The sequence below is a fragment of the Balearica regulorum genome, chromosome 3 (genome assembly GCF_011004875.1).
Source record: "Balearica regulorum gibbericeps isolate bBalReg1 chromosome 3, bBalReg1.pri, whole genome shotgun sequence".
NCBI classification, from domain to species: domain Eukaryota; kingdom Metazoa; phylum Chordata; class Aves; order Gruiformes; family Gruidae; genus Balearica; species Balearica regulorum.
Window position 1 is genome coordinate 5,884,955 of NC_046186.1, and position 71,589 is coordinate 5,956,543.

The following is a 71,589-nucleotide window of genomic DNA, read 5'->3' on the forward strand; positions in this document are numbered from 1 at the left end:
CCAATGTTACTCTCATCACTGGTTTACTATTTAGTTCAGTTCACCTTCCTTTGCTGTCTCTTCTCTCAACAGCCCCAGAGCATGGATAGGTGAGCAGTAAACAAAAACAGAACAAAATCTCTTATCACCTTGTCAGATGGTGATAAGAGCACCTGCACTGGCTGGGATGGAGTTAACTCTCATCATAGCAGCTTGCATGGTGCTGTGTTTTAGATCTGTAACTAAAAGAGTGTCAGTAACACACAAGGTAGTCATATGGTATAGAGTGACCCTGTCAGTCATTTGGATCAAACTTCTTTGGGCAGTTTGCGTCAGCATCCCAGCTGAGTCCTCTCCCAACCTCCTGCCCACCCCAGCCTACTCCATGCCTACTCATGCCTCCTGCCCACCCCAGCCTACTCTCACAAGGTGAGAAACAGTGAAGGCCTTGCATGACTTTGTTTTTTCCTCAGTTTATAAGCAGAGTTGTCAAGGACCTGGAACAAAGGGGCAAGTAAGAGTGGGGCAAAGCAGTCCCTAGGCCCTGAGAAACCGCTCACTGACCAGGAAACCCTTCTTTCTGTATGCCCTTTGGGAAAGCAGGACACTCATTTCTGAGCTCAGACCCTCACAAACACACTCTGGAGTTCAGTCCTGAAGCCACCTCCCAAGAGCTTGTCCAGAATATCCATGGAAACAGCAGGCTGGACAAGCTGCTCTGCAGACCTTGTGGCTCCTCATCCTCACTCAATAAACATGTCCACAGGCCGGCTCTCTAACAGCCTCTCCCCCCGACATGCTCTCAGACCTCCACCTCCCCTCCCGAGAAGCAAGGCCGGGTTTCCACGGCCAGGCCACGGCCACCACCTCTGTACTTCTGCCTGAGGAAGGAATGCTTCCGAGCCCTCCGCCGCCTGGTTGATGGGCTACCTTATCTTTTTGCTTGGCTTAAAATGGGAAAAGATCTTGCACAGCTTTCAAAAAAACCCTCTCTGACCCATGGTCAGGGTGATTAAACTGACTGTAAAACCACCCACAGACCCCAACACAACCAACCAGTCCAATCCCCTCAGCGAGGCGGAGACCCCAACCCCTTCTCAGGCCACGCCCCCCAGCGCTCCCTCCAATCAGGAGGCCGCAGCCATGCACATACGCACCCCCGAGAAACCGCGTGACCAGCAGCGCAGTCCTCCGTTCCAGTGCGCACGCGCGCCAGGCTGGCGCATGCGCGACGCTGCTGGAGTACAGCGCAGAGCCAGCCGGGTGCGGGCTGGACAGCGACGGGAGATGTCGGTGGAGCCGGCGAGGCCGGAGCCGGCGGACGATAGCGGTAGGTGCCCGTTTCCCTGGTAGGGACCCAACGGGGGTTCCGACCGGGCGGGGGCCGAGGGGCGCGAAAACCCGCGGGGGGGCGACGAGGAGGAGGAGGTGATAGGGATGGGGGGAGGGAGAGCTCACCTCCATCCAGGGCGGGTGGGCGGGGCCTGGGCGTGCGCATGCGCACTGCTTGGCGCACAGGCACAGCCGCGCTTCCGTCAGGTGTTCTGGCAATGGCGCTAATACCGCCTTCTTCTGCCTTCAGAGTCGGATGTCTTTGAAATTGTTCTCCCGATCACTGTCTTTGTGCTGAGCGACGATGATTTTCTCCAAGATGACGCTGAGGAGCAAGCAGCGTTGGTTCCCGAGTTGAAAAAGGAGGACGAGCAGGATGTTAACTTAAACAATAGCGTTTTTCTAGAAAGTAATGTGATGCCTTCAAATGACAGTAATGGTTTAAGCATCTGTGAAGAAAACAAGACTGCTTCAAATAAGGATAATAATATGAAATACTCTGAAGAAAAATGTGTTGCCGAGAGTGTGTGTAACAGATCAAAATCATCTTTAAGTGACTGGTGCGATACGGGCACAGATGAATACAGTCAGAATTATGTGTTGCCTACATCATCTTGCAAAACAGAGCTTACAGAGATAAATGAAAGCAGTGACAGAAAAGAATATGATGGTGATGATGGCTTTCAGAAGATTCCTCCTCCTCTCTCCTCTGCTGGCAATGAGGGTAGAGATGAGATCGTCAAGACAAGCAGGCAGGTGACGTTGGCAGCAATATCCAAACATGAAGAGGAACTTGTGAGCGTTGCAAGTGTTCTTTCTGATGGCAGTCAAGAAAAACAACCAGAAATCCACAAAGAGATGGAGACAGTTGTTGAAATGGAAGGTAAATCATTCATAAGACTACTGCAAGAGTTTTAAGAAATCTGGTAAATCTTACGTTTTTGAAACAGGTAGGAAAGTCTATAGGAAGAATGCCAAACCCATTTATTTTAGAGTAAGCATTTCAACATAGATTAATATCATGTGCAGCAGAAAGAGAATATTGGCTAGAGTATCCTTAGTTCTTCCACGGAGTCCTGTGAATAGTAGTGAAACTACAGTAAGTTGGGACTGTTTCATTCTGCTGCAGTTTGCAAAAGGGCGGCCTTTCATGAGGGACAAGGATCTGAAATTGGAAAAAAAAATAGGGCAAAAGGAGCATCATAGTTGTGAGAATGGAGCCCTGGCAGGGTTTGGTGACAGTACTTTCATAGGAATTCTGGCATAAAGCTGTTTCATTAAAATCTGCAGGGGCTGCTGGATTGTCCTGTGAAATTCAGAGCTTTGAGTGAGATCAGGAAGTGGGAAGGAGGAGACTACTAACTAGGATTTCTTCTCTTAAAACATTATTTCAGTGTTGCGAGGGGAAAGCATGGAGAGTGACATTAGGAAAAGTGGAGACAGGAAAATATTAAGGAAACAAAAGGAGCGAAGAGCAAGCAAGTTGTTAGACAATTTGGGATTATTACTACCAATTAATAGTGAATGTTGTATGACAGGTCATAAAATCACCATGTGACTTTTTATCCCCCTGTAGATCCTGATTCTTCAAAGAATGGAGACAATGAAGCTAATAACAGAAGCAAATCTGAAGATGAAACTCAGTGTTCTTTTTTGGAACATGGCTTGAAAGAAGAACCAAAATTTACCTATAATTGTTCTGCTCCGTTTCTTAATGGATGTTCTCCTACTTCAGAAGAATTGCTAAAAGATGTAGGGAAACTGGAGATGAATGCTTCCACTTCTGCTGAATCAAGTATTACTGGAGAGCATATTTATAAGACATTAACACCATTTCCTAAGAAAAGACGTCGGCAACAAAACGTTTTTTCTCCTCATTCAAGCCCAAAAGAATTGCAAAGCCAGCAAGAAGGTTTAGCATGGCTAAGCAATAGCGTGACCATCAAACCTCTTTCTAAAGCATCTTGTTCTATAAATAAGCATGAAAGATTGAATTTGAAGTGCAAGTTTTGTTTTTCTGTATATAAATGCAGTGCACATCTAAAGAAACATGTTTATTCTGCTCATAAAGATAAGAAAATACATAAATGTTGCTTTTGTAAAAGAACCTTTTTCTCTTCTGTCAACCTGAAGAATCACCTTAAATTTCATAAAATAAGTAAGTTGCAAAAGGCAAGAAAAAATAGAATGAATGCGAGAAGAGTTAGGCAGAGAAGATCAGAAGAAAGAAAATCTGAGACCAAGAAAAAAGAAAGTAAATATGAGAAATTTTTCATCAAAATTGAAAGGGGCTTTACACCTCTGGGTGTGCCAGTTAGTTTTTCCTGCAAGTATTGTTTCTTTTCTTCATCAAATCCTAGGACTTTTATTCATCACATGAAGGGACATAAAGAGAGACCACCTTACCAGTGTCCTCAGTGTGACTACTCCTGCATTAGTTTATCCTACCTGATAAATCACACCTACTGGCATGCTGGGTACAAGCTGTACCAGTGCAGGTTTTGCACCTTTTTTTCATTATATTTTGCAAGCATGGTGAGGCATAGCTACATACACACTGGGGCTAAACCATATTCCTGTGAGTTCTGCCAGTCAGCGTTCACGAGCACCACTGGGTTAAAGAGACACAGGAGATTACATGCAGGCAAAGAAATGTGCCAAGGGCAGCAACTCGACTTCGTAAGTGGAAGAAAGAGAACTCGAAGACCTTTAAAGAATTACACGTGTGATGAGTGTAATGTAGTGTTTTACACTAGAGGACATCTCAGCTTTCATAAGAAATTTCATGAACAGTTTAAGGCTACTGCTAATGGTTATACAAATCAGAGCAATGAATATCACAAAGGCAAAATACGTGAAGTTGGCAGTGATTCCCAGGACCATGTTTCTCTGTCTCCTGCTAGTAAAAAAAATGATTGTCTCGGTGGGGGAATGCTGGCTTCAGAAGTAGGCTTTAAGCAGGCAGGTGATGTGCAGGACAATAAGAAAATGTGCTCTCAAAAGAAATTCCCTGAAAACATCCATGGAAGCAACAGCTTACCTATTATTGGGAATAGATCAGACATTCCTCTGAATTCATACAAACTGGACACTGTCATTTGCGAAGAGGAAGCTCTCTTCAACTCCAGGGCCTCTCGTTCACAAGCTCAGGATGATGATGCATATCATAAATTTGTGGAAAACTTGAAGGATACCTGGCCTGCTAATTGGTCTACGTTCAAAACGTACAAGTGCCAACACTGCAGTTATGCTACCACTGTTCATAGCGACTTTAAGCTGCACCTAAAAATACATACAGATGAAAGACCATTTGTGTATAAAAAATGTAATAAGACATTTAAAACATCAAACCATGTGCAGAAGCACAGCCTTACTCATGTAAAGAACAGATACGAGTTTGGCCATTGCTTCTATGTAGATAGCCGTTCAGAGAATCTTGAATTGCATCATGAAACGCATGTAGGCATGTGTCCAGAAAGAGATTTCGGTTCCTCGGAAGGTTCAAACAGCGTCCATTCCTTGCTTGGTTCGGAAGTCTGTGGAGTACAGCCAGATGTCCAGAGGGGCAAAGAAAATGATGTGCTAGCACAAAGTCAACGACGATTCTATCAGTGTGCAGAGTGTGAGTACGCTACTTACATTTTAAGCAACCTTGAACTACATGTAAGAACTCACACAGGTGAGAAACCATACAGCTGCAGTGTTTGTCAGAAGAAGTTCCGTACTTCCAGTCACCTGAAAAGACACAGTATCACGCATTTTAATATAGAGCATCTCAAGTGCAGGAACTGTGACTATTCAACAAACAAATGGCTGTCTTTGAAACAGCATCTGGCTTCACACTCGTGTGGGGAAAGCTCATCTACTGGCTGTCTCTACGATCAGAAGCAGCTACCTGTCAAAACGTACACGTGCGAAGAGTGTGGCTATTCCACGGCCCACAATGGAAACCTGAAGCCACACTTGAGAATTCATACAGGGGAAAAGCCATTCAAGTGCAGTCAGTGCGCTGTTGCTTTCCGCACATCCAGCCATCTGAAGCGCCATTTACTGACTCATTTGAAGTTGCGCTGCAGAAGGTGTAGGTTTTCGACAGCAGATAAACAGGCTTTCCAAAAGCATGTAAAAACACACAAAAAAAAGTACAAGTGTGGAAAGTGTAATGTGATGCTGCCTACCAAAAAACTTCTGGAAAAGCATAAGCGTCAACATAAGCTTGGAATATAAGCTTGGGAATTGCAGGCTGGCAGTTGATTCTGGAGAGGTTTGCATGTTTTGAATTTGTTCATTGCTTTACATTCCCCTGCTGTCCCCAGAACGACGGTAGGTAATGGAGGCATCCAGCATTTTGGGCCAGAGAATGAACCTGGTTTGGTCTAGGTTCTTCTGAGAGCTTCAGTTCTAGCATGGGCTGTGCTAAAAAAGATCTTAGAGGGATCTTTTCATGCCTGAGTAACTTTTTAATACCATGAGGTCAGTTATTATTTGGCCAGTGTACATTAGTTTAAACAGTTATTCTGTGCCACTTACTTTCTTGCAAAAAATTAATAAAAAGAAGTCTAACTGAAAGAATGTTAAAAAAAGAGAGGGACGTGCACGTTATATTGTATTGTAGTAACTTTTCATTTAAAAATTGTCAATGTGTTTGGAGGCTTAACGCTACCTCCCATCTGCTGAAAAGTTGCATTCCCTGATCCCAGGTTCTCTGGCAATACCTGCCAGAGATTAAAAAAAAAAGAAAAAAACCCAACAAAAAACCCCCCTCACAAAATCACAGAAACAAAAGAGTTGTGTCATCACTGGATAACTGGGATATGAACGTGTTTTCTGTATGTGAGTATATCCAAAGGGTTTATTAGGCAGTTATCTTGTCTGTACTCTTGATAATTCTTTGAGTAGTATGACAGAAATGGTTTTGTCCTTAATCAGTTATTTTATGATACTGAGAACCCTTAAATTAATCTTCATTAATTTTATGTAAATGTCTAACGTTAATCTAGTATGAAATGCCTTATCTTTTCTCAGGCTGGTAGTTACTGTGTTCTTTGTTTCTTAAAATGGACAATATCATACTTTTCAAAGAACTTCTCTGTTAATTTAACCACTTGTTGGTATATTGCAAATACTACTTAGCTACACTGAAAACCTTAGCAGTATCTTGAACTGTAAAATATATTTTGTTAAAGAGCTTTACTGTGCATCGAAAATACCATGTATGAGGACCACTTGTGCCAAACAGCAGTCATTACCTGGTATGGTGAAGACAGATGGATGTTTCTTCCACTTTATACTCAAATCTAGACAAATCTTGGCTTGTTTTACGGAGTTATATGCTGCTCGAAACTCTGTGTGGACATCACTGACTCTGTGTTCGGTGGTATCAGTAACAGCGGTGTTACTCTCTTGTGTGAGGAAAGACAATGGCAAAGGGCTGGTGCTAACAGTCCCCTGATGTTCCAATTCAGTCCATGAAACAGCAGAGTAAACCTATAGCTTAATTTAGACAATGTAAACATGAAACTACGACTGTTTTCTTACTGCTCTCAGATGTATGCTTTTCTTTATAAATATAGATACTATCTTGCAGGGGCTCTCTGGTAACGTAGGAGACAGGTTGGAAATGATTGCCCAGACAGGTGGTGGAGTCTCCTTCTTTGGAGATACTCAAAACCTGTCTGGCTCTGGGTGGCCCTGTTTGAGCAGGGGGTTGGACCAGACGATCTCCAGAGGTCCTACAGCCATTCTGGGATTCAGAACGCAATTTTCTAAGAGTGGATTGAAACTCATGACTAGATGCCATCAGCAAAGGTATTTAAGTGATCTAATTCTTTGTAAAATCAGGCAAGTAAATATCTGTGACTGGTGGTGACAGATGTTTTTCACTACAGGCAGGGAAATTGCTGTTTGGGAATGAGTAATTCTGAGATTAGAGTGATTGAGCTAACCACCTGGTACAGTTGTGAGAAAGAACTTTATCCTGATATGAATAAAGAAAAGCATTTCTGGGAAGTATTAACACTGTTATAAGAGCTTGGAGGAATTTTTACCTCCATTACTGCACAATTTTGATAATTTATTTGAAGAAAAATTAAGAAAAAACAGGTACATCAGTGAAAAGAATTGTAAGCCTGTATATCAGATGAGTCTAGGAAAGCTAAATCTGAGAATAATTGTTTCAAAGTGTGGTGTACAATGATGAAGAAAGGAGCCCAATTTAAGGGGGATAAATTATTGAAGGAAACGTTAAAAAGAGTTTGTAAACAGCATAAGTTTCTTTTAGTTGTAAGTAAGAACAACAGAAGACATTTCCAGATGGAGCTTGATGAATTTGTAAAAATAATTAGTCCAGTTGGTTGCCTCTAATAAAAATAAAGTGTTTCATGACTCCTCAGGTTCCCCTCTGTTCCTTATGCAATACACTGCACTTTTTGGGGATTGGAAGTGATTCTCAGTCTGCCAAGTCAGAGAAAGTTAAATGTAAAGGCATACTTGTTTTAAAATAAGGACACGAGCTGTTCTTGTTCTTCCCCCACCCCCAGCTAAAAGTGTAATATTTTTTATTCTTGCAGAGTTTTAACAAAAAACAAAGCCCTTTCTAAATCATACTATGAACTTTTCTATTTCAACCAAAAAATTTTGCTTAATTTTTTTTATAAGCACATTGTGAATGTGGACGAAACAGTAAAATGTAACAGGAAATCACACTAATGACAAACAACTTGAGCAAACAGGTGTCATTTTATCTGCTGTCCCTCTCCTAAATAAGGGAATAAAAAAGTTAAACACAGGGGGATGTAAATGAATGTAGGTGAATCAGACCAATATGGTTAGCCACCAACTAGGTTTATCTACAACAGAAGGAAGGACCTATTTTTTTACTTTACTGTACATTACTCTATGCTACTACCTCTGTTTCCGTTTGGGCTACAGTAAACACCATGTTTTTTCCTCAAATTGAAAAAACAAACTGTAAATGTAACATTGGTGAAATCTAATTTTGTTCTGCTGTCCCCTTCCCCACCATTGAGCTGGAGGAAGTTGGAGTGAGTCCAGAGGAGGCGATGAAGCTGATGAGAGGGCTGGAGCACCTCTCCTATGAGGACAGGCTGAGAGAGTTGGGGTTGTTCAGCCTGGAGAAGAGAAGGCTCCAGGGAGACCTTATAGCACCTTCCAGTACCTAAAGGGGCTACAGGAAAGCTGGAGAGGGACTGTTTATCAGGGACTGTAGTGATAGGACAAGGGGTAATGGCTTTAAATTGAAGGAGGGTAGATTTAGATGTGCTATTAGTAAGAAATTCTTTACTTTTTTTTTTTTTACTTTAACAGAATGAATTATATGCATTTTAGATAGTTTGAATAAAATGAGCACTCTGATAGGGGGGGCGGAACTAGATGATATAGTTACAGAGAAGCTGTGGATGCCCCTGGCTCCCTGGAAGTGTTCAAGGCCAGGTTGGATGGGGCTTTGGGCAACCTGGAGTGTGGGGTGTCCCAGCCCGTACCAGGGGGATTGGAACTAGGTGATTTTTGAGGTCCCTTCCAACCCAAACCATTCTGTGAGTCTATTATTTGTGTCCGTTGAGGAATTCGCCAGAATTTAACGATCGCTTTATCCCCTCAGAGCACGGCAATACATCGGCGCGAGCACCTCCACCTCAGTACCCTGCGCCTGCGCGGAACAGCCACCCCCCCTCCCCGTCCCTCTGCGCCTGCGCCAGAGGTGCCGCCCCACCCCCGGCGGCTGTTCCCGTACCCCTTGTGCGCCTGCGCAGAGAGTGCGCCTTCACTGCGGAGGGCGCCTGCGCGGGGTCTGGGCCGGCCCCGCTGAAGCGAGTGGCGTTTCCTTCCTTTCACAGCTTTTTCTCTGCAGGACTTCGAACCCTTTCGCCGCCAAGATGCCGCGGATTATGATTAAAGGCGGTGTGTGGCGGAACACCGAGGTAGGGCTCCGATCGCTGTAATCCCCCACCACCCCAAGCGTTGGGGCCTCAGTCGCTGGGGGGCGGGGGGGGGGGTATTGGCCTGGATAATGCGCGTGCGCCGCTGGAAGGGGTCGTGGTGCGCATGCGCAGGGGGTTCATGTACAGGGGTGTTTTATAGCAGCGTGGAGGTGCGGGAAGATTGGGGTCTTCTTGGGCCTTCTGTAGCGGGGGATGTGGAGGGATACGTGTCTGCAGGCCACTGTGGTTCTGGTGGGCTTGATTCCTCAGCAGCCTGGCTCTTCCTCCTCGTTTCTTGCCCTAGCGGGCAGAGGTTACATCAGTGTTATTTCTCTTGAAGGCTGCGTGTTGAGGAGGATGGGAAGCTCAGCCATGCGTTTGTCCTGTCCCTGCCTCCTGGAGAAACTGTCCCCAAAGCAGCTGGAGGGGATGTGTGAGCCGTGTTGTCCTTGGAGATGTCCCTTTTGTAGACTGGAGTGTGTCTTATACTGCATAGGGAGGGTTCTTACTCTCTGGAGGTAGAAGGGAGCTGGAATCTCTTGCCCTTGAAGACTCTTCCAAATGTGGAAATAGTGAAGATGGGTATGGGCTCTTCATCTGCAGCCTGAAATGTTTTATACACAGAAGTTTATGTGCCATTCAAAAAAGAGCAAAAAACCATTTTTTGCCATTGCATGCTTTCAGAACTGCAGGTAATTGTGAAAAGGAAAATAATAACACAAGAAATCAAGGATGTCAGTTTTATTAGATGGCATGTTTAAAACGAAAGGAAATACTTGAAAATCCAGTATTCTACCACTGTATCCTGTGAACACTAGGCATGTACATAGTTCTAAAAAGCAGTGAGAAAAATTAATGGAAGATAAACGTACCATGTGCTGGGAAATGTACTGCATGTGCTTTTAACTTCTTGTGATGTATCAGTTAGGTGCCAGGAGGCAGCTAAATTGGAGGTTGGCAGAGGATAGGAAGAACCGCTGTGTGCCTACCCTGTTCTTATGGTCTTCCATAATTAAATGGTGACTGTTAAGAGAAACAGCAGTGGGTTAAATAGATCATTGTTTCACCCATTTTGGTGTACCAGAGGTGAAATAACTCTCCTTGGTGCTATTTTCTTGATTAACATTTTGATTTTTACATACAACATAAAAATTACAGAAAGTGAAACCAGTTACTATCAGGTCACTAGGAAAATGACAAATTACTCACAAAAAAAAAAAAGCCTGCTAGTGCCACCAGTATGGATACTGCATGCCATATAACACCAAATACATTTTAAAAAAAGAGAGGATTTATTTTATTTTTCAATGGAAATTACACGAATTGTTTTCTGTAGCAGCTCAAGCCAGAGTTCATCAGCAGCTTACAGTTAAAGCTGCTGTGTGCCCTGAGAAGTGTCTGTGCCGGACAGAGTATCTGTCCTTGATGACGAGCATCTGCATGTTACAGCTGAACAGATTCTGAACACAGCTACAAGTACTTACTGGATACAGAAGAGGAACATCTGTGGTTGACAAGGCTGCAAGAATAGCTTTGATGCATTTAAAATACCACTTTCTGACGTATGAGGAAACTAGAAATAACGAACCCACTTATCTAGGAGGAGAAGGGGCTGATGGATGGATTGACAGACAGTTGATAGGACTTCTAGCTTTTGATCAAATCTCAGTGCATACTTTGAGGCATATGAACAACCCGGCTTCCAAGCTGAATCCATTAAATTTTTATTTTTTTCCCCTCAGAAGTTTATAAGCTTTGGGATCAGCACTTTTGGATGTTACATTCTGAACATTAAAGTGATTTATTTTAAGATTTACTTGTAAAAGAGAAACTTACTATAAAGTTCCTTTATTTTTGTGCTACTTTTTTTTTTAAAAAGTATATTCCATTGATAGGTAAATATTCTATTTGCATTAAAATATACAAAACCAAAAGAAGATATTTTTATTGTATTATTTAAAACAAGCCACCCAAAGTTGCTATCAGTTGTTTTTTTTCCAAACGTTGTGTTGTTACCAGATAAACACTTCCCTATCTCTTTATTGCTGTCCTTCAAGGAAGACCTACAGAACCTTTAAAACCTGTCCATTAGAGAGCATTGAAAGTAATCATTTTGGAAGTTCTGTCAGGTCTGTGAATGGTCACAATGATCATCACATGTCTTTTTCATTTAATCTTTATTGATTTCATTGGCATTTGAAATACAAATCCTCATTCATCTTGAGAATAAAATGTGGAAAAGAAGCAGCAGTTTCCACTGTTTCCACTGGGTCAGCCCATTAGATGAAATCCACTGTCTTCTCTCCTTGAGCTCAGACTTTCTGTTTTGTAAGTTCTTGTGATCCATAACAATATTTATTTATTTTTTTTAAAGGATGAAATTCTCAAAGCAGCTGTGATGAAATATGGCAAAAACCAGTGGTCTCGTATTGCTTCTTTATTGCATAGAAAATCAGCAAAGCAGTGCAAAGCCAGATGGTAAGTGAGAAGTGCCGTGTCTGGGAATATGATATTCATAATTAGTGGGCATTTAGAAATAACCACAGATTAATTTATGTACACAGAGGAGCAACAGTTTTAAGGTTGCTTGATTTCTGCTATTGTGGATATTTTGAATTCCTGTTGCTTGAAAGTAATTGAACAAAAGTAACCAAATGTTCTCTTTGCCAATGTTAGCAAATGCAGGATCACTTAAAATTCTGTACATGATTTTTTATCTGTATTTGCACATTTTTAATCATTGAGTATTACCAAGGAAGTCATTTTTAATCAGTGAGTATTAACAAGGAAGTAAAATTGTAAGATATTAATCTCTCTTACAGATAACTTTGTAATTTTTCATAATGAGATTTTGGCTTGAGGATAGATGTTTAGAAATTGCAGTGTAGAATTTCATTATATATATATAAAAAAGCTTAAAACTAATGCAAATACATGCAGTATGAATCTATTTGACAATCACTTAAGTTCTCAAGTACTGAACTGTATGTATTTATTAGAATACTTCTGTATAAAGGTAACAGTACTGGCACAGTTGAAAATTATTAAGATAACTGTTGAAGGATCCAGACCAAACAAATCTACCATTTCTGGTACCTTTGTTGCAATTTTTACTTTTATTTTTCTGGATTAATTGTGTGACTTTGTACTTTGCCAGAATAGAGATGGGGAAAGGAGGAAGAGGCAATATCTGTATGAAAAGTGGGGGATAAATAATACATTTTAAAGCTCAAATACGTATGTTGTAAAAATAGTCTGGAGTCACATCCTTTTGTATGGAAAAAACTTGTATGAAATTCGTATGAGAAGATTTTGAAATCTCATTGTGATGATTTGGGTAAACACTGCTTTGAATTAATTCAAGACAAATCAATGGATAGCTTGGATCTGTCATCCTTTTTTTTTTCCCTTTTTAACAGGTATGAATGGCTAGACCCAAGCATCAAAAAGACAGAATGGTCACGGGAGGAGGAGGAGAAACTGTTGCACCTGGCCAAGCTAATGCCGACCCAGTGGAGAACCATTGCTCCAATTATTGGGAGAACTGCTGCCCAGTGTTTGGAACACTATGAATTTCTGCTGTGAGTTACTGTTTTGCTAGATGTGCATACCGGGAAAATCTGCGGAGTTTGTTGTAGCAATGTGTCGTTCCCTTCTCCCACGGTGCTGAAGTATGGTGGTTCCAAGTTGACAGAGTCCTTTTGTAGGCAAATCCTTAAGGACTGTTTCTTTTCACTCGATGTGTCTAGCTTGAAAGAAGAAGATTCTAGAACCTGCAGTGCAGGCTTGAATAGAGATAGGTGTATGTTTTCTTGCTTCTGGTCTGGCTAGTGGAGTGTCAAGATAAACCTGAAGTGGAAGCCTATAAAAAGCATTAATTTGGGTATTTTTTGACTGGCCGATCAGCATGAGTGGATGAGAAATAGACAGACATAAAACACTTGCTGTTGAAATGGCTGAACGTGAAGCCATCATCGCTGTATGCTGCAGAGGGTTTCTTTAGGCCATGAGAAGAGAAGGAAAGTACTGTTTTCCCTTGTGAGCTTTTTTAATTTTGGTGTGATTGGTTGAATATAAAAGCTTGATGGGAAACTCACTTGTTCATTTTGTGACGCTGCTTGAATTCTCATCCTTACTGCTCAAGATTACCTGAGAAGAGTTCTCTACTATTAGCTTTGTCAATATTGTATTTTATGTCATATTTTGTTGTTTTAATGTAATACTATGTTGGCTTCTTTCTCTTGTCTCATCTAAGATTAGGTAACTGTACGATGTTCCTGAATCTTTTCTGCAGTAAGTGTATATCAAGTTTAATGTATGGTACAAGTTTACTTTTTTAATCCGTCCTTGGGGACATTTAAGGGATGGTTATTATGAGGCTGAGGGAAGTTGTGACATATGTACAATGTGTTTTTAGGGACAAAGCTGCTCAGAGAGACAATGAGGAAGAAACTGCTGATGATCCTCGGAAACTTAAGCCTGGAGAAATTGATCCAAATCCAGAAACCAAACCAGCCAGGCCAGATCCTATTGATATGGACGAAGGTAAGATAGGAGTTTGTTTACCATTTTTGATAGAAATCTGATCTCTTTTGGTTTTTTCTTTACACAGCCTCTGTACCCTGGGTTTCTATTGTTTTTTTTTCATAGAATCATAGAATGGTTTGGGTTGGAAGGGACCTCAAAGATCATCTAGTTCCATGGGCAGGGACACCCTCCACTAGACCAGGTTGCCCAAAGCCCCATCCAACCTGGCCTTGAACACTTCCAGGGATGGGGCCTCGGCAGCCTCTCTGGGCAATACGTTCCAGTGCCTCACCACTCTAACAGTAAAGAATTTCTTTCTAGCATCTAATCTAAATCAACCCTCCTTTAGCTTAAACCCATTACCCCTTGTCCTGTCACTACACTCCCTGATAAACAGTCCCTCACCATCTTTCCTGTAGGCCCCTTCAGGTACTGGATAGCCGCCATTAGGTCTTCCTGGAGCCTTCTCTTCTCCAGACCGAACAATCCCAGCTCTCTCAGCCTGTCCTTATAGGAGAGGTGCTCCAGCCCTCTGATAATTTTTTCTTACATGTTTTGTTTTATTTCTGTATCTGGCTAGTCAGTTACAGTTTTCCAGTTTTCTTTTCCTTTTCTTGGTGTTTTCTGCCTTCTACGCTGTCTTCATCATCTCTTTACCATGACTGACTGTTCTTTGCTTTGACAACTTCTCTGCAGTTTGCATTCTTATTTCTGTATCTTCATCTTTTCCCATCAGCTCGTATCTCCCAGTTGAACCCCTGCTGAAGCACGGGAGGACTACATGACTTTTTTTCTTTGCACATAGCGATGTTATGAACTAAAAAATGAACGTTGCTAAAATTCCATGAATGGACCAAAGGTGCTTTTGAACAATCCCAGATTCACTAATATAGCGCTCTTGGATCCGGCTGTAAATGAAGTTAAGAAGTTCTCTAATATAGTACTCTCAGATGCAGATGTAAATGAAATTAAAATTTGATTAGTGTGGTCACTTTGCCTCTTCACGTGGATATTTTGATTTGCTGTAGGTGTTAATTTAATTATTTTCAACATTAGGCTTTTTTTTTCCTAAAGTCTTCGTTTCATCTAGCCAATGATTTAGAAAACGTGCTAGAGCAACTCAGAGAAAATGAGTTTAGCGATCATGCAGAATGCTTATTAAAACATTGATTCATGCAACTTCTACAGATTGCTTTCTGATCTTAACGTCACTTTTTTCCTTACTCCCATCTTTAAGTGCAAATTCATAGCTGTATTTATCTGTACTATTGTAGATGAACTTGAAATGCTGTCTGAAGCTAGAGCTCGTCTGGCTAATACACAGGGAAAGAAGGCCAAAAGAAAAGCAAGAGAGAAGCAGCTGGAAGAAGCTCGGTAAACTTATGCTTAGTTTGGTATACTGGGACTGCTTTTGTTGGCTCTGGAGCATTTACAGTGCATAATAAGGTCAGGCATAGCCTTAAGTCAGTGCAGAATCATTCTTGTTTAGATACGTGCAGCCCTATCTCAGCAGTAACTGATTAAACTAGTACTAAATCTTAGGACACAGGAGCCACCTATAGGTATGCACTTTAAATGATGTAGTGTTACTGTTTCTTTAGACGGCTTGCTGCTCTCCAGAAAAGACGAGAGCTTCGGGCTGCTGGAATTGAGATCCAGAAGAAAAGAAAAAAGAAGAGAGGTGTGGATTATAATGCAGAAATTCCATTTGAAAAGAAGCCTGCCCCTGGTTTTTATGATACGTCAGAGGAAAACTACCAGTCTCTGGATGCAGATTTCAGGAAGCTGCGTCAGCAAGATTTGGATGGAGAATTAAGATCGTAAGTGTGTGTTACACTGAGGGAACAGTGTATTGGAAAAAAAAAAAATCTAGGTGTTAAGTCTTGGAGATGTCTGAAATACAACGTGGGCGGAAGTTGCATTTTCCATGGGACAGATACTAGTGCAGGTTGCTTCTACCTTTTCAGTCTCTTGTATTTTTTGTCTTTCTAAAAGATCTAGTTGACCTTTTTTCCATGAGAATAAAGTTCCTCATGCACATTCTTGCTCTTTAAGTGGAAATCTTACAGGTTTTGAGGTTCATTTTCTTTTAGCAGTAGATTTGCTTGTGTATTTGCAGTCCTTTCTTCAATTAGTAATGTTATTAAGATTGCTTACAGGAGTAGATTTTACTTGGTGTAGTATTACTTTTGATGGAACTGTTCTTAAATAGAATCTCCTTAAATGCTTAATTTCTCCCCCTCTCCCCAAAAAATGCCAAAACATACAGTTGAGAAATTAAATGCCTACCTTCATCATGAGCAGTATGGTGCATATTTAATTGTACAGTTGCGTTTCCCACTACTTCCACCAGCTGCTTTTTACTGAGAGTATAGGTCCAGTACTACATACAGTTTGGTTTATTAGGTTGTGATCTAATTGATTTTTTCTGTATGGCTCTTACTTCAGAGGGTCTGGCAGGACCTTCAAACTGAAGTTTATGATTTCACAGGCTGACTCCATTGCTGTTTGAAGAAAATACCATTTTTATTAAATACTGAAGAGAAATTAGTTCCAATATCCCACAGAAAATTTTCATTTTCCCTTAGCAGCTGCTAGAGAAAAAAGGACTGTTCACATCTTCTGATTCTTGCTATCTAAATTGCAAAACTGACATTTTTTTCTTGCTCCACTGATGCTGTTGATTGTAGCTGAAGCAACTACCTGTTGCGTAATTCCATACTTCAGAAGCATTACACTGCCTTGGAGGTTCTGCTGCAAGATTGCAGACTGTATCTCAAGATTGCAGACAGCATCTCATCACTTAACTTCTGCACCACAAGGTGGTTCACTCTTCCTGCAACATGTGTTATTTCAGCATATCCAACTTTTGGTTAGGGTACGCGCTTTTTGCTTGTTTGTTTTACTTTGTAGCTGTTCTGTGTGTATTCTAAAATGATTCCCTTATCTATCATGACAGTGAAAGGGAGGGGAGAGAGCGCAAAAAAGACAAACAACATATGAAACGGAAAAAAGAGTCAGACTTGCCTTCTGCTATTCTACAGACCAGTGGAGTGTCAGAATTTACCAAAAAAAGAAGTAAACTAGTGCTTCCAGCTCCTCAGGTAAGCTCATTGATTAATAAATTACTTATAAGGCCAATGCCAATCAACTATTTCTGTTTCATCAAGTGGATCTCGTGGTTGTATTTTATCTTACTATGCCTTGGAATTTTCTCTTTTAAAGATATCTGATATAGAACTTGAAGAAGTTGTAAAAGTAGGACAGGCAAGTGAGATCGCACGCCAGACTGCTGAGGAATCTGGAATTACAAACTCAGCTTCCAGCACTCTTCTCTCTGAATATAATGTGACCAACAACAGCATAGCACTAAGGACTCCCAAAACTCCGGCAGCGCAAGACAGGATCCTGCAGGTAGGGTACAAATGTACAGAACGAGCTTTTAGTGCAATAGACAACTGAATAGAAGGTTTAAGTGTCATAGAAACATTCCTTAGATTATGTGTGGTACTGGGACACGTGATCTCCAGGACCCACTGAAAGACATAGGAGCAGATTTGCTGCTATCTGATCATTTGTCACCGTGTTTCAAAACACTATAGTACTCTTTTAATTATACAATGTGTGCGACTTTTAGCATTAACCATTCTCATGGTGTCTTAAATAATTTCCCCTTGTCTTGGGTACCTCTCAGTATCGAAGGGGTATATGGTGTTCATGTCCTTAAACCAAAGTTTTTTATCTTGTTTCCTACTTAGTTTTGCTGTTCAGATTTTATTTCATTGGACAAGAAGTAATTAACTGCAACAATGTATGAGTATTTTCCTAGCACTTTATTGGCTTAAAACCTCTTAAGACAAAGATTGTCAAAAACCTACCTTTGCAGCCTCTGAATTACATTCGTGTTGCACTGATTGTGTGTCTGGTTTCCTTCAAAAACTAGTAGGGTAGGGTAATGTTTTGTTGAGTGTGAGGAAGTGGCTAAATGAAATCAGTGCAGCCAGTGTGTAAAACAAACAAAATTCCACTCCAAAACAAAAACCCCCATCCCTATGTTGATAATGAGCTGTATTTCAACAGTTTCATGATAGGATAAAAGAGAAAGTTCCTGACCCTACAGATCATGACCTAAGTTTCTGCAGTATTTGCAGGAATGTGGTCACCTTCACCTTCAAATGGAGTAGTCTGACATCACATGTGTCGCAGTATTATGCATATACACAATTCTATAGATGGGTTTGTAGTCTTCTGTGAAGGTAATTACTATATGCAATAGTTTCATCATCTCAGTTCATTTTCAGAGTGCCTTAATTCTTCATTATGAAAAGGAAAAAGAAATAATACGATGGCATTCATAAAAGCCCCAGTTGAGTCATAGATCAAAAATCTGAATAGTGACCATCTCTTTTGGAACATTCTCTTTGAAGTGCAATTTGGATAAACTTCATTGATGTTGGATTCCAGAGTGCAAGTGTGCTGTTCCCTCTGAAAATCAGGATCCTTAGGATCACTTGAGTATTTGGTCACTAGTAAATCTTGCAGATTTATGGAGTCTAGCAAACTGAAGGAAGTTGAAACATTAAATAACCCACTCATTTTTGCAACTCCAATTTATAATATATTTCACTGGAAATGAAGATTAAAATCCCTTTCAGTGGAATAGTAGAGTTTGTAAATACCAGTGTATGAGTGTTAAGGAGTGTTAAGTGTTTTCTACAAACTGATTGATACTCAAATAACTCTTCAGCTGTTCTTACTGCTACTGAATCTGTTAAGTATGTATAGTAGAGACTGTAGAAGTCTTGTTGATATACTGTATGTGTTGTCTGTTATACAGGAAGCACAGAATTTGATGGCTCTCACAAATGTGGATACCCCCCTGAAAGGAGGTCTTAACACTCCCCTGCATGAAAGTGACTTTTCGGGGGTAACACCACAGAAACAGGTTGTTCAGACTCCAAATACTGTGCTTTCCACACCATTCAGGTAAAGCAGGCTCTTTTTCTAATGGGCCCTTGGATGGGCGTGTATCTAGCGGAGGGAGTAGATGCAGTGTGTGAAATAGTAGGGGTATGATCAGTGCTTCAAAACAAATTTGTCTTGCTTTTATGTCAAGGGCTCGTTGTACAACTTTTTCCTTCTCTGTGTCTTTCACAAGCTCAGCCGCATCATCTATATTTGCACAGTGTATAGCTTACTGGAGTTTTGGTCCAAAATGAGGTCTTCTGTGGTCTGGAGCAATATAAATTATACCGAAGTAATACAGGAGTATAAATAGTAAGATGGATTTTCATTCTGTATGTGGATCCGAGCATTTCCAAGGTATTACCTCTGAGTCAAAGGTGTGGGACGTCCCTTAGCCAAACCCACATTGAATTCTTGAAAATCTGAAGTAAATATTTTATAAGCCATATATATCTGAAATAAAATATTTCTTATATTGCCAATCTAAATAGTATGGAATTACTGGTTTAACTCTTACAGTGGATCCTGCATAAATATATATACCACAAATGCCAAATAGCATACAGCTAAAAAATATTACGCTTGGTACATTTTGTCCGTCAATTTTTTCAACTTAGGTTCTAATTTTACTTGTATCACGCTAGTAGGAAAAGTGGAGGATGAAATAAAAAGGACCTTTATGGCAGCTTTTCAAAAGCACCTTTATTTTGTTGTTTAAAAGCTGTGTGCAAAAGCCATGCTTTTTTAATTGCGTCTACATAAATGAATCCTTTTCTGGAGATCTGTTGGCGTCAATGCGGTGCAGAATGAATGTAGAGTTTGGCCTGGAGTGATCTGACTCTTCATTTGGGTTATTTTATATTAATAAATGTAAAGACATTCTAATTTTGTTGGGTTTGGGGTTTTTTATGTTTGTTTGTGGTGGTTTTTTTAGCTTCTGAAGTTCAGATTTGTGCGTGTAAATATGGTACCTATGTATCAACTTGGCTTGCTTGCAGAAATGCTCTATCAGTGTGAAAATCCAAGACACTGAGCAGAGAGGGAAAAAAACCCACAAACCACCATTAAATGGTTAAAAATAAAGAGAAGCCGTAAGTTTTTAAGGAGGCAAAGTAATGAAGCAGAGGCATCATCTTATTATTTAGGCCAAAAGAGCAAATATTTAATTTAAGTACACCTTTTTTTTTCTTTTGGTATGAAATTTATAATATTTTGATGCATGGTTTTTATGGAGGTTATTGCCTGGCAGTAGGTTTTTTTCATGTCCTAGTTATAAGAATTTTCTTAAAAGGTATTAAGGTGAAAATTGTAATAGGGTTTTAAACACTGCATGGAACTGAGACAACTAGAAAAAAACCAACCCACTTACTTGGAAATTGTTTCTTCTGGAAAGTCAGTGTAGAATTTTTTCTACTAGTATAATCAACAAAGTAAATATATCCTATGAAATATGAATTTGAAAACATAAAAATGACTTTTGCTGATTTTTGTGGGTGTCATCCTGCAAATGTTATTGCTTGTATTTGTTGTCTTAAATGAGAGCTTATAAAAATCTGTGAACGACCTCAAGTAAAAGGGCAGTATCACTTGCCTCTCACAGACATACCCAGTAAATAGGGCACTGTTGTATCCCTTAAAAGAGGATGAGTAGTGTGTATCAGGCCATATGTACAGTTGTGTTTGTCCACCGTTATGATGTCTTACTGGCACTACAGAATTACAGTAGCTGCTGCCGGAAATGATGTATTAAATCATCATGCCCAGTCTATCTCTGCCAGGGTTATTCTCTACAGCACACATACTTGTCATTGCTGTTGGAAAATACTTATGTGTGTAAATGAGTACCATAATGTAGGTTTTTCTTTAAAAGTTTTTCCCCTTCCTGAACTTGTTTTCTTTGAGACATTTAACTGTCTTATCAGTTTATTATTATTATCATCGCTATGTGAAACCTCATTACAAGTTGGCAACAGAAAAACTTGTGACTATATTCAAGACAGTGTCTGCATATCTTTCATGTAGTAGGTTATTGGGATAGAGAACAATATTTCTTCCCAGTCTAGAGGAGAAGCAACTGAGGCCCACAAAATCTAAGACTTAATCTATCTTGCCTAACCTTAGGTGCTTAAAAGTGATTATTGTAATGTGGTTACTCCTTAAATAATCAGTGAAAGCAAAGAGGCATCTTCAGAGTGATTCATTCAGTTGTAAGATGGGACAGCTGTTAAGCCAGATGAATTCAGAGTGAATGACTTGCCACAGGTGGTAGGGAAATCAGAGCTGGCAATTAAATCCTGATTACTGTATCCCAGAATAGTACGTGGTGACTGGATAATCTCTTCTCTCAAAAGTAGCAGTGGGAGTTTGTGTTGATGTAGTTCCTGAAACTTCTCTTAACATAATGATGTGCCTAGATTTCTGCTTGACAGGTACTTGGTTACACTTTGGCAGATTTAAATTATTTTTTTGATTCTTCTAATTGCATATTATAGTTTCACTGCCTCCCAAGAAAAAAAAAAAAATCTAGATTGAATTTATTAATGGTATTTATGTAAATTTTGCAGCATTCAGACTTTTCTAAATAGGGCTCTTTAGGAATAAAAGTCAATGACTGCGTCTGTGCTTTCTCTAGAACACCTTCTCATGGACCAGAAGGCTTAACTCCTCGTGGAGGACTAACTCCTAAACCTGTAGTTGGTACAACTCCTGGTAGAACTCCACTGCGTGATAAACTGAATATCAACCCGGAAGAGGGAATGGCAGATTACAGTGACCCATCTTACGCAAAACAAATGGTAAGAAGTACTTCAGAAGTGGAGATCAGTGCTGTATGAATTTTCAGGATTTTTAATGCTCATTTCCTGAACAGGGTTTTATTTTATAGCAAGTGTTATTTCTACCACTTGTATACAGGTCTGTACTCATCACCTGATAAAATCAAATCTTTATTTGAAAGAACAGAAATCTTACCACTTAGAATGGCTTTCAGTGTGCTCAGTAAAAGCACGCTAAAGCTATTTGTCAAAGAAGACATAGTTCAGTTTCCATCCTACTTGTATCTTTGAAGCTGAGCAGGAAATATATCCCAAGGAAAGATTCATTTTCCTTGCAATCCTATGCAGCCCTCAAATCCCTCATCATCTTGGCTCCCTGATTTACCTACAGGACCTTTTCATCAGTCTGTCCTGTTGACAACATTGAGCTGAAGGAGTTTAATTTTTGCCATTAGGAGCACTTGGTTTTTAGATGTCCAGTAATCTGAGTCCCATCCAGATTCTTTCATCGCCTTTGGCAACAGATGTTTCCATTCTTGGAGATTCAGCCAGATGTACCCTGCCAATTAGACATGTTATAAAAGGGCATATACCTAATAGGTAGCACCTTGGGAACTCCTTTTATGTGGCTGATTCCGCAGCCGTAACTGTGGCTTTGGATATCTCCCACCAGAGCTATTGACATTTTTCTTTTTGGGCTAGCTAAGGATATCCACTTCAAGTTTTTGGCATGTTCTTCTTGCAAAAATAACTCTTCAAGTTCAGAATTTTAGATTTCCTCTTAGCTTGAAGGACAAGGTTTATTTGATGTCCTTATACTTACTTTGGTTCTGTCTTAGTCTTTTTATAGTAAAATGGCTTTTTGCTGCTAGAAGGAAAACTGGAGCTTCAGTGTCCTGATGAACTCCACTGGTTTCCAGATCTGATACTGTTTATCTCATTTTTGTACTGTGCCACAATCCCCAGTTTTGTGAGCAACTGCAAAGAAAAAAGTTCCAGTTTGGCTTGCAAATACCCCTCTTTCCATCACCAGGATGGACACATTTTCACATACTTTCAATTTCTTGAAAGGCATTTATGTGAATCTGTACTGTTTTACTGAAGCTATGAAGGAGGCGAAGGTGCCATGCTGTTGTTTTACTTGACTGTATTTCAGCCTGTTTGAAGATTTCATTAGCTATATGTAAGAAAGCTTTGTATTGTTTTTTTAGCATCAGAGTGTCTTTGCTTACTAGCGCATAAACTCTGAGGTGATGGTCTGTAGGCCAGCCTGGATTAGTAAAATGCCCCTTTTGTCAGACTTCAGAGATTTTATTTCTGTTGACTTTGTAGCAGACTAAGATTGCCAGATGATATTAGTTGTATATTGTTTGTGTCTGTTGATGATTAATTGCAGATGACACCAAATCGGGCGGGAGTGTCGATCTTCTTGAGGGTAGGAAGGCTCCATAGAGGGATCTGGACAGGCTGGATCGAAGTTCCGAGGCCAGCTGTATGAGGTTCAACAAGGCCAAGTGCCAGGTCCTGCACTTGGGCCACAACAGCCCCAGGCAATGCTACAGGCTTGGGGAAGAGTGGCTGGAAAGCTGCCTGGCAGAAAATGACCTGGGGGTGCTGGTTGACAGCCAGCTGAACATGAGCCCGCAGTGTGTCTAGGTGGCCAAGAGGGCCAACAGCATCCTGGCTCATATCAGGAATAGTGTGGCCAGCAGGACTAGGGAAGTGATCGTCCCCCTGTACTTGGCTCTGGTGAGGCCACACCTCAAGTTCTGTGTTCAGTTTTGGGCCTCTCACTACAGGAAGGACATTGAGGTGCTGGAGCATGTCCAGAGAAGGGCAGCGAAGCTGGTAAAGGGACTGGAGCGCAAGTCTGATGAGGAGTAGCTGAGGGAACTGGGGTTGTTTAGGCTGGAGAAGAGGAGGCTGAGGGGAGACCTGATCACTCTCTACAGCTACCTGAAAGGAGGTTGTGGTGAGGTGGGTGTTGGTCTCTTCTCTCCAGTAACTAGTGAAAAGACAAGAGGAAATGGCCTCAAGTTGTGCCAGGGGAGGTTTAGATTAGATATTAGGAAAAATTTCTTCACCGATAGAGTGGTCAGGTATTGAAACAGGCTGCCCAGAGAGGTGGTGGAGTCACCATCCCTGGAGGTGTTCAAAAAACGTGTAGACGTAGGACTTCGGGTCATGGTTTAGTAAACATGGTGGTGTTGGACTTCATGATCTTAGAGGTCTCTTCCAACCTTAAAGATTCTGTGTTTCTATGGATGGAATTTGATTGCGTCGCACCTTAGTGTGTGAATTCAGAAGCATTATATCTTTCTATTATTTCAACAGGAGAGAGAGTCTCGTGAACACCTGCGCCTTGGACTCATGGCCCTTCCTGCTCCAAAGAACGACTTTGAGATTGTTTTACCTGAAAATGCAGAAAAAGAACTTGAGGAACATGAAGTGGATGAAACCTTTGTGGAAGATACTGCTGATATAGATGCCCGCAAGCAGGTATGTGTGTGTGAGATGCGGATAGTACCTTTTGTTCAAAATAACATATGTTGTTCCTTGTATGACACTTGTAGTTTCATACACGTTTAGTAGAAGTGGTACAGCTTTGACAGAATAACAAAGTAAAATGTACCTGTTTTCTGTGCTGCTGTCGGATTGTACACACACAGAGGCTAAATCAATTTTCTCTCTGAATCCTTTTCTTTGTTAATGTCATACATCACACTTCATTTTCTACAATGAACTCTCTAAAAGCGCATATATCTTACCTCCTGCTGTTGTCTCCCAAAAGATAAAAAGATAAGTAAAAGCATTTTTCTAGTGGCACATGCTTGATTTTAAGCACGTGAGAATTGAGTCTTTTTTTTTTCTTTCCAGTTTCAGATTATGCTCTCAAGGTTAAAAGTTACTATTTGTAAAATGTAAGACAGGTATATATGAATGCAGGCAGGCTGGTAGCACACAGAAGAAATCTGCCAGGCAGTGATCTTGGTCCCTTTTGTATGACTTGTACCACAGAATTACCCAGACAGCCAAGGAATCAAGAAAGGCTGGATAAAGTACTAGTTTAAATTCTGCTGGTTAAATAGCTGTACTAGCCAGTAATTAGAGACACTTCAAATTTTTCTGTTTATAAGAATTGTCTCTTTTCCATTTATTGCTTGTCCTAATTTGTGTGAGGCCAATTTGTTTTTGTTACATGCCTTCAAATTATTTTTTTTTTTAGTTCAGAGGGGTTTTTGCCAATGACTGTGCTTTGACGTGTGACAAAATATTTTGAAAAAAGTCTTATGCTCTGATATCTTCTAATATGATAAGTATTTCCCAGAATTGGATTCCTAGCATGCCCCATTTGGGGAGGAACATACTGTATACATCTATATGCGTGTCTTGTGCGTACAAGACATTTATGTGTGTAGAATAGAGAAAAGAATTTCGGTTGTAATATGATATATGAGAATAGCATCCTGCCTTTCAAATAACGGCATGACATGGCTGGGATTAGAACATGGAAGATCTTGGTCGTTGTTCATGAAGTTTCAGACAACCCTGCCTTTTCATGTTATTGCCTGAAAGTGCAATGTAAGGAAAAATCTCATGTTTTTATACTTTAACAAGTATTGTTTTACTGAAGTAGTTACTCCATGTCATAGAAGAGGACAAATACAGAGTCCTGGCTGCAAATTTAAGAGTCTTCCTTGTGGATTTCCTGTCTGGAGAGTTAGAGCAGATGTCAAACTTGATGCAGAGAAATTCGTGAAGAATGAAGTCTGCTGGGGTTGAGCCTGAAGGAGAATTTGATGGCTGGAAATGACTTTTTAGGATCTCCCTCCTCTTAGTCTGCTGTGCTCTTTGGAGCCAGTAAATAATGATGTTGTTGCATAGAGAGTGACCTGTTACTTGACGCTGGCTTCATAACATGAAGTCTTTAAGGAATCTTTGCTGCAGTAATCAATTAGTTTTTATATCGCATGCATTTGTAGAAAGCATCTGATTGTATTACAGCAGGTGGAGTAACACTTGGCTTGTTTGTACAGGCTCTTCGAGATGCAGAGCGTGCAAAGGAACTGAAGAGAATGCACAAAGCTGTTCAGAAGAATCTACCGCGGCCCTCAGAAGTAAGTGGAAACAAAATTCACTTTAGGAGAAAAAATAGAAATAAAGCTGTTAACCATTATAGGAGGAAATGCAGTCTAGGTAGATCATGAGAGAATGAAATCTTTATGTGAGTATGCTATTTTCAGTGTTATGGGAAACTTCAACAGCGAAATTGTCATGAGGTATTTCATATGCACAAATGAAAGCACAATTGGGTGTTTGGATTGCTGTGTGTGTCACACTGTAAAGGATTTTGGCACCTGTTCTGGGTTAGTTGATACATAAAATTCATGCTCAGGTGGAGGTATGTAAATTTAATGTGGTCTTTGGTGTGTATGGTGTTTATGAACTTTTTTTAATTCCTGGGCAGGTTAATGAAACAATACTGAGACCCTTAAATGTGGAACCACCTCTAACAGACTTGCAGAAAAGTGAAGAGCTAATAAAGAAAGAGATGATTACTATGCTTCATTTTGACCTTTTACACCACCCATTTGGAGAACAGCCTAGTGGTAAGAAGGGGAAGGGCCCAGGATTTGGAAGCAACAATGCAGAACACATGGCTTACTTGGAACAAAATCCTTATGAGAAGTTCTCCAAAGAGGATCTCAAGAAGGTGAGAATTGTGTGGCCTAATTACCAGTGACCTACTGTGTCCTTATGTCGTGGTCCTGTGGTCTTGCAAAAAAAGGTGGATTCAAGCCTGCACAGAATTTAGTTGGGAGATCTCCAGAGGGTTGTATGAAGAGCTGTAAGGATAACTTTAGTGCACATTCTCTTTTCTGTGAGCTGAAGTTAATCTAGGTACTCAGCAGAATGATGATGCTGTATTTGTCCAGAGACGTTGTCTTAGAATTTTGAATGTGTTGTGATTGCTTATCATTTTATTTCAGGGTAGGAGCTATAATACCCTAACAGTTACCAAATTCTACTTTGCTGTTTCTGGAAATTCACGTGAGACTAGCTGTGAGATCCACTTTCTGCTGCCTGTGTAGCTTGTTAACCCATAATTACTAAGCATTTTTTTTGATAGCAGTACAGACTGAATATGACAGTGGTAGCCAGTTTATAACTTCAAGCAGCAAATCAAGTTGTTTAATTATGCTTGTCAGACTTGATCCAACAGACCTGTGCTAGTGCAGACCCTGCTGGGCTATGGCAACTGATCTTAAAGCATACCTAGTTCAAAAGTGCTGAATAGGCAGAGTAGGTTGTTGCTGGATGAAATGAGTAGGCTGTCTGAGCACTCTGTCCTGTTTTGCATGGTAATCCCAAGTTAAATACCAGTCCTGTACCAAGGGTGCTGGTTCAGGTTGTTCATTTATTTAAGCAGCTACAGATGTTGCATTTTGCTGCCAAGTGACAGATAGACAGTTCAGACACACAGTGCTGTGGTTAGCTCTTTCGAAGAGTTTCACCTGTGAAGTTGTGCCAGTACCTTTTGACCAAATGCTCACAGGAATAAAAATGAGTGAAAAGGACAAAATCACGTGCCACCAAGTCATCTGTTTTATGCAGACTCCTGCTATCTGAGACTTAGGTTCAGACAATAACTGTGGTATCTCTACACCTAAATCCCCTGCTACTTTAAAGTGACTAAAGATACACAAGCAGATTTTAAATCTATCTCTTTGACCATATCTGACCAATGAATCAAGAGCCTAAAATGAGAAACACTGAACAGTACGTACTTCCAATTTGCTATTAAATGAAAAATTATACTTGAAGATTTCTGAGCAGGAGAAGTTAAAGATGGAAAATAACAGATGATGAATTTCACTGTTCTGCCAGTGTCAGATTGTTCCCTTAGGAACGCTCTCAGAGTGCTTTCTCTGGTTGAAGTGCAACAAGAATTATGTTTTCTATCATTTCCCTTAGAGACTATTACACAGTCCAGTAGTTTTTGTCTGGAAACTTCCTTCAGAGTCCCTGGAAATTTTGTCTCCTGAGTGATGGGCAGAAGTTTTTTGCATCCTTGCTTTCTAACATTCAGCATAATAGTCCCTCTCTGTCTAAAATCAAATTCAAACCAGGAAGTTTTCCCATCTCTGTGCTCCCATCTGGCGCTTATTTATTTTCCTTTATTTTCCTTTATTTCTTCATTTGTATTTAGAACATCTTCCTACTAAAATCCCTTCACAAAATGCTCCTTTCTTCTCCTGATCTGTAGTGCTCTTTTGGAAAGGATTAGCAGTGGTGCTAAGCATAGTATGCTGAGCTCTTAAAGCGGTAGGACTGTTTTGGTGCCGCAACTAAATAGCCTTTAGTTCCTCACAGTGTACAAATAGAGGCTAATCGAAAGTGAACATTTATAAGATTGAGCTTTGTCAGGTGTGGTTAGAATACTCCTATTTTATCTGTCTTGACCAGCGAGGACAAGTAATCAATTTCTCTTTCTCCAGTGTCCCTGGAATCATCTAATGTGGTGATACCTGAATTACTTCCTGGGTGATACACGATTATAAAACATGTATCTGCTTGCAGTGAGATATCTACTGCTGATACAGAAATTTCTGGTGCATGCATGAATCCTGTTGAAAGAGAGGACATGCACTTACAACCAATGAAGTCCAGATTGGCAAAGATATCTCAGGTTTTTTTAATTGCAAATAAAATTGGAAGGACTTGGGTGCCTATATAGTTTTGTGGGCCAGGCTCTTTGACAGAAATATTAAGAGTTGTGAGAACAACATGCATCTTTTCAGTTCACTGTAAGTTATTTTGTAAACTAAACTGGAAACAGCAGAATGCTCGTATCTCACTAGCAGTTCTCTAGCAACAGAATGCATGTTAAAGTCAGAGTAGTATTTCCTGCAATGGAGCTTATACAACTCACCCATTAATGTTTAGAGTTGACTTTCCAGGTTGTGTGGAGAAGGGCAAGCAAAAGGAAATGAAAAGTGATTTTTGTTTCATAGAACAGCTGCTTCTGTCTGTACAGTTCTCCCTCCCCTCAAGGTCCTTGCTTTTATCTCTTTTCTTCTGCAGCAAGATGAAGTATCTAGCTGTGCCACAGCTTTCATTAGCTACAGCAGAGTGATGTCAGGTTTGGCCAAATTATATAAAATGAGGGGTAGTTGTGCTGTGAGTAGCTGCCTAGCCTGGGTTTAATTTATAATCCACAGCATCTGTGTTAGATTTCATCGTTAGCTTAACCTGATGGTGAGCTTTTTTTATGAAAAAAGAAACTGCCCCTGTGAATTGCACACTGAAGGATTGAAAAGAAGAGGAATTTTCTTGTATCCTGTGTATTGTAACTGCAATTTATTTCTCATTATTTCCAACAGGCACAGGATCTACTGGCACAAGAGATGGAAGTGGTAAAGCAAGGAATGGGGCATGGAGAGCTCTCAAGTGAAGCTTATAACCAGGTGTGGGAAGAATGTTACAGCCAAGTGTTATACCTGCCTGGACAGAGCCGTTACACAAGAGCTAACTTGGCCAGCAAAAAAGACAGGATAGAGTCACTTGAGAAGAGGCTTGAGGTCAGTGTCATTTTTGTCTGCTTTTTGCGCCTGCTGTTTAAAAAAAAAAAAATTCTCTCCCTGTGTTTTTTGTTTCTTTTTTCTATGTAGGAGTTACTTTATAAATAATTCAGGTCTTTTGGTGGGATTCCTTTGAAAAGATTGTTGAGGAATTCTAGGGAGTTCATAGATGTTCTTGAGGTGTTTAAATCGCCTTCTCTGATCTTCATTTTCTTAAAATATGTTTAGAGTATCCCCACACACAGTTTCTCCTTGCACTGTTAGATGTAACACTGCTCATCTCACCCACTTTATTCTCAACTGGAGAGAACATCAGGTTCTGCTCTCTCTTAATTCCATGTTGATTTTTTTTTTTTTGCTTCTTTCTTAATCTCCACTATTAGCAGATCAGATACCTGATCTTTCTAGTTTTGCACTTTGTTCTTGATAGTAGCTGAAATGAGATACTTCAGAGCAAGTTGCTTAAAAAAAAGTCTCTGTCCCAAAACTCCTCTCAAGTTCTCTTTCCAACTTAAGATTTGGTTTCTGATTCACTATTACATACGTGAAGGCCCAGATAGTCCTGAATTCTTGCCAGACTGGCCTCCTCTGCCAATGCCAGTGATTCCCTCCAAAAAAGAGAACAATGGATGTTTGTGATCCCGTTCCACTTTATCGGAAAATACTAGGCTTCCTTATGAGTGCATTTTAAACTCAAATTTCGAGTTTGCTGTTGTGTATTTGCATAACTGGTATTTGCTGCAAGTGCAAAATGCCAGAGTTCAGAGAACGTCTCACCAATATGTCTGCATGCAGTTTGAGTACTGTGGCAGGGCACTGGTTCTAAGGATCCAAGAATTGAAACTACATCTTTTTCTGCGGAGTAGTAGAGTACAGCATTCTCCAGTGTCGACACACTTGCATAGTTTTATTCAAAATGCAGCAGTCACAGGCCTTAACGAGGCATTAAGATTTGGTAGGATGTGCTGGGATTGAGGGAGTTGTGTGTGGAGAAGAAATCATTTGAGGTATGGTGCACTAAGCAGAAGGTGGCGATTCAAACCCTTTAACACTAATTTCCCTTGCTCTGTCCTCTCTCTAGAGTTTCACCCGAATGCTCCACACAAAACACAAAAATGATAAAAAGTAAGCTGGTTTAAAATTGTTTCTTCCCACAGAACATGTGTTTGTTCAGACTTGCAGTAAGTCATTAACTGTTTTCCAAAATGCCATTTTAGCCTAAAAGTCTCTCTAAATTATGCAGGCATGAGATTTATTTTTGCCATGGTACAGAAAAACTTAAAAAAAAAAGTTTCCTTTATTGAAGATAAACATAGCTACTGTTGCTAGAAGTAAACCTTCTCAAACAGCTACTGCCACAGAAGTAACATGAGAGAGAAGCCAGAAAGGCTGAATTTTCACTTGATTCATACCTGTGAAATACAGCATATATGTGTGGTTTGTAAAATCTGTCAATCAAGAACTGTCCAGGAATACAGTCCACAGTTGTTAGTCAGCCACTCGGGCCAGGAGCCGTTCACCTGCAGGTAGCCATAGCCGAGCGGTTTAGCATTAATGCCAGAGCATACTCGTTGTGCTGCTGCTGCTTACCCAGCAGAGAGCACCATTGCCCTGCCCAGCACTGCCTGACACACTCTCCCAGGCTCTGCTCTGTTCCCGGTTTTACAAAAAAACCGGTATCTGAGCCCAACAGCAGCAGCCAGCTTGCATGGCAGCGAGGGGCTGTGCTGGCATCATGCCAGCAGTCTGAGGGCTGCACCTAATTTGTGTACAAATGCTTTTGAAATTTAAATATCTTATGCCCAAAACTACATTAGAAGTACGTTATTAAAGTTGCAAAGTCAAACAGTCAAAGTTGGGGAATGCACAAACAGCCTTACTCTGGCTGCCTTAATTTGCATATGCATTATGAGACAGTCTTTAATTTCATGATTACAGATCAGTTTTTCCACAGACTCATTTATTGCACAGGGTGGATGGTACTTGCTTAATGAGTAGCTATTGAATATTTTGTTTTCTCTGTATTGTTCAGTGTGAGGCCCTGTGCCTTTATGCTGCGTGCTATTTCTGATGTCTGAATTGGTTACTTCTCTGTGGGCTTTCTGTGCCGTTGATTTCTGTTCATCTCCTCCCACTGCTTGAATAAGTAGTTGGTGGTGGTATGCTTATTAAGGATATTGAAGCAAAGAAAGTAAGGTCAAATAATCCGTTTGTCAAACTCCTGTTGCATTTGCTCGTTCTGTAAGTGCTCGTTGCTCTGTAGTCACAAAACAGTCACCCAGGAAGCAAAATACAAAGCAGAAGTCTCGGCAAGAAAAAAATTGTATTTTATTTGTTCCCAGCATTGCGTGGGACTCCATGGAAGACACTTAACAAAACCCAGCTAGCTGTGTCTACAGTGAGTTGCTGTGATCATAAGGCTCTACGTCTCGCTAATGTGCTACATCTCTTCAGGTTAGCTGGGAGCTTGGAGCGCTGCTAGACAAGGCTGATTGCTTGGTGCATTTACACAAGCTTATTCTCTCGCTTTACTGTATGTGTTCAAAATACCACATATCTCAATTCAGTCAGAGCTTGCTGTGCCTGCAGGTGCAGTGAAAGTACTGCGCTGCCTTTTGCAACTCATTGGTCGTTGGAGTGCAGGTGGACTCTTTGCAAAGTTGAATTTGAGCTGAAAATCTCTCCCAAGTGTGTGCAAAATGCGGTTTTGTGCAGCTCTGTTGCCTGACCTATTGAAAAGACCCTTCCTAAAAGCAAGATATACAGTTTTCCAAGTATAGATCACTAGCTGAATTGTTTTTTAAACTTATAAAGAAAAAACATAGCAGTTTAATGGACAAATAAATACACAACAAAACTTTTTTTTCCTAATCCATTCTCAGCAATGGCAAACCCCATCTTCATTTTAATGTTTTTCCAAGGAAAATTGTCCAAAAGCAGTATCAGTTGAAATAGATATTTTAACGAGCAGTATCAGACAACCTTAATGAAAACCAGGGATATTAGCTCAGCTTTCAATACCCCAAGATACTTGATTATACTTTAACTTCCTTTGAGAGAAGAGTAGAAACTGTAAAATAGAGTTTGCCAGCAACAGAAACTGATGTTGGTCAGCTTTTGGGCCTGCTTCTTCCCGTTCATGTTGCGCTAAGACCATTATGAAAAAAGCCACGAGAATTTAGTGATACTTGTTGGAGACAGCTGCACATTGGGTAGTTGCTGTCTAGTACTTCCATCTGGGACTGCTGACACCCTGCAGATCCTGTGTAAAAAAGCTGGCTGTTTCTAGTGCTGTCTTCGTTGCTCGGAGATTTCTGGGTGGATTGATGATGTGGACAGTCTTCTTTCTCTGATTGGCCTGTTTCCACTGCCTGAGTGGTGGCAGCCTTGTACATGTTGATGTGACATTTATCTTTCTGAAATTGATGGTGATACCACAAACAGATTTGTGCTGTTATTGATGAACTTGAGGAGGCAAAGTGGAGCAGTTGTGGAGAGCTTCTGTTTGGCTAGATATCCTGTCCGGGCATCATCGGCAGTAATGCACAACTCAGCAATAGTTTTAATATTGGAATGTACTGCTATGTATCAGTAATACTTTTCACCTCTTTATTTTGAGGGTTTTGGACTCTTTGTGACTTAACATGGCTTAAGAGTGTTAAAAGATTGGTACGTGACCTTTTTTGCATTACGGATGGGGAGTTTCACATCCATGCAAGTGAATCCCTGTGACCTTACTATGCATCTGTGGTACCACTTAGATTTGCTTGAATCCTGGTGGAATTTTCTGTTCTTTCCATTAGCTTCTAGATGTCTAGCATGTGTGTTCAAGGCTAGGTTACACTGCAGAGTTAGTCACTTCAGAAGTGGGAGTTTTCTGATGCCCACAGTCACATGTAGTAACTGCTTCAGTTCTCCGCAATACCTTGTACTCCCTTCTCTTCCAAATAATATATTTATAAAGAAAAGTATTCCTACCTAAGGCGTATGTTAAACTAGGAACCTTATCAGATGAAATGAGATAGTAGAGGCATCTATTTGACAAGCTAGTTGCTTCCCTTTGTAGTTCATAATGTAGAAACTTCCTGCCAGTGTTACTTTTCCTTTGAAGACAGTTCATGATGTTGGCTTTCAGCATACAAATATTTTTATTAAAACTGTGGTACTTCACGTCATTATTTCAGTTGATTGCTAAATTATAAACACTACTGAAAGTCTACAGGGGAGGAAGCTCTAGTTACACTGTGTACACAAAGCACAGTAAATTATCTGTTCTTTGCAATATCCAAGATACACCAAGATGGTAATTTACCAGACTAAAGTGTCCATTTCTGCTTTTGGTTGCAGCCCAAGTCCTCTGAATTAATTTACTTTGAAAACCAGTTGCTTAGCTGGAGTTTATGTGTTACATGGTGCACTCTGCTGCAAGGTGTATCGCTTACTAGTTTATTGGAGGTTATAACTTCTCTCTAGTTTACATGCTTCTAACGCTTGTAGTTTCTTCTGGATTTTCAGGTGTGCTGTTACTGAGAGAACACCTGGAGAAAATAAGAGAATTGGTAAGACTAGGAATAGAGAAAAAACTCATAAAACTAAAATATGGTGGAATCTCTGAGTAGTTTGCTTTTATGGTCATATATATTAATTTGTACTACTGTGTTGCCTTTGTGCAAGTTTGGTTTTTTTAATAAGATCTGTTGGGAACATACTTGGCACCAGATGATCACATCTGAGGGTTAGCAGCGGTCTTCACTGTCAAGCTGTTCACAGTCTGATAGAGGTGACTTTATGCAAGACCATCATTGCAGTCTCTGATCTCTGCTTAATGTACGGTTGATCATCAGAGTGTATGTATTTATCATAGCAGTTTTGGAAGGTATATACTTCTCCTGGGTAACACGGATATATGGCAGATCCCATAGGAATTTTCTTTACCTGTGTGTGAAAACACTTTTATGGTTTACCAGAATTGTTGCCGTGCAGTTTGTGCTAGAGCTAGGATGCTCTAATGTTTTAGCTTGTGCTAAAAAGGGTCAGTGCTACTTATTTTTCTTCAGCTGCCCCCTGCCATTTCCTCTGACCTTGTACTAGTGCTCTTGTAACTCTGAGGTAATCTGAATCAGTTCATTCGCTTGGCAGAAAATTAATTATTTTTAGATTAAGCAGCTTTCCACAGTAGCCAGGTATTAGATCAGCTAGCTATAGCACGTCATGTCTTTGCTTGCAGAATTTCAGAATATTTGTGAGATCCACAATGAAGGTAACCTATAACGAGGAAAGCAATAAATAAAAGTGTTCATATTGCCAAGGCTAACTTATGTCTACAGTAAGAAAAAATGTGCCAGGGAAGATAAATGGATTTAGCCAGAAATCTTGTGTTTTCTGTCTAGCAGAGGTGAGGATTTATTGCCTGTTGTTGAGCAATTCCCATGAGTTCAGATTTGATGCACCTTATTTTAGTCTCCTGAGTAAAACAAAGCCGCAATTGCCTCAGGCTCCCTTTCGTTTTGGTAGAGACAGGCACCTCCTGAGAGCAGCTTGGCCCATTTAAGGGTTGAATTTCCCTTTTCTCTTTTTATTACAGAGGCACCTAGAGCACCTCAGATCAGTGAAACAAGACTAGGTCTTAACGTCTCCTTGGTTCCTCTGTCACCAGAAAAGAAGTAATGTCTACCTTATGGGGCTCTGTAGTTTTGTTTGCGAAGCACTTGTAGACCTGTGACTGACTGAAAATCACTATCTAAAACTGCTAAATCCTTAAGTGTACTTGTACTACCTGGAAAGTAGTTGTTTTTTCCATTTACAGCTTGTTGAGCCAAGCTGGAGCTTTGTATCTTTGCACGTTAGAAGTCTGGGAAAAAAACCCCATTGTTCGCTGTCCTTGAGGTGAATTAACTTATTACATCCTTGGTTTTCCCTGCAAATTATATTTGCAGTTAGCAGCTACCCACCCCCAAAACCTTCATCGCCCTGAGCAGGAAGGAGGAAAGCAGATCTAGTTTTATTCAAATATAACTAGTCAACCCTTAAAGCAATGACATTTCCCAGACTGCCAATTGAACAGTTTTGGGAAACAGAACTATACTTTTGCTGTTACACAGTTATTTTCAGAGGAAAATGCTACTAATTCATTTTATACCAGTTCTCTTACTGTTGAATTACTTTGACACCTTTGGAAGGAGGCAGATGAACGCCAGTAAGAGGGTGGTTCTTATTCTTATTTCTGTGATCTTGCCTATAATTCTGAAACTTGTCTTCAAATTGGACTGTTGCGCTAGCCTTTCTTCAAAGGTCATAATCTTTGGGGAGCTAGACAATTCTTTTGTATAGAAAAAAAATTGTCTTCTGCATGTCCTCAGTCCAGAGTGTGCCAAAACATTAGAAATGAGCAATAAAAAAAACTTTTTTAAAAATAAGCTTAGACTGCACAGCAGTTACTACAAGCAACTGGTCAAACAAAAAAATATGGTGGGAGGTTTTTTTCCTCCATGTCTAAAACCATTGATTTCCTCTGCAGTGGTTGGTGAAATCAGGTTTCACATTTGGAAACATAGTTCATAATGGGAACTTAAGTGCTTAGAAATAAAGTTCAGTATTGACAAATCTCTCATTGCACAAGGCCTTTGCACACCATCACTGTTGAAAATTGTGTTTGGACAGAGAAAAGTATAAATTGATACGGTCTTTGGCTGGAAGCCACCTCATCTGCAGACGTGTCGCTCTAAGGCCTGTCCTAATGTGAAGCAGTGTCAGAACCTGTGAATGTTGGGCCAGTGTAAGTTGGCTGCTCACAAAGTAACTTGCTTCATTTCCTATTCCAGAAGCCATTATTAAATATAATATATACTAGTGACTGTTGAAAGCTCATCATGGAGCTTCTGCTGTGTATTGAGAGGGAACCAGGCTGTTTGCTAACTTGTTTATTTAGAGAGCTTCCACAAGATTGTTAGCCTCTTGTCTGGAAGAGACCAGTCCAAGAACTCTGGAGTTGCAGTGATAGTTTTTGAAGGTAATTACACTGTGCTCGCTGCCATGTTATCTCATTGGACACGGCAGTAACCCATGTTTGCTTACAGTTAATCAAAGCTGTTAGCCTGAGGTAGTTATTGTTGTCTGTGATGTTACTGTAACTTTTTTTTTCCCCAGGGAGAGGTAGAGTGTTTTCAGAAAAGCTTAGGAAAAATAAATTATTTGATTTTTTTCTTAAACTGTCCTCTTCTAGACATATTTCTACTGTGATTGTGATATATGGGTATCATTGATAATACTGCTGGTCTTGGAAGCAATTCACAAATGAAAATATTGACAGTAGGCTTTAATGTCATCATTGTAGATGATAACTACATCCAGTAACTTTTTGGATTATTCTAGATCTAGATAGTTGGATGCTATGAACTCTTGTGGGAACACTTGCTCTTGATGTATGCTGTACTGTCTTTACTCAACAGTCCTACCAAGTCATGCTATGATGTTTGAAGGCAAGTCATCATCATTTCTGAAACAATTCACATGGACATTGCTCCTGGCTTACTAGTTTTGACTGTGAGTAGAGAGAATAGCCTTCTGCAGATACATCAGTAAGTTGTAATAATACATGATCTACATAATACAGTACAACATAGGAGTTTATGTTGAGGCTTCCCTATTAAATTGGGAAAAGGTAACTTTATATTTCCATGCAAGCTTTGAACGTTTGGTCTAGTTTCAGTTGTGAAGTTGCAGTTGCATACCAGCAGTGCCTTAATTTGGGGATCACCTATGACGGAATCTTTTAATGAAAAACTTTGTGTGATCCCAGTCAATTAGAATTAAATCCTACTTTGTTGTGTCTTGAAAGTTATACTCTGTCTCTTTTTGACTGATCTCTTCTACTGATCAGCACCTTAACGATCCTCGTATCCCCCCTGTACATTAAGTAAACATCATCTTCAGTTTAGATTGGGTCAAGTCATGGAGCAGTTACAGTTAGCTGAGCTAAGGCTAATGTTAACATCAGGTTGATTGAGCCCGTATTGTTCTACACTGGAAATGCAATTTTTTGTTTGATAGTAACCCCAAGCCTCAGTTTCCAGCAGAGTTGACTTATCTTTTACAAACTCAGAGGTTAGGCAGGCTCTACAGAGAGTTTTGCCTGGTCAAACTGTAGACAGATGAAATGGTGCTTCAAGGCAAAAAAAATGAAGAATTCTATCCAAGAGCATGGAAGTGGAAAACTGTTTTTATATAGAGCAATTAAAGAATTTTTATTTTAAAATAAGCTATCGTAGGGTGCACCATTGGGCTTGTAAAGGCAAATCGCCTAAACATGCACAGAGGATGCCCTGGTGTTACAGTCATTGTTGTTCTGCGGGTGGTTTGAAACTCTGGTGAAGAAACCTGTTCAGCGTAACCTGGCGTTGAGCAGGAGGCTGTCATCTTAGCATGTATTGTCTCATTCCAGCTACTCTGACTGAGCCAATGTGAGGCAAGTTCACAAGCCCTGCTGTTTAAGTTAATCCAGCTCCTGCCAGCAGAATTGAATATGGGAGGGCCACTTGTGGGTCTGAGGTGAGGAAGGAAGTTATAGTGATGTTTGGAGTAGTCCTGTATAGTTTCCAAGAGTAACCTATTCAGCCAGTATAGCTGAAGCTGGCAGAGGATTTCTCTGCACACGCTAAGATATGTTGATTCTCCAAGGTCACGGAACAAGTTGATTTACTTTTGACTATGGCTCTGGTAAGAACATGCAGAAGTTTTTCTTCCATGTTTTTTATCCATCAGGCATGATTAAGAAGATCAATTAGAAGATAAGAGTACTTAATGCTGCTTAGGGATTACCAGAAGTTCCATGTTTAATAGAAGGAAGACAAAACAGTCAGTACAGGGAAAAACAGCCCTTTGAACTGAGGAGGGGTATCCTCAGTAGACTGAGTGAGGTGAGCAGTTGTGCAAATGCAGTTTCAAAGGCACATGAGCCCTTCCTTCCTCAGGGTCAGTTTTTCTTGAATCTTTCCCAGTGGATGTTTGTTCTCATAAGCAGTCTTTCCCTCTTCTTTGTTGTCCTTAGTTAAACCTTACAACTAACCTCCTATCTAAAATTGCCTTGCCAAATTTAAATCTCTCTTCCTTTCTGAGTGGACATAAGAACAGACTAATTTTTCACAATGATCTTTGGGATATTTAAAATGTGTTGTTGTATCTTTCCTCATTTTCTCTATTTTTGTTAGATGGATGGGAAAAAAAAACCCAACCAAAATAAGAGAGCCCTAGTTTCTCAGTCAGTCTCCCTTTTCTAGATCATGTTTTATAACCCTCTGATTATGTCTGTTGCCCTGTTTTGGTTTCTCTTCTTTGGATCTCTAGCGTAGTATTGAAAAACTGAACACAGCTCTCCTAGGCACAAGGGAAGACTTTTACATAAGAGATTTGGGATGGGATGAGGCTCTCACACTTGCCCTGAGATCATGTATCATTTTACCCCATGTCTGTACATGCTGTTCTCATTTTGCTAGAGCTGGTACAAAAGTCAGCAGAACCAAAGCCAGCCAAGAAGCAGTAAAAAATAAATAAGTGCAGAAATCTTTCAAATGTCTTTACATTTTCTGCTAGGTTCAGGGGGGAAATGGTTGTCAGATTTTACTGAAATCTATTTCTTAACTTTAAGCAAATAATGTAGACTACTGTTTAAACACACCTCTTCATAACTGCTTGGAATTTTTAACTTGGTATCTGAGCCTTAAAATTTTACGAAGCTTGAACTAAAATTATATGCAGTTGCTGGCATTAATGCAGCAGTCAGCAATTTTTAATAAATAGTATTTGTTACAAAAGCTGAGACCTCCTTTTGACCTTTTCGTAGTAGGTCCTAAAATCTTGTAGTTGGGAGGGCAGAGGAAAGGTGGTGAGTGTTCACATTTCTCTCTATAAGCAGAGAAGGAAGAAAGGGCTGTTATTTCTGGGTTTAGATACTTGGGAGGCTTTTTTCTTTCCTTTTTTTCCCCTCTTTTTTTTTTTTTTTATTTTGACAGCAGTGAGGTCTATGATAATCCAAGATAGACAAGGAACTAAGTAGAAAAGCAGGGGCTGAATAGCAGTATACAACCTAAGGAGCTCTAGTACTTAAAAGTAAGAATCTATATCCAAAACAACTCTGAAATACAAAGTCCAGTGTGAGCAATCAGTCTATGCTCCCATCTCAGTTGGTGGAGAGCACATCAGTGGCATGCTTAGTCTCGTTTTGAGGCCCTGATCCAGATGAGCCATGCCCTGGAGTTGCCAGTTTCTCTTCTGATTATGGAAAGGCCTCAGTGATAAGCTCAGATGTTGATGTCTGAAGCCAAGCAAAGTGAATCCCAGCTGAAGTATGTAAAATTGCAAGGCCAACCCAATCCTGCTGCTGCTACTGCTGAGACTTGGAGTGTGCAGATAATTCAGGATTTCTGACCGCAGTGCCCTGATCCAATCTCTTTTATGTATGGTGGAGATAGGATATTGTATGTATTTTAGGTACTCAGTGTTTAACATTTTATTAGAAAATTAGTTTGTTGTCAGATCTTCACTCGGGAGGACAGAATAGCGGAACTTTTCTAAATGGTCTTTTTTTTTAACCCATTCTAGAAAAGTGACATTTGGATTGATGTTTCATTTCATAGAATCATAGAATGGTTTCACACCAAGCATACTCTACGTTCTCTGTAATGCTGTGCAACAACGTGGGACAATTGTTCTTTGTTACAGTTAGACCTCTGTTACAAACAAAATTCTGTTTGCCTGTGCATCCATCTATTCCATGATTTCTAAATGTCAGTGGCTTTCAACACACGTTTTTCATCCAAGAAACAGTAATTGGAAAATAGTTCATTTACCACACAGCTGTATTTGTTGTTGCAGTAATAGCATATTATTTACCAGTGAAGACATTTAAAGCTTTCATACTTTTCCATCAGAGAGTATCCTCGCAAATCCCTAATCTATTTATTTAATTTTCTCTAGATTTGTATAAATATTGAAAAAGAGGCGCCTTTCTGTATGCTTAAAGCACCTTGGGCATAGCTTAAGTCTACATTGCAAACAGAATCTGAAAAGCATAGCAGTCTGCATCTGTCTCCCCAGGAGCAAACTAGACAGCTCAGAAACTCAAATTTCTCTTTCACTCCCCCATTAACAGTTTTCTCCCTTGACCATTCACTTTGTTTATCTCTGCATCACCTACTAAAACTGTTTTAAATGAGTGAATAAATTGTTAAGGAATAGGGCATTTTACAGAAACATGCAGCTGTATAGTAGAGTGTACTTTAGTAAAGTTGGACGGTTGAAAGGTTGATGAAATGCACTTTGCCATAGCTTGGTGTGTAAGACTGATGGCCGTACAATGGCTGGGGTTATCTGGCTGACAAGTTACCACTGTAAAGGACAGATCAGAAAGGAGTTTCTGCCCAGTGGAGTTTAGTTTCATGGGTAAAAGATGGTATCTTGGGCAATTGTAGAGTGCAAAGCAGGGAAGAGCCTCTGCTTTTCGGTCGATCAGTGGTAATACCTTTGTATGTAAGAACGTTCACCAGCAAAGCTTTAATTTTTAAAGAAATGAGGCAGGATAGGCAATTTAGCCACTGTGGTTCCGAGTTAGGCTTTTACATTTTAACACTTGACACTTACACATTTTTCTTCATCTCCTGCACTAATATATCTTTAACTGTGGCAAAAATCAAAATCTGAGAAGCCTTATTCCTTCTTTGTTGAATTTGGCATCTTTCACACAATACTTTCTGAAAAAAGGGTATTCTTTTATTTATTTATTTTTTTAAAAAGAAGTAGCATTAAACCCAGGAACCTTATGTCCGTATTTAGAGATGTGAAATGCTACACTTCTCCACAGTTCTGCTCAGTGGTATATTTCTGTGTTATTTGTTAGTTTGTGATTCAGTGTTCAAGATTTCTTCTACTGGGCTTTAGAAATCTTGATGGCTGTTCGTGCTTTTACTGCCCATTTAATTTTGCTCTGCTGAATACAAGTATAAAAAACATGCAGAGACTTCTGTTACCTTTGCTGTTTATAAATGTTATATAAAACATTTATAACACGTTAACATGATTATGCTTGTTTATTTTTGTTCTGTCCCAGTTGGCAGAGTTTTGTAATTTGTATCACTTGTCTGTTTATGGATTATGTCTGGATTACGGTTTTAGAGGACTGGCCTGGAGAACTCTGGGGAAACTACAACTTCTAAATCCAGGGTGTACTGTGTAACGTTTACTGGAAGGATACAGGAAGGAGAGCTTCACTCCTAATGTGCCAATTGCTTTGTGGGTTTGATACTACATTTTAATCTCATCGCTTTGTCATATCTGTTGCATACACCATTGGATTGTAAATTGTGGGGTTTTGCTTCTGGCTTTTGCCACTGATCTTAGGCAGCTGATTCATTGTGCTATCTCAGTATTTGTGTGCTAGCTGAAGATAATCTTACCTTCTTCCTGTGAGGTCCTTAAGGGAAAAGCCTTGTGCAAAAGAGGTGTTTCTTGAGAGGCCGGTAGGGAGCTCCAGGTTTTTGGTATGGCCTAGGAGGGAGTAATGTTGCAACATTATAGCAATGTCATAAAGCTGAATGGGAGATCTGACAGATTTTTTAAGACAAAACCAGTTTCACTTACTTGCAGTCTCAGACTCACATGCTTACAAACACGAGGACACATAAACATGGAAAGGTTTGGGTTGGAAGGGACCTTGTAAAGATCATCTGGTTTGACCGCCCTGCCATGGACAGGAGGGACATCTTTCACTAGATCAGATTGCCTAAAGCCCCGTCCATCCTGACTTTGGACAGATTACTTGATTAAGTATTCAGTATTCTGCTACAGAGACATTTGAATCCAAGCAGTCTTTCTGGGATGCTTAATGATGACACCAGAAATGAAGGGTCACCACCTGTTGAATTCTCATCATGGCACCTAGGTTGTTCTTGGGATGGTGACCGTGTTTTGGTTTTGGGTTTGTTTTTTGGATTTGCCTTTCAGAAGCAGACAGTAGTTGATGTCCCCACCCTGTCCCATCTCTGTGAGTTACCAGGATTTAGTCTTAGACCTTTGTCTCCTTATCTGGCTGTCCTGAGAAAGTGCGTGCAGATAGGTGGTAGGATTTAGTTGGCATTCTAATAGTCCTTCTGCTGTTCTTTGCAGTACCTCCATGCCCCCAGGTTGCCGTTCATTTGCCAGTCGGACCACTCTAAGTGTTTTCATTATGGTTCTCTGCAGCAGAGACACAGATTCAGAGCTGCCTTAACATTCCCAGTTGCTTTTTTATTTTACGGAATATGATTTAGATGAATGCTGTTGGTATAGGCAGAAGGATTGCAAGATGTGGCTGGTTTTGAACTGTAAGAATGTAATTTTTAAAAAGGGGAACATAATTTCTTTAGTTTTCCTTCACTGAGGCAAAGAACATCTCCTGTGTAAGTGGGAGGTGGCATAGCAACCTATCATGTGACATGGCTGCTTACTTAACTCAGCAACTACGGTAATTCCTGTCTGTAAAGCTGGACTCATATAATGTGTTGTCACCCCTGTTTAGGCTAGTGGGCTTCATGCCTGGAATAATGTATTTACATTGTAAAGGTTTTAATCCAGAAATCTAGGTGGTTGTGAAATGTGCAGTATGATTTGTTAATAGAAATCAAAGAACTCTATCAACTCTGTACAGTTCCACAGATATATCTTTATTGCTTTTTTTTTTCCCTCTTTTGAGTTCCAAATAAATAAAACAATCACCGGGTTCCTTCTGACAGATAAACAGAGGTCACATGACAACTGAAGCAAAGAGGGCTGCCAAGATGGAGAAGAAGCTGAAAATCTTGCTTGGTGGTTATCAGTCTCGAGCAATGGGCCTCATCAAACAATTGAATGATTTGTGGGACCAAATTGAACAGGCACATCTGGAGCTACGTACTTTTGAGGAACTGAAGAAACACGAAGATGCCGCAATCCCACGGAGACTGGAGGTGAGATTGCTAAATGTAATGCTTTAGGTCAAATACAGGCACTTTGTGGAAAAGATGTTTTTACAGTGTGTGGGCTCTGAGGTTGACAGCCTGAGTTTGTATCAAGTTTTTAATAGTCTTTTAAAATTACACTTTTGGCTATTACCAGACTCTTCTGCCGTTCACTTCAATGTCAAAGATTCTGTGACATATTACAAGCTGGTACTAATCTACTAGTGTGTGCTTTAACTTTTTGTTTTATTTCCTCATGTGGTTTATTTTATTAATCTTCTGTAATGCATATCGGCAGAAGTTCCATATCTATCTTAATTTGGCTCATTTTGTTTTTTAATTACTGTTAGAACATAGGGTAGATCTGAAACTGGTGTAAAGCCTCCTGCTTCCTTAAAAGTCAGTGGCCCAAATGCCAGTATATATATACTACAGGAGATTCTCCTTTTTTTTGCTTGTTGATTGTATTCCTCCCTGAAGCTGCTGTTGCTGTCAGACTTGGAGACGTCTGGACTTGTATAAATCAGTACAATAACCCCATTTCAGTACTGGCTTTCAACATGGCTCTCAGTTTCAGAAGTTGAGCAGTTGTTCTGCAATTATAGTTTTTAGCCATCCTCAGAGTTCAGGCCCTTTGCCTGCAGTCCTGTTGCTGGCTAACGATGTGTGTACATGTGTCTGGACCACTGCTCCTGAATAACACCACCTGCCTTACCAGCCTCTAACTGATTGGCATGGCTTTGAGGAGGAAGATACCTTTTTCTCTTAAGCAGCCTTAACTTCAGCCCAGAACTAGCGGAAACAGATACACTGAGGTACCTGACAACAGTGCCGCAGGGACACTGTTCTTTGTTTAAGTATCTGCAGGATATTCTTCCATGCTTTATTCAGCTGGCAAGGCAACCCTCAAGCAAGACTCAGTCCTAGACTTGAGCCAGTGCCAGACTTCCTTTCTGAAAAATCCGTGCTCATCTGAGCACAATTTTTCTTTTATTTATTTTTTTCTTACAGAAGGGAGGGTTCCATTGAGTCTCAAATCTTATCAAGCACTTGCTATTAAAAAGATAAAATGGATCAGTTCTTAATACTAATTTTTGTGAAGATGGTTTAGAAATGCCAATAGATGTGTGTACAAAATCAGAAGCGATTAATCGATTTAGTGAAAGTTAACAGTAAAAATGTATTGAATAGCCTGATAGTTACTAATAGCACCTGGTTTTAGTAAATGGCACTTTACTCCAGGCTAATCCTCAGAATGCATTCACGGTCTCCTCTGATACAGGAGCGAAGGGAGGTCAAATGAACCAGCAGCTTTAGAACAAGCAGTAGTTCTCCTTTGTGCACTGTGTAGTTAGTAGAAGCCACCTGTGGAAGGCTTTGTTGCAAGATGCTGAGTGAATTAGGAAGGTTACCCAAAAAAGGCTTTGAACAGGCTCATGGAAGAAGAATCCATGGATAACTGTTTCATACAGTGCACTGCTTGCGGCAAGTTTCCAATTTGAAATCTTTCCTTTTGAAGCATTTGATACTAACTGCTGTCAAAACCAGGGTAAAATACCTGACATTTGAAGTAAGGTAACGGTGATTCTTGATACTCTACATCAACTACTCTATTTTGCATTTATATTTAAAATAAGTAATTTTAGCAGTCCCCTCTCTCAATTCTGACTCCCGAAGGAAGTAAAATATAACCTTTGCTAAAGATATTCATGAGTGTGACTGTTGGTAGAACTGACTGGTTTCTTAATTATGATTTTCTTGTAGTGTCTGAAGGAAGATGTGCAGCGACAGCAGGAGAGAGAAAAGGAGCTCCAGCAGCGATTTGCTGACTTTATGTTGGATAAAGAGACTTTTCAAGCAAAGTATTAAAGCACAAAAATCTATTCGTCACTGATGTAACATTTTTAAAGTGTACATATACTTCTCCAGCAGCTTTTGCCATCAGTTGCAGAAATCAAGTGTAGTCTGCGGTTCGCATCTTGTCAAGTTTTGTTCCTTTAATGGACTATTCCAAATGCTGTAGGTATGAATGGCTTTGGCCAGTATTAAAAATTGGATTGAAATGTCCAAAATTTTATTAAAAAAAAAAAAAAATCACTCTGGTATGATTTTAGCCATGTCTTCATTTGCTAGGATTATCACGTTATTCCTAGTGTTTTACCAGTCTTAAGATCTGTAAGATACCTGCCTGCATGTTTGAATAACAGGTTTGAATAAACCTGGAATGTTAAAAAATCATTAAGAAATAAAATGCCTTTCTTTTAGTTAAAATGGAATCCTCCCCTATCCCAAGCCTCATTTGTGTTTCTGATAAACTGTCTGTCTTCCCTTTATTTTCCAAGACTAATTTGTAACAGGAAGGACCTATGCAGGATAACTGTGATCCATGTAATAACTGTGTTGCTGATTCTTCTCTGTGCACATGACTAAACACTCTCATTTATGTCAAGATGTTAAATGGTGATACTGGCATGACTTCACCATCCTGAAGCGTGGTAGGTTTAAGTTTTATAAAAGCACCCAGCGTAGCCTAACTGTTCCCATAGGTTTAGCAGAAAACGTACGCTTAAATTTTCTCAGTCTAATGCTTTTAAAACAATCTGTGCATAATGCATGTTCCCTCTGTTTGATTGATGGAGTTTCCTGCAGTTTGACTTTTATACAGTGGGCTGAAGAACTTGAGTACCATCACAGTTCTGCCTTGGCCTGAACCTTGTGGAAGATGGTTGCGGAGGCTATGTCTTAGATGTCACAAGCACTGCAACTCAGCTGCTTGTTCAGCTCAGTTTTTAGAATTGTCCTTTGCTCTCTTCTGGCTCTGATCAACCAGCATCTTCAAAGCACCTCCAGGTCACGGTTTGTGAAGTAGTGTAGGCATAGACGCTGGGAATGCCCAAAAGGCAGTAGGAATGCAGCCAGCCCTGGGAGCTTAACTGCATGTGTCCATGCTGTGCCAGAGTGCTCGGGAGCGTGCCCTGAACTTCGTGTGGTTTACTGCTGCAGACAACGGCCACGCCATCTTGCCTTGTCACCTTCCACCATGTAGGGATTTATGGAGTACATTCTGAGCACATGGTACTTCGGAGATCCTTGGCGATATTTCCTGTTGCTCTTTGAAAGCTGGTTATTCAGCATGCTTTGTTGGCCAGAGCAACCGTGGGGTGGGGTGGAGAAAAGCTCTCTATTTACTACTGCTCTCACCACATCTCAACAGGTTTTCATTTTCTCACTACTTTGACTGCTCTTCTGAAGAGTAAGGATGTGATTATCGAAAGGGGTGAAGGCATTTTTTCCTATTCATTGAGGTACATTTTCAAATCTCATCCAAAATTTTTCTCTTGAGTACTGTCAGTCAGACCATGCTCGAGTTAAATGTTACCATTTAAAATTTTATCAGCTATTGCCAATGCTTTTAATACATGCATTTGCCACGGTCAGGCGTCTTGTTAGAGGATTCCTTTCACGGTTTAAATTTTGTGTTCATTGCATCTTCAGGGATCCACCTTATTTTCAACTCTTACGCTTGGGTGTTTTGAGCAGTAGCTTGTGGAAATGCATGGAGAAAAAGGCAAAAACATGTATTGCTAACAGCACAGAATCCAGCAATTAAATACATCGTTTCATGCATCATGCAATTTTACTTTAATATCTTTGAATTTAAATGAGGATTTTGCTGCTGGTGATTTTGCCGTGTTACAGAATTACTTTGTTTAGCCCGTGGGGACGCTGTCAGGGTTGTGGATGTGTAGATGTTTAAATGCCATCCATGGTGATCAATGGTAATCAAGTTTTTCAAAGGCAACCTGCCTGATTCTTGCTCATCCCTGGCACGAGCAGATTGCACAGCTAGCTTTGGAATATCTTTCTCTTTACTCACCAGGATATCATTCTTCTGAAGTACTAATGCAATTATAGACTACATAGTTACAGAAATGTGTTAAATAACTAAACCAGAGCACATCTGGAAAGAAGTATTAGGCATCAATCTTCTAGTATATGGGGTATTTTAGTTTGGATGGTTATGCCCAAAAGGAAAAATCATATAAATGCATATCATGACAATTCTTGTGGTTGTGTGGTAGCTAGAAATATTAATAGAAAACCCTTGTAGGTTTACCAATACCACAACTACAATTATTTCCTTTCTTTTTAGGGCTGCAGTAGAGCCTCTGATGTTTCCTGTATTTTTGACAGCTTCGGAGCTAGACAGGTATTCAAACACTCTGCCTTAGCAAATGTTTTTAATGGCGAATTCAGAAGGACTAATAAATCGCAAAAGACTCTCTTTCTTGAAATGCATACAATTAACCAAATGTTAATTGTAGCAGATACGTAATTGTAGCATGTAACACAGCAGATGGGTTATTATATTCAAAAGGTACCCACAGGAGGTTTGTTCAGTGTTGTTGTGCAGTTCAGTTTGTTTAGACAACACTTAAGCAAGTTCACTGTTTTTGCCTGTCTCCAGTCAGAGTTTTTGTCCTGATGTTTCTGCCTGTCTCAAAACTGAAAGAAAACTAATGAAACAGAGTTTCTTGTCTTACTTAAAGCTCAATGGTACCCTGCTTTGGCTTTTTACGTGCCCTGAGCTGCCAGGAAATCCTGCTGTGAGCCAGGGAGAGACCCTTTTGGTTCAGAAGGTACTCCAGGCCCTGTGGTGCTTCTTGAGCTAAAAAAGATTGCTGGAGAAGGCTTGATGTCAGGTACTGCTGCAGGTCTGAAATGAGCCCTGCCGTAATCAGGACTCTAGTGACCAGAGGACAGAAAGTGCAAAGGTGATGTTAAGCTATAGAGACTCCCTCTTCCCCACCTGTCTTCATCCTAGATAACTACTACTAGAGCTCTGGGCCTTTATTTTGCAGTCACAAAATACTGACAGAGGTGGGACTGTAGCACTGCTCCTGCCTGCTTTTCCAGACGTATTTCAGCGTCATGGGACAGTAACTTATCCCTGGCTGATGCTGAGGTTGTTAGTCCTGGGTATGATTCACAGCTTCGGTGCCCACTCTAAGGTAGCTGGTCTTACATCTGCTGAAATCAACCTTAAGACTTCACACTGAATACTCCATGCGTGTCTGTTGGATCCAGAGGGATGTTAATGGAGCAACAGAGCCTGGCTAGGACATCCTGAGATCAACAAATTCATTTAAGCAGTAGCTTAAAGTGGAGTGCTTAGGAAATTTGTTCAACCAAATTTGGATGCTGGTAGATGTCAATGCTTCCAACAGCAGGTGGTAATGGAGCTTGGGCTTTATACATCTCTTTCTTGGGCGTAGGTCCAGCGTATGTCCCAAACAGTGCTCCCTGAATCTCTTTCTAAAATGCTTTGTAATTGAATACAGATGTTTGGTGGACACAAGAGTGACCAGAACACCTTGACACCAGCCTTTTATTTTATAAACTTCTGAAGCCAGCCACTAATTTGGTTTTTGTTTCCAAGAACAGTAGTAAGTAAAACCACAAACAGTGCAAACCAGCTAACAGTTTACTGCAGTGGGTAAACCATAACCTGACAGAGGTGGGATGGGGCTTGTGTGTGCTAACAATTATTTTGAGAATTATTTAACGTTCTCCCTGAGATACTCCTTCATTTCTATTTAGCATGCCAAGTTATATCTGCAAGTCTTTAAAAGATTTCAGCTGATGGTTTTCCTCCCTTCCCGGAATCAGACTTGGCGCTTGCATATTGGATCAATCCCATAGCTGGAGCTTGCTTCAAAGTCTGTAGAGTTGATAAGACTGTCATTTACTTCAAGTGAGTTGGATTCAGGTACCTGGGAAAGCTAATAGGATAGCAGTGTTAAATTATAACAGCTGAGTGTCTCATCCATACCTGGCAGATAATAAAAATCAAGCAAGAGCTAGAGTTAAGGAGGAGACTTTTCTAAGGTACAGGAGGTTCCCTGTGAGAAATCCAACAGAGCTGGAGCCAGCTCTTCAAAATATGGCAAATCTCCAGAGAAATAAGCACTGGTTTAACATTGTAATTAGTCACTCCAGCCAGCAGTGGCCAAGAAACACTGTACTTCTCTGATTTACTTAAGCAGAGACTTACGGTGCCACAGAAGGAGCATCTTGTCTTTGCGTATTTCTGCTTGTTCTGCTTCTGCATCCTTGTTTGCTGATACCAGCATTGGGGCAGCCACGTTTGGTTTATAATGTGTTAATCCAGCTTCATTGTCCTTTGTCCTGTACAGACATGAGTTGGGCCAACTCTCAAGGTAGGAAGTGCAAGCAAAGGTAGAATTGGAGGAGAATAACCTCTGTCAGAGGGTGTGCCCCTTCATTGTCTGCTTAAAGCGACTGTGAAACGTGGTCTGCGGTGCTCCAAGACAAGAAGCTAATGTGAGGCAACTACCCACAATTAGGCACTCTAGCTGACTCAACTGGATCTGAGCCCCTGATGATAAATGCTGGAGATTCATTGCTTTTTGCAAACATGACCTGAACATAGATTTCTAAATAAAATGCATCAACTTGTGCATGAACTTTTTGTTTTGGCTGCAAACTAGCTAGTGGTGTCTTAAACTAGTGTGTGAACTTTGGCTTGCCTTCAATATCCCAGGACAGTGATGTTGCTGAAGAAGATGACATTATTGTGGTCTGGACTTAATCTGCCTCACATTCATCTCGGGAATCCAGCTTGCAGTTATCTTCCATACTGCGGGTTCAAAGCAACACCTGTCTTCCAAGCAGGATTTAAAAGTGAAGTATCAAATAGCATTTCCCCCATTTTCTTAGATGAGTGAAATGCATGTTGAAAAATAGCCAGATACTCATCTAAAAGCAAAGCGTTCTTATAACTGATTCCAGACTTGTACTTTCTGGCTTTCTAGAATTCCAGCTTGTACCTTTGCTTACAAACAACAGAATACCTGGTTGTGCTGGTCTTGAAGACTGGCACTCACATTACAGTGTCAAAGATTCACAGAATGGTAGGGGTTGGAAGGGACCTCTGGAGATCATCTAGTCCAACCCCCCTGCTAGAGCAGGATCACCTAAAGCAGGTTGCACAGGATTGTGTCCAGGTGGGTTTGAATCTCTCCAGAGAAGGAGACCCCACAACCTCTCTGGGCAGCCTGTCCCAGTGCTTGGTCACCCTCACGGTGAAGAAGTTTTTCCTCATACTGAGATGCACCTTCTTGTGTTCCAGTTTGTGCCCGTTGCCCCTTGTCCTGTCACTGGGCACCACTGAGAAGAGTCTGGCCCCATCCTCTAGACATCCACCCTTTAGATATTGATAAGTATTGATAAGATCCCCTCTCAGTCTTCTGTAGCCTAAACGGACACAACGCTCTCAGCCTTTCCTCATACCAGAGATGCTCCAGTCCCCTCATCATCCTCATAGCCCTCCGCTGGACTCTCTCCAGTAGTTCCTTGTGTTTCTTGAACTGGGGAGCCCAGAACTGGACCCAGAACTCCAGATGTGGCCTCAGCAGGGCAGAGTAGAGGGGGAGGAGAACCTCCCTTGACCTGCTGGCCATGCTCTTCTCAATGCACCCCAGGACACCATTAGCCGCCTTGGCCACAAGTGCACACTGCTGGTTCATGGATAACTTCTTGTCCACCAGGACTTCCAGCTCCTTTTCCGCAGTATTGCTTCCCAGCAGGTGAACCCCTAACCTGTACTGGTGCCTGGGGTTATTCTTCCCTAGGTGCAGGACCCTACACTTGCCCTTGTTGAATTTCATTAGGTTCGTTAACTCACATGGGAGTGAGATCAGATTCAGAAAAGGACTTAAAATATGTGCTTAACGTATATGTAAGCCAACCCGTCCCTGCGTCTCTGCTAAGTACAAACAATTGTCCCACCACTTTGAAAGTTCAGCGTGGTCTCTAAGTGCTTTGTTGAATCAGGGCCTTAATGGGGAGTAGCAGTGGATAAAAAGAGGATCTTCACTTTTTGGTTGCATGCGGCCACTGCCATTAGGTAAGTCTCTCCTCTCCCCTCCAGTGAGCCTATGGCTGATTAATTTTTTGATGTATTTAAAAGAGGTGGCTTTAACCAATTCCTGCTGCCTTGGGCATGACTGTGATCCACGCAGTAGGTGAAAAGGTAAAGAAGTGGGTACAAGCAGTGTTTTACATCACTTCTGCTGCCGGTATGATTACTCATAGTGGGTTTGATTGTTTGCCAGTTGTTGGGGGATGTTTTATGGGTTTTCTTTATAATTTATTAAGAGATGCCTTAGTGTCAGGGTTAGAAAAAAATCTCACTTTCAAGTCAAAGGTTTTTCACATATCAGATTAGACAGAGTCTGCATCATTAGATCACTTTCAGGTTTCCAAGTTACAACCATGGTTCTAATGTATTTGGATTCCTTAAAGATTCCTCAAAGGAAATGCAAGTACCCCTTTTAACATCATTTATGTACATCGAAAGCATTTATGAATTGTGACGTGAGGAAACACAGCCTATTTTATTATTTATTCAGTTCATATATCAGATCTTTTGCCAAGTAAATGCTACAGGTAAATGCCTCATAGGATCAAACCTGTGTGTTAGGTTCCCCCCTTCTCCTCCCATTCCCTCCCCTCTCCCAGAAAATAAATGTGGGGTCTATTTTGTATAATTATCATGCCAGTAGCATTTTAAAGCATGTTATGCAGCTTAGGTGAGATTGTGGCCCCAGTGAAACCAACAGGAAATTTGGCTTCAACTTCAATGAAGCTGAGATTTCCTTTCCTCTCCTCTCCTGTCTGTATTTGATGAGCCTTTCTGTCAGGAGAAGAAAGAGATCCTCCTTTGAAAAATAGTCATAGATGCTTAATAAAGCTGAATGAGTCAGACAGGATTACGTTTTTAGCTCCATGGCCAGCAAAATCTATTCCAGAACTAATTCCGATTAAAAGGACTGAATCCACTGGTTGAACCTCAGACACAAAGGCACCCCTGAAATAATTCAACTGTATGATTATTTTTTTAAAACTAATTATTGCACTGATCTTTATAATATCTGGCCCTTGTGTAAAGCATTGATTTCAAAGCTGTCTCTCTCTTATCTATTAACGTTCATGAATTATCTTAGGGCTTGGGCAGGACCATCACTGTAGCTGGATCTTAAAGAGTGAGTTTACTGGCCACATTAATTAATCTGCATGAAAGACCATAAAATGACTATAAATAGCAGTTAAATTATTCCATAGATTGTGTTTGTGTGTTCCCCTTTTTCTTTCATAATTCAAACTCAACCAAATCACTCTCTAGCATAAAACCGGTTTTCCCCTCCTTGGTCCATACTCCTACCAAAGCACTTTCAAGGTTTGGGAAGAGGTAGGGTCTTTCGTTAGACCATATAGGTGGAGAACAGAGATATTCATGAAGTCCTGACCTCTGAAATTAGAATCTCACCTCCTTTTTCCAGCTGGTTTATTGAAAGATATTGTCCCTTCTAACCATGCTGCTTCTATGTCCTTAGCTCATCCTGGCTACAACAGTGACCTCAAAGATTGTCATTCCCTTTTTTCTGATGCTTTAGTTGAAAACAGACAATGCTAGTGATCTTGATTTACATTTAGAGGAAAACAAGACAAAACCTAAGAGCAGTAAGTTTTTTGGTGAAAGAGGAGAGAGTTCATTAAATACTAATGTCCCCCAGCTCTCAGACATTGATGGATCCTGTGTGCTTCAGAAATCACTCTGTTGACCTGGAGTGAAGGAGCTCTGAACACAGAACCTACCTGGCTATGATCAACCTGCTTATTTTTCATCACTATTGATGAGCTGAATGTGGCTTAAATATGACTGCGCCATCTCCTGGTGACTTGGGAAATGGGAGCGGTGGGTTTGACTGGTTTCAGCTCTGTGGGCTAAATCCCAAAGGTATTGCTTTGTGGTGCATCTTCACATGTCTAAACCCAGCCTTGGCCTTCCTGGTGTTACAGAAACCTGCCTCATTACCATGTAATAGCTCCGTGATTTTTCTTTTGGCCATGTGCACCTCTGACCAGCATCCTAACAGGACTCACATGTGCACCACTTGCAGCCTTGGCCAAGCTGGGTCCTGCAGGGTCACCCACCTGCATGCAGTTAATGGAGAAGGGACATAGGTTACTGGGAGAGCAGAAGGAAAGCCTTACCATCCCTGGCTGTGTCAGGGCTGAAGTACACCTTTAGGGAGCCAGAGCAACAGTCTTGAAGATGTGACTTGGAGCAGAGCATGAACCATGGTTTTCCCAGGCCAGGAAAGCCCCAGCCCTGCAGCTCTCACCCCCATGGGGTGTTTTCCCCATGTATTAAATGGACGATCATTGCTTTAGAGGGCCCAGCCAGTTTCTGTCCCTGTGCTAGCAGATGTTTGGTCACACAAGTGTGTCATTGGAGGAGACGACAAACCTTCAGCACTGTCAGGAATTCGAAGGTCCGGAGCTTTGGTGACACTTTTGCCAGTTCCAGAGACTGACCATCTGATATCACTATGTTGCCTGGAAAGTGTCCAAATTCCAGTGAAGGTGGAATTTTTTGCCTCTGGCCTCCTGCCAGGTCTCGAGATGGGAAGGTGGGAGTAGCTGACCATCCTCTACCTCACAAAAGGATGGTACAGAAAGGAAAAGAGGCTCAAGAATTGTATTTTATATGTTTCATGCTTGCTATAGCACAGCCTGTGGATTTGATTCTGTCATTCTTAGTAATGACAATGCTACTAAAGTCCAGGCTAAAAAAAAAAGGTCTTTGAACCTGCTATCAACATAAAATAAATATCCCACCTAATTCTAAATCATATTAAACCGGGGGTGAACTTCATCGTAGGAGCGAGGATAGCGTAGTGAATCCAATATCCTAGCAGGTCCTAAAATGTATTGTTAGCAGCAAAACAACCCCTCCAGCACTGTATTTAACTTCCTTTTATTGCAAATGCCTTTTGGTTAACAGCAAGGATCTGGTTTAATTTTACAGTTACCCAGTGACCACAGGACGCAGATTGTGCATCACCAGAGAATGCACAAACGTCTGTCTGCCTTCCCTTGTTCCAGCAGTAATGAGTGATCGCAGGAGCACAGCCAAGCCGATGCGGCCAGGCAAGGGGTGATTGTGACAGTAATTGAAGAAACTGCCGAATCAGCCAGAAGAACTAGGGTTCACAGCGAAAGCTTGAGCCAGGAATACGCGTGTCTTGGAAACACCAAGCAAAAAACAACGACAAATAACAACGAAGACTTGGCCAGGAGAGGTCAAGAGTTGGTTCAGAGGCACATACCTACCTACCTCTTAAGAAGTCCTCTTCAGCAGTACAGCAGGTTGCCAACCCTTTGGTGTTGGACAGATTTTTTCTAAAGGACTTCCTTGCCTTTGGATGCAGAGATACTGAGTGGTACCTCCAAAAGTCTTGAAGCGTAAGGATGAATGTAGTTGTGGCCACTTACGCTGTGCTGAACTCCAAACTGGGGGCTGGGTTACCAGCCGTACGGTTACCCGTACCTGGCCCTTCAGGGAACACTTTGGTTTGTGCAAATCATGGCGGTGTTTAGACTAGAAAGAAGCCTCCAGCCTAGGCCAGTTCTGGGCATGTTTGTGACAAAGAAATGAGGAGGCCTAAGGACTGCAGAGAGCTTTTTGGGCCAAACTAGCTAAATTCTGGGCAAGTCCTACTTGCAAGGGCTAAGGTCTTTCTATTGATATCACCCAATCTACTTAAGCTGTTTCTCATGCATTCAGGAACATGAATGCAGCATCTCTGTCCCATTGGTTTCAAGGAGAAGCTGACATCTTTGACAGAAGGAGAAGCAGATGCCTTTGGCACAGCAGAAAATGGCTGCTCATGGCTTGGACAGGAGGACACTTCGCTGGGTAAACAACTGGCTGGATGGCCTGGCCCAAAGAGTTGTGGTGAATGGAGTTACATCCAGTTGGTGGCCAGTCACACGTGGTGTTCCCCAGAGCTCAGTATTTGGGTTAGTTCTCTTTAATATCTTTATCAATGATCTGGATGAGGGGATCGAGTGCACCCTCAGTAAGGTTGCAGATGACACCAAGTTGGGCAGGAGTGTTGATCTGCTCAAGGGTAGGAAGGCTCTGCAGAGGGATCTGGACAGGCTGGATCGAAGGGCCAAGGCCACTGTATGAGGTTCAACAAGGCCAAGTGCCAGGTCCTGCACTTGGGTCACAACAGCCCCAGGCAATGCTACAGGCTTGGGGAAGAGTGGCTGGAAAGCTGCCTGGAGGAAAAGGACCTGGGGCTGCTCGTTGACAGCCAGCTGAACATGAGCCAGCAGCGTGCCCAGGTGGCCAAGAGGGCCAACAGCATCCTGGCTCATATCAGGAATAGTGTGGCCAGCAGGACTAGGGAAGTGATCGTCCCCCTGTACTTGGCTCTGTGTTTAGTTTTGGGCCCCTCACTACAGGAAGGACATTGAGGTGCTGGAGCATGTCCAGAGAAGGGCAGCGAAGCTGGTAAAGGGACTGGAGCACAAGTCTGATGAGGAGTGGCTGAGGGAACTGGGGTTGTTTAGGCTGGAGAAGAGGAGGCTGAGGGGAGACCTTATCACTCTCTACAGCTACCTGAAGGGAGGTTGTGGCCAGGTGGTTGTTGGTCTCTTCTTCCAAGTAACAAGTGATAGGACAAGAGGAAATGACCTCAAGTTGTGCCAGGGGAGGTTTAGATTGGGTATTGGGAAAAATTTCTTCACTGAAAGGGTTGTCAGTCACTGGAACAGGCTGCCCAGGGAAATAGTGGAGTCACCATCCCTGGAGGTCTTTAAAAGACGTGTAGATGTGGTGCATAGGGACATGGTTTAGTGGTGAACTTGGCAGTGATAGGTTAACGGTTCGACTTGATGATCTTAAACGACTTTTCCAACCGAAATGATTCTGTGATTCTCTTCTACCCAACCTGTTTGTACACTGCGGAGAACAGCCCTTGGCACAAAACAAAAGTTGCCTTAGGAAACTGGCTGAAAAGGTTCACAGGAATTTTAACCTTTCAGACAGAGAAATTTGATCTGCAGTGACCTGAATATCCAAGGCCATATGACCAAAGCCAGAGAGAGTGCTTTAAGGAGGCTTGATCAGCTTCCTTTGGAGTTTGATGGTATTTGACATCCAAGCAGACTGAGCCAGTAACCGGTTGAGAAGGTAACCAAATGTAGATGAAGCACGTCACAGACACCTGCCCACTGCATGGGCACAGCACAGACAAGATCCTTTTTTGCGAAATTCACTACAAGAATGGGAGATTCACCAAGCAGCCATTACACCCTTCTTGCATTAATGATGTGGATGACACCAGATTGCTACTATCCGCCTAGGTGAAACCTTCCTTTGCTCTTGTAGCCTGCGCATCGCTTTAGTTTGTCAGAAAGGTCCTGTGCCTATTGCTGGCAGTGTCCAAAGGCAACCTCCAAACTCAGGCTTGGTTAGCTGCTCCTAAAGACAGTCAGCAGTAAGGATCAGCCTTTCTCCACCCATCCCATTAGCGTATGGAGCAGAAGCCTGAGAACAGCTGCAGAGTGGCTGGAAGCCTGTCACGGCCCACAGCTGGAAGCAGTTTTCTTGCAGAGGCTGAGTGCAGCTTCCAAGCCCCAGGGTGGAAGGAGGATACTGCAGAGAAGCGGGGCAAAGCGGAGGAAGGGAGGGAGACAAGGAGCTCTAATGAAGTGCACACATGCGAACGTGTGAAGGAACGACCTGACACACGAGATGTGTGCCAGTGAAATTAAAAAAAAAAAAAAAAGTGTGTCCTGATGCTTTTCTGCTTCTGTCACACGTGCAGGGCTGACCTCAAATGCCTTCTGTCTGGCATCACCACACTCCCAGAGACGATGGGACTCAGGTGACATATTTGGTATTTGGCCATGTCTGGCTCAAGCTCCTTGGCAGAGCACTTAGCTCAATAAAAACCAAGAGGAGGGACAGCCTCAGCTGGAAGAGACTCATCCCTGTAGCTCGCTGCTGGGGAGCAAAGCCTCGACCAGGAGCTGCCTAATTTTGTGCTGTAGCAACAAGACACTCGGCTCCTCTTCCCCTCTCCTCAGACCAGGCAGACAGGAGCACTTTAAGGAAGAGGTTAGGAGACTCTAGCCATGTTTGTTTATTACATCCAGTCACTGTTAAATGAAAAATATCTGAGCAGTCCTTGGACCTGCTCACTGCTTGCTGCCTGCCCCGCTGAAGTTACAGGGTTCTCCTTTGTAGCGCAGGCCAGGAAACTAAACCATGCCTATCGCCGTCCCTAAGGTGGGGTATGGCCATGCCTTTATCAAATTCATTCTCCCAGAATGTTAAAAACCGGCCTTGGCCCCTGCTACCATCTGAGGAAAGCTTGGGAATTGATGGTGCGAAGGGAGCATCCTACTAGCTGCACAATACAGACTTCCAGGTCCAGCACACTGGTGACATATGGCCCTGTGCTGCATCTGTAACTGCTTAATGGAAAGTAGGCAAGGAAGAGCTGCTCTCTCACTCCAAAAAGTGACAACGTGATGGGAGCTTGTTTTGTGGCTGAGCATCCTACCCCCATGGGCTGTAGACCCACATGACACATCCCACTGCCATCACTTCCAGCATGAACAGTACCAGACCCATCCACCCTGGGCTGGCTCTTGCATCCCTCATGAGGGAACAGCCATAAACAGTCCTTGACCATCTCAGCAGATGCTGGTACAGCCACAGCCTAATGCTATCAGGTAGGATAGTATGATTAATTCATGACAGACTCATTTCTCTTAAAAGATGGTCTTTTACCACGGTGAAACAGCTACAATTATTGAAATAAAGGACTGCAGTGAATTATTTTTCCAACATGGTTTAAAGGTTTTAGATGGTTTCAAGCACGCCTAGCTCACATTCTAAAATGTTCCTTTTTTTCTGGCAATATTACCAGCTTATTCGCTTAGAGCTCTCACTCTACCTGAGAGAGGACTGATTTCTTCACCCCTGCACCCAAATCCTCATTCATAAAATATTCCAAGATTTGAAGTCAATTAAGCAGGTTCCCTCTCTCATGCAGGAGAGGAGAGGGGGCTCACTTGCACTATTGGTGCTGGTTTTTGGGAAGCCCACCATTTGCCAAGGAGCCCCTTGGGACTAAGCTGCAGGACTACTATTGTGTCCTCCCTCCTTCTGTATCCACGTATGGAGCCTGTGGCAGGGGGATGCAGACCCATCAGCCAGTATTTCTGCGGTATTTTGGTGGGCAGTATCACTGCTGGATTTGAAGCTCTAAGACTGCTTGAAAAATGGTGGCAGCGCTCCCTGAGAGACTACAGTGGCCTCTTGCCCATGTGAAAATGTTCATCTAAAGCCATGAAAATGCTTCAGAGGTGAAGTCCATCTCCTTGTCCATGCTAATAATACAAGGGCAGGAAACCTCAGAAACTCTAAGAGTATACCAGCAAATGGGCAATAATACTCTTATTCATGTCCCCTACATGGATAAACTTGTCCCACATGGTGGGATGAAATTCAACCCTCCAAAGCTCACTCTAAGACTGAAGGTCTTCTCCACATGGCACCTAAGCACGTGGTCAAGGCCCAGTGACCGCACGGTAATAAATGCCAAGAACATGCTGAAAGACTCTGCTTGAGCTAAACTATGTGTTTTCCCCCAATTTCTGAGTCCTGACATGTTGTAAGGTTATATCTCTGCCCTGCAGCCATATCTACTGATGTCCACAAACTCTTCCCAGCCCCTGGAGTCCAGCAACACTCCGTTTCCACAGCAGGACACCCTTCTCCTGAACCACGTCTGCATGTCGTTAAAGGCAATGCCAGACACCAACTTCCCTAGCTGTGTAAACACTGCAGAGGTACTAAAGATAGCATCAGATCATCTCTCAAAATCACATCTTTTCTTCTACGCTGAGGCTAGAAAATGGCAAACAGGATGCAGGATTTGGCTGCACAATATTCGCTGTTGTCATGACTCCTGAGTTATTTTTATCTTTTTTGTAACGGAACAAGCGGCTGCAGTAATTAATTTCTGTCTGTTTTGACAATGGCCTGGCCAAAACACATTATGTTCTTGCATACAGTCAAAGTAAGGAGGGGAGCACAACAACATCATGTATGCGAGTCAGTACTTTAAATCTTTTCATTATGTTTGCTTTTTTACATGTCTTTAAAGTATGCTTATGTACTGTACTTAAAGTATTAAATAAAGTCAAAAGGAGCAACAAGTGCTGTTACACAGGTTAGCTGCACAGATATAAATCTCTGTTTTGAAGCTCAACCACATGTGAAACAAGAGCTAATAAAATCATGACAAAGTCAAAATTAATTTGAATCTTTTCAAGAGGATCCAATGAGGAAGCACCCAATCCCAGTGGAGGATTTAACTCTGCCAAACTCCTTCCAACTTTATTGGCTAATAATTATTTCTACAGAAAAAAATGTTGCAATCAAATACTCCCCCAACAGTACTTTTGTTTTCTACAGAGCTGGTTGAGCAATGAAAAGATTTATGAGAGGACAATATTAATGAGGAATTTGAGGAGAAACAACCAAAAAGTCAGTGAGTGAGATTTCCACGAAATATCTCTGGGGTGGGAGTTTGCCTTACACACAGCTTGCAGATGCCTAGCACTCCCTGTGGAGTAACAATCATACCCAAAACTCTGTAAACATGTATTTTTGCCACTCAGCATGCCTAAAGGGGAATACCAATTTACAGTAGTAGTCCAGATCTACCGATACCAGCTCATCCATCAGCTCAAAGGAGCAAGTACATTATCTTCTGAGTTCAGGCAACCCCTAATTGGTGGCTTAGCAAAATACTTCTGCAGAGGACTGCTCATCTCGTAAGCTGAAATTACGGTCTCTTGTCCCTTCCTATGAAGCATTACGTTCTCATGGTCTAGCGGATATGAGCTAGACAAGCCCGTCTAGTAAAGTTGCCGTTGTGTGACAGTCTGTCTTGGGACTTCTGCAAGCACATCCTAAAATAAGAAACATCCATTTTCGATACCCACTACTCACTACTAACATACTATCTGAACTATCCTGTCACCTTTATTTAATAGGGTTTTCCTTGCAATGACCCATGAGATAAGACAATAATTAGACTTGTCCTTAATTGCTCAGTCTGTTGCACAATAGGACATTAGTAGAACACAATAATTTTTAAGATCTCAGAAAACATCCTCCAAGTCTGTTGTAGCAGTAAGAGTGATGCTTTTGCTTCCTTCAGACTTTGTAAAAGTGAGAGGAAAAACTAGTCTAGGCCTTTAATTTTTGTTTATCAACACAACCTCTTTTGGAGTTGCCTTTTTTTTCTACCTATGGGAAAAGTTTGCAGGTTACATATTCCTACTTCTTCCAGTGCTGGGATATCTGTATTTGTGTTGAAGATAAACAGTGACAAATTCCTCTTATTTCCAATTTACCGAGAATTTGGACTGATGTATTTCCTGGACTTTCATGGAACTGATGTGTTTGGTAGAATTCAGAAGATATTTTTAAACTGTTAAAGGAAAATACACAAGTATTTCCTGAATTTGTTTCTTCTTATCCCATAGTTTACATGAACTGTTCAGCAAGGGGAAGCAAAAGCTGAGTTTCAACCAAACCCACACCAATACAGAGCTTCTGGTGGAAACCATGTTGGGATTAAATGATTTCCTTTGGTTTCCATCCAAAACCAAGCTGAACGTGGATTTCTGGGTTGAGTTTCACTTTGATTTTTTGGTTTTATTCAGTTATGAAGAATTAAGTGAAACTTGGGAGGTTCAAACCCTCATTGAATGATCCTGAAAAATGATCTGCAAACCCCTTTGCTATGGAGTCCTATTTCATACCTTTGATCTCTGTGGATGCTAGGAGCAGCACTCGCATCTCTTCCAACCTATAAAAAACAGGCCAGTAAAGCCACTACATTTTTATGTAGAGACTTCGAAATCGAAGAGACAACATCTAATCCCAGTCACCACCGTGGGGCCAGCTGGAAATTAGGAAATCCCAGCGTTAACCCTTCTCCCAGACAGGGTCCATCAAAGTAAGCAGGCACCACCCTGAGGACTCCATGAGCCTACTGAGAAAGGCAGAGAGAGGCAGACAACTGGGAGTCCTATGAACTTCTTCCTCTAGGAAGAGGAGAACATTTGCCTTCCTCAGCTCCCAGCTTGTGCTGAAATCACAAGCAGTGCTCTTTGGGTTTCCCCTCATGGTTGTACAATCCATGAGATCCTGATTATGTGGCGTAGCTGTCACTGGGCAGCCCACCCCAGCAGATAGGAGGAATAGGGCAAACCTTGAGCTGCCTGCCCATCCAAGGACTAGGCAATTTACTTTTGCTTATCTACCCATCTACACCCTGGGGTGTAATCCCATGCTGCACCAGTTTTGGCAGGAGAGGTGGTGCAAGAACTTTCTGCCCCACCATCTTGGATCTTCATAGCTTGCTTTTTAACTGGGGTTATTTTCATGATCCGACTTTAAGCCTGAGCCATACAAGGTGGTATGATGCAATTGAGGAGGGGTTAAATGCATCATAGATTGAGTAGCCTTTGGGGGAAGAGAAGCCTTCAAAGTGACTGCCTCCCCAAAAATACCCTCAGGTACTCCTGTTGGATCCTTCTTGTGGATGTGTGACACATGTCTCCCAGTTAAGTCATCTTTATGGAGCACGTATTTCCCGCTCCCTCATGTTTTTATTCTCTTCAAATACTTCCTGCCTTTGGCTGTCTGTGATTGAATTCCCTGGAGCCTTAATAGTCTTGGAATCCCTCCATTTTTATAACTTGATTCTACTATGTAGAAGAAAGTTTGATTCCCGCCCCCCCCCCCCCCCAAAAAAAAAAAAAGAGAAGAAAGGGGGAAAAAACCCCTATTCACTCACCAACAAAGAAGCAAGATAGATACAAAAAGACAAGATTATTCTCATTCAGCTATTCATAGCATTGGAGTGCATTTCATTTCAGTGTCTGCACAGGCCTTTGTAGCAACCATCTGATTGAACATTACTTATACTGCATATTATATGCACTAATGAGAAAATGATTCTAAATTGCCCCTAGGGATGGTTGTGATTAAACTATTTGCCTTCACTTCCTCTACTAAATTAAAGCAACCAAAAGAAAGAGACTCAATCTGGAAAGCAGTCAGAATAACGGTTTGGTAAAGTTTCTGAATTCCTGGGAACATTTTTACTCTTAAACCTGGTGATTGGCTGCGTATTTCATGCTGCAATTTGAAGCTAAAGCTGTGACAAAAATGTGACATGGAGAAGCATTTTGGAGGGCTGAACTGGGCATGGTTTTCTATATTGTCAACCAGTCCGAAGCCCTGATCAGCTTTAATTGCACACGACTGAAGCTGCTAAAGCCTTCTCTGCCACTGAGGAGCTCCTCCAAGGCGTCAGACGTCTGTCTCTTAAAAAAAGAGCGTTTCAGAGGCTCGCATACACGGAGCCTCATTCAGACATTTTATTTAAACTCTTAAATCTTTTGAGCTTTGGATGAATAAACAAGTCCCTGAAATGCAATCCATTCTTGCTGGTCAGAGTTTGCAAGTGTTTTTTCACAGAGAAGAAACAAAATGTCATTTGTGTTTTCTTTGGCCTTTGAAACACAGCAGGATTTGGGGAGCGGGGAGCAGCGTTGCATTAAAAGTGCGTGTGCCTGCGTGTGCTCACGCACTGGGACGTTAGTGGGAGTTTTAGACATGATTGTTCGTGGCTGTTGAATTACCTAATGAATTAATTAAATGTGTGCAAACTCCACGGGGTGAATTGCCAGGTCACACAGTTTCTGCAGGACTAGTTAAAATTATCTCAACTCCACTGTTGTCAAACTGGACCCCGTGTCTCTCTTTCGGTCCCAAAGTCTCTGCAAGGTGGTCCTCATCATCTTCACGCTCTCCAACCTGGACACTGTCTCACTCCTATCACCTAACCCAACACGTTGGGGTCAATTGCTGCAGCTGGTTTATGGACTCCTCCCACCGTCCCAGTGACAGGGAATCACCCTGAGATGACCTGTCCACCGACATACACCAAAACACCACGGCTTCTCTGCCACAACCTGCGACGTGCACATCCCCAGCACAGAAGTGTGCTTACACCCAGGCTGTACAAGGCTTTGGCTCATGAAACCCTGCAGATGCCTTGGTGGTTCCTCAAAAGATAACTAGGTGCAGAGTTTAGAGATCCATGGGACAACCAAAACCTGCCTTGTGGAGTCTTACTATAGAGGTACTAATGATGTTGTATCACAGCTTTCAACAGTATGTCCCTTCTTTTATTCTTTATATGTCACAGGGACATAAAAAAAAATAATTGTGAGCTTATCATCTGTACAATACCAGAGATCACCTGGAGCTTTGTATCACTTAGCTTGGGATGAGAGAAACCTGCTCTTCCTCTCCTTTGGCCGTGAAGAACGGGATAACTGAGTAATTCAGATGCAGATGTCTGCACCAGTGACATCTGAAGTTGGGGGAGTTTTGTGGGTCCATTTGTCTGGGGTAATGGAGACAACTCTGGGTTCAAATGGTCTCTGAGATGCCAGGAAAGATCTTGTTCCAATGCTTGCATTAATGCAGATGGACACTGGGGCTTATTCACACTGCTTAATTTGGGGCGGACTACATCAGGGAGCTGAGGTCCACATTGCTGAGGACCCGATCTGTGCCAAGACAGTAGGTGTCTACATAATTTGTTCCTCTGAAGGAAGACATTCCTCTCCACGTACAGTCGGTAGTGAGAGAAAAAGCATTTGAAGGTCTAGCAGGGAGACCAAAACACAGGTACTCTACCTACCTACTCCAAGGTAGACAGGCTTTTCCCTCTAGAGGCTCTCAAAGGTGCTCACCACCCTAAGAAATGTGGATCTCCATGACAGAAACATCTACAACTTTGCCATTAGCTAGATGCCTGAATAAGACAGGATTTAGGCTACCTGTCAAGAAACGAAACTGAATGTCATGCTCTTGGCTAACAGGGACAAGGTTAAATTTCATGCATTCAACTGAAATGCAGGTATCTGCACCACCAGGTCACCCCCATGGAGTCTGGCCGTACGTGTTTCTGTGCACATGTGCACCCGAGTGTATAGGCAGAAGGAGAGAGGTGGAGGCGGCAGACTCTTCTGGACATATGCACTACAACCCAGCAGCTGTCCCTTAAATCTCCTGGCCTCTTGTGCAGAAGGATTCTGGCGTTGGTGGCAGAAATGCATTTTCAACTGACCCCATATTCAAACATGAAGGTAGTCGTCTTTGTTTCCTCCCCACACTGCTCCTCCCCTATAACTGGAGGGTTATGTGTTTCTTAGCTACTGGTCAGACTGGTAGTGACTGCCAAGAAGCTTTCAGGGAATTTCCTCACTATGTAACAAATTTATGAGTCATATGAAAATCTGGGAAATGATTCAACCAGCTGTCTTTCGTTGACTCAAAGATTTTTACAACACCTCGGTGCCTCATCTTTGATTTGAGCCAGCAGAATGGTTTATTGTAACATCAAATGGTCTTACGTTCACTCGAAGGATGTTTCCTACTACCAAAGAAGAAAAAAAAAAAGAAAAAAAAGCTGTAAAACTTTTGAAAACAGCCTGCTGCTAGGTGAATGATGCACAGAGCTACTATATTTATTCACTATGAACTGATGAATGTGGCTGGGCTGCTTCTTCCCTCCAGGATGTCTGCGGAGGTGGCTGTCACTGAGCAGTGGGGCTCAGCTGCTGCAGGTAAAGCCTTCGTGCAGGGCAGGCATCAGGCTTGCAAGAGCTTTTGTTCAGTTTCTGGGCACATTTGGGATTAACCAGCTCTTTCAAGGAATTTGAGCAGATCCCGACTGAACAGCAATTCTAGTTAAAGCCAGGGAATGTTATTAGTTGTTATCTTTTTATCCTGCAGTTTCAGGCACAGCCTTCAAAAACCTTGGATTCAACCATGCAGATAGGGATCCTGGCCAAACGACCACCGAGCAGCCTTTGGAGAGAACTCACAGGGGAAGTCTGCACTCACGCATGGTTTTAGACACCTTGATCAAGACAACACACTGTTCCTGCTCGCAGCCACAGGGCTCACAGCTGGGCAGGACGGGATCCTGCCCTCCAAATCACGTTCCTGAGATAGTCTTTGTCCTATATCCAAGGAGTGCAATTTGACCTACATCAATTGCCCAGGGAGCGGAGACTTAGGGTGCCTCTGTCCAAGCTGAGGGTGCAAAAAAAAAAGCTTTCTTCTACCTATTTTCCTCCTGTCCCCAAATATCTTGCAGTCCTGCCTGCAGAGACGCCAAAGATAAAAAAAGGGTCTTATTCTGTATCCTGTCCAAGTGGGAGAGATAGGTTGCATCCCCTCAAACAGAAGCAGGAACTGGACCAGGACCTTCCATCAACCATGGAAAATGCTCACTGTAGGAGACAATTGTAAAGAACATTGTTTACATCATCCTTTTTGAGCAAAACCATCCAGAGCTGCTCTTTACTGTGCTGGAATCACTGATACCCACGTGCAGGAGCGATGCTCGCAGACGGAGAGCCCCATCTTACAGGTGCCTTCGGATGGTCCCACGCATGTGGAGCACTTGGAGAACAGAGCTTCAGCTGGAAGAGAGCTGGACTGAGGAGCAGACAGATATCTACAGCTGTGGGCACTAGGCTAAGGAGCAAAGTGGGTTAATCCTTTAATCAAGGACATACGTTTGGGTGAATGCCTCTCTCTTGGGTGACACAGCCAGCTTTGGCCTCCCCTCCTCTTCCTAAGGGGCCTTCAAGTACCAAACAAATCCATCTGTAAGTTATTGCAGGTGGGGGATGTTCCCTCCAAGCCTCACTTGGCACCAGGACAGCATACCAGCCAGGGCTGAACCTCTAGCCAGCGGCTAACGTGTGTGCCTGTGGTGGGGTACACCGTTACAGTCCGGGGGGCACCAATATGGGAAAGTATTCCCTTGAAAGGTTTTCAATCTCCCCCTCCTCCAACTTCCATAGTTATTCTCCCAATGGAGGAAAAATAAATAAAGGTCATCGGATTCAGGCCTAGAGTAATGTTCTCATAGGCACTGAAATTGCTTCCTCAGCATGGAAAAGCAGGTCTGTCAGGAGCCTTGCCAAGAGCCTCCTGTGTGGGGGACAGGGGAAAGGAGACCTCTGAAATCTCCATCAGGAGCCTGTGGGCAAGGCTCTTGTCCTACAACAAGTGTCATGATCATGGCCAGTGCTTACACCCAGCAAACACTGTAGGTTTATATGTCTTGGTGAGAAGAAACTGGGTTCGGGCATGCAGCTTGCCATGGCATGGCACCCAGGAGAGGGACACCAATGCGCCCTGAGATGCTTATTGAGGACAGCACCACTAGCAACCAGCCTTTGCTGGAGGCAAAGCAGGACCATGAGTCTTCTGCTGCTCACCCAGGCACTGCAGGCAACCTCCTACAGCCAGGGCTGTGCTAGCAGACCTCAGTTCTTTATTACCGCCGCTATTGCCAATAATCATCATTAATGAGAGCTGCACTTGTTGCTCAAGAGTACCAGAATAAGAGCAATGCGATTTTGGCAGAGCTACATGAGACCTGAAAAGCCAGCCCACCTAAAGAGCCAGAGCACAAGAAGGGTGTCATTAAACAACTTCAGCCACAGTTTAATCGTTTAGGATTCATAGATTTGTATTTGCTAATTTGATATACTTACAAATATAGAGAAATCGCTGGGATCCTGTGCTTTTTAAAAACTGCGTAGGTGGATAAATGGATAAATCCATTTAATAGGTGGCACTAGAGCTAACCAGGGAGTGGGAAGCAGAAGTAGAACAGAAATGATTCTACAAGTAAGACTTAAACTGCTGCAAACAGAACAGAAGAAAAACTGGAATTTATTATTACAGAACTAAACCAACACTCTATATTAAATATCCAAATGAATTTAATGATTAGAACCATATTTCCAGCATGCACTTCCATGTCTATGAAAGCAATCAGCCACACAAAGAATTGCCCACAGTAGCCCAAAATCTTTTGTTTTAGCCACTCGATTTCACTGCCAAAATTCTTGCGGCAAGCAGCGCTCAGCATAGCTGAAATTAATGCACCTCTTGCAGCATTCACCCAGCACTTTGCAGGCGTAATGTGGCTTACAAATCTTGAAATGCTTTGTGTCAGCACCTGGGGAATCCACTGTACAACATGGTAAAGGCAAATACAAAATACTTTAAACAGACAGGACAAGTAAGTGTTCAGAGGAGAGCAGTACTATTTCAGTTTATTGAGGGTGACAGCCTATATTCAGTGAATTGAACCACCCTTATTTGTCCAGAGACACAGAGCAGCTGTACTCTTAATACAAGTATTCAGGTAAGCAGTATAAATCCTTGTCAAAAGTTTTCATCCGTATCACAAATACACATACACTAGCTGGCATGAAACTCTTGTTTACAATTATATTTATAATTCACAAACTGTTTATAATTCCTGTTTCCATCCATTTCCAAAGGATACAAAGCTGGGAAGGTGGAGGATGAGAGAATTAGAAACTCAGGGGGGAAAAAAAAAAAAAAAAAAAAAAAAAATTCCTAAATGGTGGTATTGTTTCGTGACTATTTTCTGGTTGAGAATTCCCCTTTCATCCTTCCACCCCCTTCCCGTTGAGCAGCATCGTGGCTACCATTTGTAACAGGCAGGGAGTGCAAAGATATCTGACTTCAGGGGATTTGGCAAAGATTCTGGGCTTGAACCTAGCAGCAGATACAGAGCACTTGTAACATTCGAAACAGGCCCCCTCTTCCCTGACCTCTGTGATTTTTATTGCTTATCTGGGTATACATAATCATTTTAAGATGTCTCCCTTTACTTACCATAAAATAACCATGAATTATTTTTTAAAAGGTAGATAATAAACTTCAGAATAACTCTTAAATGTACCCAAGCAGACAAGGGGGAATATGAGGTTACTGTCATGAAGGATAGCTTCTGGCAACTGATCTGAGAGAGCTGCTAATGATTTTAATTAGCTTTTGGAAGCGCAATCCACCCATTCTGAAGCCGACGCTCTGCTGCCAGTGACGATGCTTTGGAAGATCGACAGCATAAAACATTTTCTGTAATGAGACTTCGTACAACTCCGCACGTCATGCAAGGAGCGATTTGTCTCCTGCAGAATTGCAATAGGAAATCTGTAGCTGGGAGGCTTTCCAGCTGCGGACCTCCAGCAGGTAACGCACGTGCTCCCCCGGGCCATTGGGGATTAACGACTGGGCACCGAGACCTGGCGCCGTCAGGTGCAAAACTGAAAATCAGGTTTTCCTCCTGGCAAATCATTTCACCTCCTTATTTATTTCATCTATTTAGGTTACAGGCTTTTCAGAGGGATGTTAATCTCTGCCTACGTGTTTGCGCAGCACCGAGTACATAGTAAGGGCTTAATCGCAGTTGAAGCTATTGGCCTACAGTAATAGGAACAGTGAAGTAGCAATGAATGGGCAAAGCAGCAGTAGACATTGCTCCCTTGGAGATGGTTGGGATGAGGTCCTCCACTGGAGGACCAAAGCTGGATCACAGTTAGCAAGGAACAGCAAATCTGTTCTAGTGAGGAAAGTGCAATAGGAAAAGATAATTAAGCTGTTTTAAAAAAATAAAACTACACGAAGGACTGTATTGTAGATGTAGATGTTTTGCGTGTTTGTACAGCCATACCTGTGCTGGCCAGAGGTGGGAGCAGTTCTGCTGCCATTCAGGGTCTGGCTGGCCTCAGGGTTAGAGCGGAGACAGCTATCCCTGCATGTCGCACAGTCCTCTCACTGAGGAGCCATCCCTTAGACCTGAGAGCTGAAAGAGGGTGAGAAATGCATGCATACAAGAATGACAGGCAGCTGCCCAACCAGGCAGCCGGTGTGCAAAGGCAGGAACTGTTGGCTTCCCAAAAATCGATCTCCTGCCGAGGTGCCTCAAGTCAGGCGATGAAAAGTGGAGGAACCCAAAGGCAATAATATCTTTGGAGTCTTTCAGCGTATCCCAGCAGGACAGTTAGCAGAGCTCGGTGGCCTGCAGTACACATAACAGCATGGCTTTGCCATCCTACAGCACCTTCAACTTCTCCATTACAGCTCACTTGGGAAGAGCCAAGAACAACCCAGCGAACCAAGGGAGAGACACTTGTAAAAGACTTAAAAAACTGCCTGATGTCAGAACATACAGTGTAACTTGGAGAACTTCAAAATTACCTAACTCAACACCCCTCCAGGTCTGCAGCTACCCTCTAATGCATGCATTTTAGAGGTAAGCTCAAAGCAATGGCTGAGAGAGAACAGTCGGTCCTTCAACACAGATGACTGTTTACAGCAGGGGAATGCAGAAGAAAAAATTACAAGGAATGTATATTACTGGTGGGCAATGAGAGATTCAGACTAGGAGACATTTAGACTAAGGCATAATTATCTCGTGTTTGTGCTGAATTTTTGACCAGGTAAAGTGACACTGGACAAGGACAAAGACGTCCCTGGCTCAACAGATTATAGCTGCTGCCCTCCCAGCCCGCGGGGGGAATTTAAAGTATTCCAGAAGAGACAAGGAGGAATCAGTGCATGCAGAGGTGGAGTCATCAACAATTTTAAGCGCAGTGTGACTTTATGCTGACTGATGGAATTATAGATAGATATTGAACATGTTATCATTTAAAACAGATCAGATCAAAGATTAGAGGAATTGACCAGATTTTTTCACTGCAAATGCAAATTAAAGCTGAGTATTTTCACAGAATCACACAGAATCCCAGAACGGTAGGGGTTGGAAGGGACCTCTGGAGATCATCTAGTCCAACCCCCCTGCTAAAGCAGGATCACCTAGAGCAGGTTGCACAGGATCGTGTCCAGGCAGGTTTTGAACATCTCCAGAGAAGGAGACTCCACAACCTCTCTGGGCAGCCTGTTCCAGTGTTCGGTCACCCTCAGAGTCAAGAAGTTTTTCCTCATATTGAGATGGACCTTCCTGTGTTCCAGTTTGTGCCCGTTGCCCCTTGTCCTGTCACTGGGCACCACTGAGAAGAGTCTGGCCCCCTCCTCTTGCCATCCACTCTTTAGATATTTTCTGCAACTTGGAAAAAAATTGGGTTACTTTTATACCCTCTATTATAAATCATTGGGCCCAAGGCACATGTTTAAGTACTTTGCTGAATCAGGGCCATTATGAATAAGAGCCTGGCAATGCTCCCCTGTTAATGAGCTTCCAGGAAATGTACAATTGTTTTTAGAAGAAGTCTAATGAAGACAGATTTGTATGAGATCTCATTTGATGCAGCCAGAAAACCCAAACTCATCAACCAAACAAAAGCATGGGAGTAATTTTTTTTCAGTGTCTGATTATACTTCTAGGAGTGCCGGTGTGTAATGCTTTCAAACTTTCATTGAACTTTACTCTCTCACTCCAGGCGATTATTTTTCCTTGATGTCTGATGTTGAATGATATACGTGCACCTGCGTGATAATGGCTGGTTAGATATATCTTTACTGAGCTGGGAAAACCCAGAATGTCACCTCTACACTTAACCATTTTATTTCTTTTATGGCTCTGGTATGGATCCCATCTCTAAAAAGCTACCGACGGAGCTTACATTTGTCAGGGGAAATGTGGGTGTTTTATCATACCAGCTGTTTAAAGTCTCCTACAACTTTTTGCAAACTGCTTTAAGAGTCCTTGCTTTTATCATTGCTCAAACTTCCAAGCAGTCACCAGAACAAAGGAAAGAACAGCTGGGAAGTTTTAAAAGCAGCAATGTTTGCCATTTCACTCAGGTTTAAGCACAATAATTAATAAAACTTCCCCTCCTCTTCCATCCCATCTCAGTGCAGAATCACTTCTGAACAGGACTTCTTACCAGCCCCTTCCGCTGGATTTCAGAATTTTATACCCCTGTTCCAAAACAGCAATTATTATTATCATTTCACATCCATATTGTGCTAGTGTCCTGGTGTCAACCTACTAAGAGGCAGTGTGCTCAGGGCTATTATTTATTAAGCATGAGCAAATCGTATTTCATTCGTCTGAAGTATTTCATTCATCTGAAGAAGATATCCTGCAGAGGAGCATGGCCAAGGGAGGCGAGAGACACCTCGTGTCACTTCAGCCATCTAGAAGTTGAGTATCTCACACAGGCGAATGATATGGGCTCTACCTACAGCCAACGCAAAGAGTCGGGGCCTCCGAAGGGTGATTTATTTCGGCTGCCTGGGACACCTCTCCAGCATAGGATGAATCATCCCCTGACCCTCTCCCGCTCTCTCCACCGACTAGAGAAGGATATCTGGCATTAGCCAAACTTGTAGGCAGTTACAGTTAGGTCAGGCGAATCCCATCTGGGCAGCGCGGTGGTCTGTCCAGCCTGGCTTTCCGTCAGGCTTTCCATCAGCAGACAATGACGGATGCTCTGCAAGGATGAGAAACAAAGAGCGGCACCGCGATCTGTAACGTACGGGGCTGCACAGTAATAAAGTGTGAAGAAAATTGCTTCCTTCCCCTCTGCGGTGATTAGCGTATGCTCTGAAGTATGAGGGCTGGATTGATGGCCGTTGTAATTTTATCCCAACTAAAGCTGCTGGAGTAGATTTGAGAGGCGGAAATAGTGCTGCGGATCCCTAGAAGATGAGGCTGGGTACTTTGAA

General features: G+C 41.8%; 2 protein-coding genes across 2 annotated transcripts; both read left to right on the plus strand.

Moving 5' to 3' along the window:
* The first annotated feature begins 1,199 nt into the window (after window positions 1-1,199).
* Window positions 1,200-6,068, plus strand: LOC104631647 (uncharacterized). The gene is made up of 3 exons (XM_075750429.1): window positions 1,200-1,309; window positions 1,562-2,194; window positions 2,888-6,068. Exons 1-3 carry the CDS (start codon window positions 1,204-1,206, stop codon window positions 5,536-5,538), a joined length of 3,390 nt encoding a protein of 1,129 aa, XP_075606544.1. The 5' UTR covers window positions 1,200-1,203; the 3' UTR covers window positions 5,539-6,068.
* Window positions 6,069-9,060: 2,992 nt separating this feature from the next.
* CDC5L (cell division cycle 5 like) lies at window positions 9,061-45,335 on the plus strand. Its single transcript, XM_010311913.2, has 16 exons — window positions 9,061-9,251; window positions 11,626-11,729; window positions 12,671-12,832; window positions 13,669-13,796; window positions 15,053-15,152; window positions 15,380-15,598; window positions 16,738-16,882; window positions 17,004-17,192; window positions 18,616-18,764; window positions 21,376-21,538; window positions 23,852-24,016; window positions 25,555-25,635; window positions 25,986-26,231; window positions 28,903-29,100; window positions 42,861-43,073; window positions 44,829-45,335. The coding sequence occupies exons 1-16, from the start codon at window positions 9,207-9,209 to the stop codon at window positions 44,931-44,933; spliced, it is 2,412 nt and encodes an 803-aa protein (XP_010310215.1). The 5' UTR covers window positions 9,061-9,206; the 3' UTR covers window positions 44,934-45,335.
* The last annotated feature ends 26,254 nt before the right edge of the window (window positions 45,336-71,589 follow it).

Bases quoted from the DNA above. Each gene is read 5' to 3' on its own strand.
- LOC104631647 (XM_075750429.1), top strand. From the start codon at position 1,204: ATGCGCGACGCTGCTGGAGTACAGCGCAGAGCCAGCCGGGTGCGGGCT. The intron at 1,310-1,561 runs GTAGGTGCCCGT...TTCTGCCTTCAG, and splicing joins GGAGCCGGCGGACGATAGCG to AGTCGGATGTCTTTGAAATT. The intron at 2,195-2,887 runs GTAAATCATTCA...ATCCCCCTGTAG, and splicing joins GACAGTTGTTGAAATGGAAG to ATCCTGATTCTTCAAAGAAT.
- CDC5L (XM_010311913.2), top strand. From the start codon at position 9,207: ATGCCGCGGATTATGATTAAAGGCGGTGTGTGGCGGAACACCGAG. The intron at 12,833-13,668 runs GTGAGTTACTGT...ATGTGTTTTTAG, and splicing joins GAACACTATGAATTTCTGCT to GGACAAAGCTGCTCAGAGAG. The intron at 18,765-21,375 runs GTAAAGCAGGCT...TGCTTTCTCTAG, and splicing joins GTGCTTTCCACACCATTCAG to AACACCTTCTCATGGACCAG.